A 72,089-nucleotide genomic window follows, 5' to 3' on the forward strand; every position below is an offset into this window, starting at 1 on the left:
CAAGGATGAAGCTGAAAAGCTTTTCTAAAAAAAAAAAAAAAAATCAAGTGGTTTGACATCCTGTGCCTTTCTTGGTCTAATCTACATCAGGAAGCACTTTTAAGGTCTTGTGGTACTTGCTGAAATGCTGTAACAAGATTCTAATCAGTACAGTAATCCTGCAAAATGAGTAAATTTAAGTTACATTTCTGTCCATTTCTGCCTCTCTTTTTCACCGGCACTTCTGCAAAATGAATTTTGTTCAAAGTACTGAAAAGAAATGAGAATTTCAGCAGCAAACTGGCTGTCGCCTGATTGGTGAACCTATTACAGGGATGAACGACCAGAAGGCAAGGGAGAAGGAAAGTTAATTTAAGCTCAAAATTGTACAGATTATTACAATGACAGGAACAAAAGACTAAATAACATGTCTCTTATAGCAATTCTCAAAAGAGATCAGCATTAGTCTAAGAGCAAGATAAGAAACTAAATCTTTCTTCCATTCTCATTAGTCATGGATGTCACAGGCCATATTGTCTCTGCTTGCCCTGTAGTTATAAACTTGGTCTCCAGCCAAAGCTGGTGGAGCAAACTCTAGTGCTGTACAATGCAAAGGCCTGAAAGTTTACTGTAGTACAACACTGAAATTAACTAGAAGTTGTCAGCACACAGTGGTCTGTGATCAAAAGATATGATTCCTCAAACCAACATATCTGAATATATCTTTGCAAACGAAAAGGAAGTGAAACTCTTTTGAAGAAGTAAAAAACATCAAACTGTATGAAAGCTAAGAATGACAGGAGATCAGCTTATACTATGGATCAGTACAAACATGTGGCTGTAAGTGGGATTCACTATGATGTATATTAAAGCAGTAAAAAAATTCAAATATATCTACAGTTTTGTCCCGTACACAAATAAGCAGTCTGGCTACACAAATCCAAGAGTGCTTAACGATTCAAAAAATGACTATTTCCTACTAGTGCTTTTTATTACGTTAGACTGCTGTATTATTCATTCTTTTTTTGACATTTCACATGTACCCCAGAGAAAACAAACTGCAGGGCAAGAAACAGTCAGTTCACTGAGCAGAACGTAAGAAAATCAATGATCTTCAACTAGAGTTTAAAGAAAATACAAGCTGCAGAGTCATTTCATGAAATTGGAGCCTTTTTGAGAAAGCTTTGGTTTCACTTTATTTTGATGGTCCCTTTAGCTCATTTTGTTTACTAGTAACATTGCGCCTACAGTGTTAGTAGAGTATTAGTACACTGGTACGGTTAGGGTTAGAATAAGTTGACATGTACTTGCAAAGTTACTTATAGTCAGTAGAAAGCCTGAACACAATAAATAGTTATCAGATATTAAAAGGAATAGTTCACCCAAAAAAGAAAATTCTGTCATCATTTACCAACCCTTAAGTAGTTCCAAACCTGTACGAATTTGTTTGTTCTGCTGAACACAAAGGAAGATAATTGGAATAAGGTCAGTAACCAAACAGATCTCATCCCCCATTTACTACCATAGTAGGAAAAATAAATACTATGATAGTCAATATGGGGCGAGATCTGTTTGGTTACTGACATTCTTCCAAATATCTTCCTTTGTGTTCAGCAGAATGAAGAAATTTATACAGGTTTGGAACAACATGGGTGAGTAAATGATGACAGAATTTTCATTTTTGGGTGAACTATCCCTTTCAGCAGACAGTCTACTAATACTCCAATGAGATTTAGTTGCAAAGTTGCTTATAGTCAACAGAATGTTCAAAAGGGACCATCAACATAAAGTGTCACCACTTTATGCATAAAAGATTTTTAGGCAATTTTCTGATTTTAAGTTTCATTATATAACCTCAAGCTAACTTTATAACATTTTATTTTCTTATATACAAAACATGCATCCAGGTAAAGAAAGTTTCTGGATGTTTTTGTGTGTCTGTGTTAAGGAAAATATCTGTTATAAGTCATAGTAAAAATTAGTGACAGTTTTTTTTAATTGTTAAAGACACTGATCTAGGCACCGTTTCATCCAGTGTTACAAAACATCTTTAGCGCGGCGCGCGACATGCTCGCGCTCCAAGAGAACATTCAGTCAAGTCTGCCACTACCTGCAGAACTCTGCACCAGTGTTCAGTGATTTCAATCATTGCATTATAAAGTTTCACATTTCTATACGATTGCTAGGATTCTCACGAACTCCCCGTGACAAACACGTGGACCTCTGGCACGGATATTGGAACCCTGAGGGCACATTAAATCAGATAATTTTAGTGCTGTGATTTCACCACCTCTCACCTCCGTCTCCAACTGCACCAGCTCCATTTTGGGCCATGGTTCTGCCAGTTGAGCAAGTGGCATTGTGCGCGCTCTTTCTGTCTCTCCCAAGTACTCAAATATGGACAGGAATTTCTTCCGAACCCGAGTATTCCCTGCTGGAACGAGCAGATCTGTCCCTTTGGATCTGGAGCAAACGGGCGACTAAGTTCCTCTCTTACAATCCGCACAGGACGCGCATAATAATCACTCCGTAGAAAATTCAAAGCTGTTATTCCCGTATAAATGACGTTGACGGATTCTCCTCGCGGTCCTGTGAGGAAGAAGAGTTGCACAGCCCCGTTCCTGGAAATGAACAAATCTCTCCCACTCACACATACACACAGGTGGACTCTGGTTTAGAGGAACATGCGCTGTGCGCGTCTGCAGCGATGAAACGCGTCTCCTCCGAGGAAATTGGATAAAAGATGTTTTTGCAATGCGGTGGAAAGTGTCTGCTGACCCTGACTGTCGGTGTGCGCACAGACACAGAAAGAGGAGCCGATGCTGTCAGTGTGTTTCGCTCTGAACGGAATCCACAGTGTAAAAGCGCATGAGCTTCAGCCGATCAAGATAGTTCTCGTCCAGCCCATTTCTCATAGGCTACTACTCCTCTACTGACGCCCCTCTCTGGACGCTTACTGATACTGCAAGGCAAGATCTCAGCTGCATCTTAGCAGAGCCAAGGTCTGCGAGTTTGTAACTTTTTTTTTACAAAAATAACAACAATTAATGTTATTTCTGAAAGAGTGCAAAGAAAATCCATATACTTTATACAAATACATGTTGATAAACCTACAATAATGATTTATATTTAAGAGCTGTCGGGAAAGTTTGGCAGGAGATTGCATACGTACCGTGCATCTCACAGAGAAAAGTAGCTCCGGCTATATTGGTAGCGTGAAGTTTTGTCGGCACAACGAACAAGAAAAATTAATCATGGATCATTAAATCGGAAAATCTTTGTGGAATCATCGCTTGTAAAAACAAAAGCCGTTATTTTTTGACCATTTGCTCTGCTCTGTGTACCGGTTCCTCGAACCACATTCATCCACACAGCCGAGCCGAGCCGAACCACAACCTATGTTCTTCCGCAAGACGCGTGCAGTTTAATTTTTTTAACCTCTAAAGGTTACATAGTTTACCTTTTAATATATTTTATTTAAAAAAAATATGCTGTAAAAAGATGCATTTTAAAGATGCTGTACCCTCTGTAATATAATGTTTATAAGAAAGCAAATCATCTTCAAAATAATTAAACTGCAAACTTGCAGTTGCTATGTGCTTACTTGACACTACCTTTGTCTTTAAAAAAATTGACTTTTGTGACGGTACAGTGAGTGATGGTATTAAATTTACTACACAGTATAGTATACAATGTAGGCCTAGCTAATGAATACCGTATTATTGTACATTGGTAGCCAATTTACATGGTAGGCCTACTTCAAAGAATAGCCTAGGCCTACCTTATAGTTCATTTCCAAAATACATGGTGGGTAATCCAATACAATGGTGCATTTGGTAGTTCTTTCAATTACTGTTAGGCTGCATTCAAATATACATACTTCCTATAGCCTAGGCTACTCCAGATCAATCTCATTAGAAAATGTAACTAGCCTATACGACGGCAATTATTATATAAACGTGTGACGTAGCATATATTCTTTTCTTTATGAATTCTAATCATTGATAGCTGTATTAATTTAATCATCATTAATAAGCATGATTCTTTTACATGTTATTGATTTCTTTAATCATTTTTTACATATATTGTATTAGTGTATATACTCTATGTTTGATTATTTTCAAGTGTTTTGTGTCTCTTCTGTGCTGTGAGATCGTGTGGATTTTTCCTTCTGAATTAGTGATGTAACTTGGTATCAAAATATGTCTGTTTCCAACTTTCCATCTCTGCAGACATGAGATAATGCAAGATCTGTGATATTCTCTTAAAGGTCTTAAAGGTGATAAAACCACAATTGCTTATTAAGTTTTTCCATGTGCCTTAAAAGGACCATAGTGACCTAATAAGACCTGTCAGGGTACGTCTTGAGTGAATCATTTAATGGTTCAAAGTGCTTCAATAGGTACTTTCCCTAGTCCCTTCCTGTTAGCATATAAAATGTTTAGTTCAGATGACTCAGGGTTTTTTCTTCTGCTGCTTCTTCTCTTTTTCTTCTCTTGCATTCTGCCAATATCTTACTACTTTTGGGTTATATACTTTCTTTTTACTCTGATCTTCACAAACTTCATCTATTAGACACAATACTTTGGATAGGCCTACTAATACAGATTTTTTTTTTTTTTTAGTTTTTTAAAAAAAAAAAATTATTATTCCTTATTCAAATTTGATCTCTGACATCCGACATCGTTGCATGCCTGCCTGGATCTCACTGCATCAATGTGATTCACATGGAAATGTTTTTAGTGAAAAAGTACCCCCACCTTTAAACATAATCATCAGTGGGGTATGGAAGCTTGTTTCCACCACTGAATACATTTTTTTTTTTTTTAAATAATTGTGAATTTTTATCTTGCAATTGCAAGTTTACGTCTCACAATTCTGACTTCTTTTCCTAGAATTGCGAGATATAAACTCACAATTGTGAGAAATAGTCAGAATTACGAGATTTAGAATTACGAGAAGTCTAAGGTGTCCCCTGAATGTGTTTTTTTCATAATTAGAAATGAGCCGATTCAGGGTGTGTGGCCCTTTAAATCTGGTGCTCCACGCCCCAAGAGCTTGCGCTTGCCTTAAAAATAAAAAAAGTTCAAACAGCTAATATAACCCTCAAAATGGATCTTTACAAAGTGTTCGTCATGCAGCATGTCTAATCGCGTAAGTACAGTGTTTATTTTGATGTTTACATTGATTCTGAATGAGTTTGAGGCTATGCTCCCTGGCTAACGGCTAATGCTACACTGTTGGAGAGATTTATAAAGAATGAAGTTGTGTTTATGCATTATACAGACTGCAACATGCTAACGAAACATTTAGAAAGACAATTTACAAATATCACTAAAAATATCATGTTATCATGGATCATGTCAGTTATTATTGCTCCATCTGCCATTTTTCGCTATTGTTCTTGCTTGCTTACCTAGACTGTTGATTCGGCTGTGCACATCCAGACGTTCTGCCCTAGTCTAATGCCTTTCATAATGTTGGGAACATGGGCTGGTATGTGCAAATATTGGGGGCGTACACCCCGACTGTTACGTAACAGTCGGTGTTATGTTGAGATTCGCCTGTTTTTCGGAGGTCTTTTAAACAAATGAGGAAACAATGGAGTTTGAGACTCACTGTATGTCATTTCCATGTACTGAACTCTTGTTATTTAACTATGCCGAGGAAAATTCAATTTTTGAATCTATCAACTTTTTTTCTCCCAATTCTGATCTCTGAGTTTATATCTCACAATTATGACTTCTTATCTCAGAATTGTTTATAACTTGCAATTCTGACTTCATAACTCAAAATTTGGACTTTATAACACATTTGTATGAAGTCAGCATTGCAAGATAATCTCACAATTCTGAGAAAAGTCAGAATTGAGAGATATAAACTGAGATGGGGTGCAGTTCTGAGAAAAAAAGCCGCAATTAACTTTTTTATTCAGTGGTAAAAAACAAGCTTCCATACAAAAAATGTTTGCTTAAAAACAACCCAAGTTGGGTTGAAAATGGACAAACCCAGCAATTGGGTTGTTTTAGCCAGTGGTTGGGTTAAATGTTTGCCCAACATGCTGGGTAGTTTTGTTTAACCCAACTACTGATTAAAAATGACTATATGGCTGGCTTAAAATGAATCCAAAATCAGACACATAATTACTAGAGGCAACAATAATAATCAAAAGGTGTACATTTATAAATAAGCAATTTAATAAATGTTTATTGTTTATTATTCATTATTCATTAATAAATTCTCATTTATTAAACATATTAATAAATGTTAATTTCCAGCATATTTTGGGTTCATTTTAAGCAAGCACTACAGTAATTTTTATACAACAGTTGAGTTAAATAAAACTACCCAGCACGTTGGGTAAACATTTAACCCAACCACTGGGTTAAAACAACCCAATTGCTGGGTTTGTCCATTTTCAACCCAACTTGGGTTGTTTTTAACCCAGCATTTTTTACAGTGTAGGGGTCTTAGCAGATCATACCAAAAAAAAAAAAAAAGAATGAATGAAAGAGATTGTACAAATTCATATGAATTATCCACCAATTTATTAAAACATAGTTCAAAATTGCCATGAGTGCATGTGTTGGAATGACTACTTCCAGCAAGATTCCAAAGTGTGCATCCAATAGGCACTTTATTATCCCATGAGGCCTCGAGATAGGATTTTTGAATGGCAGTGAAGCAACACACCTGACGCTGTAGGTCACATGATAATGACAACATAACGAATGCTGTACATCCAGATTACATTCATACTACACATTCATACTATATAAAATATACTTTTTACAGTAAATAAATTGAAAATTGCTGGTTCTAAAAACAGCCAACAGATTGTTTGATACAATTTGTCAGGGAAAAGGTAACGTTGTAGTGTTTTTTGATCAAAAAAACAATTTTTGCCAAAAAATGGGGCTACCTATACCAGTTGCTACTGTCCATAGTGTCCAAAACTGACACAACACATCTGTTCTGTGTTTGTGCGTTTCAGTTTTGATTTGACTGGCAAAATAATCCTAGTGCATATTGAGCATTTTTTACCAAAATACTATCAAGAAAAGAAGAGATCGATGTAACAAAGTATTCACCAGTACTGGCACAATTTCCTTTTCCATTATGCCAGGATTGCTGTTCCGTGTTGTCAATTGTAAGTGTCTTGTAGGCTTGCCCGTTTTGTGGCAAGGCAGTGATATGCCAATACCTCTTGACTTTTTATTCTCTCAAAGAGAGCAGAGAAGAGCAACTGTTGCTTCTCACTGAGAGTGGTTACCACTGGCAACCATCTGTCAGCATGCCAGTGAATCTGTTGCCAGAGTAAAACAGAGTATGAATGGTTGCCTTTATGAGATGGAAGTGGGTGGATATGGAGTGTGCATGGTAGAGGACCATGTTTCATTGAGTCAAATGATGGCACAAAGCACAAAATGTTTTAATGGCACTCAAATACACTAATGATAATGTCAGGCTAATCTGTGACATTTTTAAAAGGCATCAAGACTAAGACCTCAATGAAAGACATGCAAATATCCTTAAAGTCAAGTATCTACTATGCATCTTTTTCACAAAAATAAATCATAGACATACCAACACTTTTGTTACCCTCCGTTGAGTGCGTGTGTGTGTGTCTGCACCATGCTACGGCAGTACAAACAGCTATTATGTACACAGATATCAGATGCACATGCTCAGCTGTACCACTGTCTTCGATACTCTTTACAGATGCTGTTGGCTGGGTCTATTTCATTGAGGACCTGGCAATCTGCCTGTCAGCTTGTTCCCACAATAACTGTACTGTAAGTCTCTTTGAATCAAAAGCATCTGCTAGAATAGCAAGTGGTTATGGTTCAGTGTGTTACCATGACCTTCTGTGCAAGGTGATTCTGCCTATTATTTAGTCTAGAGAGCTCACGAGAGAAACAACAACTGAAATCCACATACATAATGCAGGATGTACTTTATATTTGGTTGGTTTGGTAGTCTTAGTTCCTTTCCAAAGCGGTTACCTGTTTCACAGCATCATGTCTTCAAAAATTCAGCTCGTTTGACCTTGAACTGAATGAAGTGCAGAAAAGAAAGATTAAAAAACATTGCAATACTAGTTGCATACAGACCGTAGGAGCTGAATGAATTCAGACTGAGGTATTTTTTTATATAACACTTGTATAAAATATAGCACATTACATAACATTTATATAAACATAAAATGCCCATATTGAAAAATCATCGTAAGAAATGTGAGAGACTTCGTATAAACAATGAACACATTAAGAACAAAAGGGTTTTTTTAGCTCCACATCTCTGTTGGGGTTTTTATTACTAATGGTATTAGTGCTCAATAATGCCACCTAGAGGCCGGTGATACTGCAGATATTTAGTGGCTCATTTGGTCTGGTGCAAAAAAAATTCTCTTATGATTGTTTGTTTTATTCCCCGCTTAAATAATCACTTTCGTACTGTAGCTTCAAAATGAATTAAATTAATTATGAAGCTAAAAACAATCTGAGATGCAGCTCAGCTTTTTAAATATAAGTAGATGTTGATGCAATCCTCTCCTAAATGAGGTGGAAAATATTTAGTTTCTATTAAGTTTTTCTACTATTATACTGTTCTGTTATTTTATTTATTTACTCATTTAACTGTCGCCGCTGGGTAGCAGAAACAGGGATAAAATGAAAGCTAGATTTAAGTGCAACAGTCCAATTTATTTAAACACAAAGAAACTAAGCACACTGGCAAAAACCATAATGAGCAGAACCAAACCATAAACTGATGAGAACGGACGAAGAACTAAACAAAACACAGAGCTTAAATAGAGGGTCAAACTTTTTAGCGTGGAGTACCCCCTGAAGGGATTACCATCCTTCCGCGTACTCCCTCTCTTCCACTTCGACTGCAGTCACACCTTTACCATTAAGGGACAATATTTGCCCCCTAAATTGATTTTCCTTTTTTTTTTTTTTTTTTTACCTTTATGAATAACTTTATAAAATAAATAATGTTTTAAATAAAAATGTTCAATAGAGAAATATGCAATGATTGTAAAACAAAGTACAAGTTTTAAATATTAAACTAAAACCGCCAGTAGGTGGCAGCAAGTCACTGTTTTTATGAGTGAGTCATCGAGTCATTCATTCAGTAACGAAGCAAGTGGCTGTGAATGAATCATTAAATCGACTCTCAGAATTCGCAGAATTGTTCGCGAAACACAGACGTGTGTTGTAGTTCTGCTGTGGTTTTCGTTATTATTTCGTTGCAAAATAGAGTAAATACTGGCAGTAGTGTGTTTAAAATTTACGTTTTGTTTTTTGACCTGTTGTATAATAATGTCACGTTTGCAGTCATGTGAATACAAGAACTCACACAAGGTATGATTTTGTACCGGAGAAAGTTTGAGTCTTAAATCGAAATTAATTCATTATCTGTGTCTATATTTGTTCTTCATGCGAGTAAGTGCTAAATCCCCACTTTTACAAAGGTGCATTATCGAGAACGACAGTAATTTAGCATGATTTAAGGCAGCAGATTCGGCACACTATCTATCATGCATGCTGCTTGTGTGGATACAGTAATTTTGACTGCAAATGATGAGGTAATTTGATTAAATGTACTGGATTTACGACATTTTGGCAGTTAGAAATACATGCTTTTAATATTATTTTAATGTAGAATTAAATGAACTACGCAGCATTTTGTTCGCGTAGCCTACCCCCTTTTGTAAGCTGAGATAGAGGGTCCGAATAAGGGTTAAATAAATAATAGTTTAATTAATAATTAATTAATAATAGGGTTTTTTTTGTTGTTGCTGCAAAACCTTTATTAACATTATAAGTGAACCTTAAGGAACATTAAAATAATGAAAAAATCCATCTCATGGCCCCTTTAAATGATTAATTCACTTTCAAATGAAAATTACCTCAAGCTTTACTCACCCTCAAGCCATCCTAGATGTAAATTACTTTCTTCTTTCTGATTAACACAATCAGAGAAATATTGATAAATATCCTGATTAGGGCTGTCAATCGATTAAAATTTTTTATCTAATTAATTACATACTCTGAGATTAATTAATCTAAATTAATCGCATACATAATTTTTGCTGTGAAAGTATGAAATATTTCAATACAAAGAATCAATGCAGGGTTTTTCCTTGGTCAAAAATGGTCTTCGGTGGTGACAGACATGGTCATCCACACAAACAGTAAAAAGTGCCCTATTTTATAGCTTTGTAAGAGAAGATGTTTTTTTGCTAAACCTGAAAAGTATTAAAAAGTAGCATTTAGAAGTTATATTAACTAATAATATACTTTTCTACCATATACAATTGAATGCACCTAGCTAACAACAACTTGCTTTGTTCTGGTTTCACCTCACTCCAGTCTAAACTAACTGATTTTATAGGTAGGCCTAATCTACTACACATTGTCATTTAAATAACCTGACAATATTGTGGATCATTAAGGCTAATTTTACTAACCACTCTTGCTAAATTGGGTAAGGCAAGCACAATGATGTTCTCATTTCAGAGTTGTTCGAGTAAATGATTCATTATAGACCGTGTGGACAGATCAGTTGTTGTCATGATTCATTAAAATGAATCTGTTCAAATGAGTCATTAGGTCGCGAATTGGACATTAGCGGACATTGACGCGTTGGGTGCGAATCGCGACTGTTATTAGGATATCGCAAAAGATTTGTCAACACAGAAAACATTTCACCACTGGATAGGATTTTATTTTTGTTTACTGAAAGTGTGGTTTATGTCAGCTGCACGTGCAGGGCGCCTGTCAGAGAAGATGAGGTGACATTCTTTTGAGCACCAGCGGTTATTCAGGAAAAACATTCTCCGAATGCGCCTCGTGAAACATGGATTTGGTCTTACGAACTTTTAGCATTGTGTCAGTTGATTTAGATATTATGTGTGAGGTAGAGAGAGTGCAAAGACGGCTTACTTTGAAGAAGAAGAGAGCTCGCGCGCACGAGGGAGGAGCTCTGCTGTCCGTCAGCACAGCAGTCATCTCCCTCCTTCATTTTACAGTCGAATGGTGGCTAGAACGGCTCCAGGTTCAAATGTCAATACAGAATGGATTAATCTGCGTTTTTTTTAACTTAGCTTTTTTTAACAGTTTTTATTTTGACAGCCCTAATCCTGATGCATCTGAGTTTTATAATGGCAGTGAGCGGGACCAACGAGTATGAAGCTGAAGAAAGTGTCTCCATCCACATCTATCCATCATAAACATACTTCACACAGCTCTGGGGGGTTCATAAAGTCCTTCTGAAGCGAAGCGATGCGTTTGTGCAAAAAATATCCATATTTAACAAGTTATGAAGTAAAATATCTAGCTTCCACCAGATGTCCTTCCGTATTCAACTTACGTAGAAAGCTTACGCTATGGCCTATGCCTTCCCTATTCAACTTATGGAAAAAGCTTAACTGACGCAATTTTTAGTTTACACTTTCTTCATAACTTGAATATGGAAAGCGGTCTGGCAGAAGCTAAATATTTTACTTCAAGGATATTTATTAAAATATCTCTTGACTGTATTCATCAGACAACAAGTAAAGCTTAGGGTAATTTTCATTTGAAAGTCCTTTAATCGTTATTTATGTCCTCAATGATTAAGCAAAAACTTTGACACTATTTGGTTCAGTGAATTTGCATCCCAGCGCTGCTGTTATGTAGCATTTATTTGACCTCAGATAGCCCGCCTAGGAATAACCTGCACTTCCTCCGTGGGTAATTGTGTATGTACTTGGTGCTGTGATCTGATTTCAAGCCAAAGAGCTGCATCATTTCACCCTCAACGACCCCAGGGACTCCCTGGATCTCACTCAAGCATCAGGGGAAGATGACTCATACTTAACACATTACATTGCAGAGATGCACATTATATTAAGACATGGCACAATTAAAACCCTGCACCCTACACGCACAAATATATACAATAGTCTTGCATATGCTCGCATTATTATCTCTTGAATAACTAACAATGTGCCTCCCTCCCAAATCACACACACAGAGACTATTCAGCAGGATGTCCGCCCTCCTCCCGCCCACACTACATCACACACACACACACCCATGCGTGCATGTGAATTGTTGGACAATCAGTAGGAGGTGTGTGGGTGTGAAACAAGCATGCAACAGACTGCAGGAGCTGCTGTGGGCAGAATAATCACTGGACTGCATGAAAATCTTAATGACAGTTCTGAGTGACATAATGCCAGTTAAACATGCACACCATACCACTTCATTTGAAAGAAATGTAGCATGTGGTGTGTTAATAGTATTTTAGTAGTATTGAGAATAAATGTTAATATTCCATATGCATATTGATAATACCCAATATTTGCATTATATAGACAGAGTTCATTAGCTCGCATAGTCTTTCTCACAATGCAGTGGGTCTCTTGTTTGTTGTAGCAGGCAGTATACAGTTCTGCAGCATATGGTCAAACCCTGCAGATTTATGAGCTATCGCCATTGTGTTTGTGAGCACTCCTTGTGTACCAAGGCACTCCTTAGAGTGTAATAAGAGAAGTGTAAAGCAGCTTAATGACAAATTGGTCTGTAATGGATGTGGTAGGCAATATACTGTGGGCAGTATAAAATGTATTATTATATATAATTTAGTTTTGTATGTTTTGACAGTAGCTACCTTCAGAGTATTGCACAATATCTAAGAATAGTGTGCTACATTGTTGTAAACAGTACACTGTTTACAGGATATATTTGAAGCTTTGAAGTGCCTTGACAACTGTGCTATATAAGCATGTATGTAAAATGAGACCAAATAAATTAGATTCTACTTCTAACTTGTAGTGGCTCTGTGTGTGTTTATTGTGTGTGTGTGTGTGTGTGTGTGTGTGTGTGTGTGTGTGTGTGTGTGTGTGTGTGTGTGTGTGTGTGTGTGTGTGTGTGTGTGTGTGTGTGTGTGTGTGTGTGTGTGTGTGTGTGTGTGCATGTGTTTTTGTGACATATCCGGACACAAATTTGTATAATGACATGGGTATGACATAGGTATTACAAGAAGAGGGTGACTTAGGACATTACCCCATGTCCCCATTTTTCAAAAGGCTTATAAATCATACAGAATTTTTTTTTTTTTGAGAAAGTAAAAATGTGTACCGTTTTCTGTGATGGGTAGATTTAGGTGTAGGGCGATAGAAAATACGGTTTGTACAGTATAAAAACCATTACGCCTATGGAATATTCCCACAATTCACAAAAACAAACCTGTGTGAGTGTGCGTGTTTTTGTGATTTATGAGGACACAAAGTTGTATAATAACACTGTATTATGATGTAAACATGAAATATTATGACATTTCATGAGTCCTCATATTTAAAATAGCTTTAAAAACATACTAAATGTTTTATTAAAAATGTAAAAATGCAGAATGTTTTCTATGATGTGTAGGTTTAGGAGTAGGGGTAGTATAGGGGGATAGAATGTACAGTTTGTACAGTATAAAAACCATTGCGCCTATGGAATGTCCTCATTTTGAAAGCAAAACAAACCTGTGTGTTTCTCTTTCAATTTAAAATACTTTACTGGCATGATAAGTGTAACAATATCAATACAATAATTTTAGTGCTAAATAATAAATAAAATACGGTTTGAAAAAAAAAAAAAACAGAATCCAATGGCAAGCACTCCAGCTGTTGGAAAATGTTCCCCCACCCCCATGAAGTGATGTTTCAGTGATGTCAGTTTCATTTTGTCTACTGGCCTCCCCCGAGAGAACTCTTTAGGAGACACATTGCTCACTATTATGTAATGTGAGTTTCTAGTTCATTCATCACTCTGGAAAGTAACGTCAAACTGAGCACAGTGCATTCTGGGATTCAGTATTCAGTCCATTGTGGTGGGTTTGTATGCTGCACAATTCAGCAAATGGATGGACAATCCATGCACATTCAATATACTGTGCACAGTATATAACGGCATACCACCTTCCTTTTAAACATAACTTGCCATTCTGTTATTTCAGCTTGAGTGGCTTTAGTGGGTAGGCAGAAGGGAGGTTTGGAAAAGTAATGAGTCTCTTAAATCAAAAAATATCCTCCAACATTTTGAGCCATCTTGTGCATTAAATAAATTTTGTATTCAAAAACACAATACAGCTGCCTTTAAATGTTATGCAAAACTAGAAGTGGCAAAGTACCTTACAGCCTATTTGAATACATTAATGTAGATTAAAATGAAACGGCACAGTTTTCTCTTAGAGAGTAAGAGAGTGAGTGTGCTTGAATTGCTGCAAATATGCATTTCTTGTGCCATCAGGAAGTGTATTAGTGTCCTCACTCTGTCTGTCTGACAGGTGTGAATTCATTTGCTTCTGCATTGCATAATTAGTCTTTTCTTAGCAGCCACCTTGAGAAAAAATATCCTGCAAACACAAATTATCAAAAACACAGATTGGATCAGGCCCTGTTAGATGTCAACATCCAAATGAAAGCATGCAGCAATATAGTTGTTTACTCAAGAGATGTAGAGCAATGAAGAAGTGTTCTGAGGATTGAAATAAAAATGTTAATTACTGGTTAATCAGACATCCAAAAGCAAAAGAAAACAACCTCACTTTGAGTCAGTAGGTTACTTCCAGTGCTGGGTAGTCAGTTACTTGTAGTCAGTTACTGATTCCAAATTACATCAATTGTAGTTTGTAATGTAATCTAGATTACTCTTTTTAGGTAACGTATTCTGACTACTTTTTGATTACTTTTTAGATTACTTTTGACCTAACTCCTTTATCACATTGATTTGAATTGGATAAGCTTGAACCATATTGATATAAAAATACAAAGAGAAAGAAAATATATTCCATTCTTTGTTATCAACAACATGAATTGCATTAAATATTACATTACATCAGAGTTTCCTAGACTGGGGTGTGTGAAGGAATTGCAGTGGTTTGTGAGTTTAATGAGAAACAAAATTAAAATAAATAATTTTAGAATAAAAAACAATCAAGATAAAACATTAACTAAAAGAATTTAAAAATATATTTGTTTACCTGCATGTTATGTGACATTAACTTATTGTCACAGACACGCCAGGCTCCAACACCCACTAATCACAGCACACGCCATCCCCTGAATACTGATCACGTACACCTGCACCGCATCAGCTCACTCATCAGCATCACTACTTAAGACACTAATAATACCTTCCATCAGTCCTCAGTGCAGTTCCTTGGGTACAACATCGACCACAGTGGTATCCGGATAGACGAGGGGAAGTTGGAAGCCATCAGGAACTGGCCCATACCTACAACAGTGAAGGAACTCCAACGTTTCCTCGGCTTCGCCAACTTCTATAGACGGTTCATCCAAAACTACAGCTCCATCACCAGCCCGCTCACAAATCTCCTTTCACCCAGGGCTTTCACCACCGCTCTTCTCCTGGTTCATCCCAAGCCAGACAAGCCCTTCATCGTGGAAGTGGATGCCTCCACCACAGGAGTAGGAGCGGTCCTTTTGCAGCAGCAGGGGAACCCTAGCCACCTCCATCCACGTGCCTTCTTCTCCCGCAAGCTCAACCCGGCAGAGGTGAACTATGACATCGGCAACTGAGAACTTCTTGCTGTCAAGTTGTCCCTCGAGGAGTGGAGGCATTGGTTGGAGGGAGCCAGACATCCCTTTCTGGTTCTAACCGACCATAAAAACCTGGAGTATCTTCGAGCAGCTAAAAGACTCAACCCCAGACAGGCCAGTTGGGCGTTGTTCTTCACACGCTTTAACTTCACCATATCTTATCGACCTGGATCCAGAAACATCAAGGCAGACACCTTATCTAGACTTCATGCTCCAGAAGAAAACACAGAGGAACCTGAACCCATTCTCCCAGAGCAGATCGTGGTCAGCCCCATCACCTGGTCTGCTGAAACTTTACCGTCCTCCAATGCCTCCACTAACACTCCACTGGGTTTTCCACCGGGCTTGCAGTATGTCATCCACACACGGCGCACTCCACTTATTCACTCTGCGCACACCTCACTTGGTACTGGCCACCTGGGGGTCATTGAAACCCTCTCGTTGCTGAAAGAGTGCCCAACATGGCTGCCGATGTCAGAAGGTACGTGCAGGGATGCAGGGAATGCGCCATCTCGAAGAGCCTGTGCCATCTACCATCCAGCAAGCTTCTTCCTCTGCCCGTTCCAAATCGCCCCTGGTCACACCTAGGAGTAGATTTCGTCACTGATCTCCCAGCATCTAATGAATGTACCTGTATACTTGTTGTTGTGGACAGATTTTCTAAATCCTGTCGTCTTATTCCTCTGAAGGGGCTCCCCACTGCCATGGAAACTGCGGAGATCATGTTCAACCACGTATTCCGATTCGGAATCCCTGAAGACCACCGGATAGAGGACCACAGTTCATCTCCCAGGTGTGGAGATCATTCTTCTCGCTCCTAGGTGTGACCGTCAGCCTCTCGTTGGGATACCATCCTCTATCGAACGGGCAGACGGAACGGAAGATCCAAGAGATCAGCCGCTTCCTCCGTACCTTCTGTCATGGCCACCAGGACTCTTGGAACCAGTACCTGGGTTGGGCCGAGTACGCACAGAACTCCCTACGCCAGCCATCCACCCGACTTACACTATTCCAGTGCGTACTCGGGTACCAACCCCCACTTTTCCCCTGGACCAGGGAACCATGGGACATACCATCTGTGGATTTCTGGTTCCGAGAGAGGGTCTGGGACTCAGCACACCACCAACTGCAACGTGCCCTTCGTAGGCGCAGGATGGCAGCAGACCTTCGTCACTCCGAAGCCCCTACCTACCAACCGGGACAGAAGGTCTGGCTGTCCACCAGGGTCCCAGGTTCATTGGCCCATTCACCATCCTGGAACAGATCAACCTGGTCACCTACAAACTTCAACTACCTCCAGAGTATCGCATTCACCTCACATTCCATGTGTCCCTTCTTAAACCTCACCACCTTTCTGTTCCTCTCTCCACAGAGCCTGGTGTGGCCGAAGCCAAACCCCCCTTCCACATCTACTGGACAACGGAGTTGCATACGAGGTGCGTGAGATCTTGGTTTCCCGGCGCCGTGGTGGTCAGCTCGAATACCTAGTGGACTGGGAAGGTTACAGTCCAGAGGAACGCTCATGGATCCCACGTAATGACATTCTTGACCTTAACCTGCTGGACACCTTCCACGCCGCTCATCCCAACAGACCTGCCCCACGTGGAAGAGGAAGACCACCATGACGTTGGGGTCTTTGGCCCTCAGGAGCGGGCCGTGGAGGAGGGGGGTACTGTCACAGACACACCAGGCTCCAACACCCACCAATCACAGCGCACGCCATCCCCTGAGTACTGATCATGTACACCTGCACCTCATCAGCTCACTCATCAGCACCACTACTTAAGACACTCACACACTCAGTCACATTGTCCGGTCTCGTTCGCATCAAGGAACTTACCTGTATGCTTACCTCAAGGACTCCTTTCGTTACTTACCTGTATCCTGTGTCTCCAAGTTACCTCCAGTGTCTCCAGTCCGTGTGTGAGTGTCATCTGCCTTCCTCGTCTCCAGTTTGCTACCACCTTTCTCCAACGTCACCCTGCAACAACAAAGGACAGTATCAACTCTCTATCATTCATCATTCACTCCCATTGCATCTGCTTACTCACCTGTTGTCACCGTTACCTCTGCTTGTGGTCAATAAACATCCTGTATTGTGATCTTCTATCTCCGGCCTGTCTATACTGTAACACTTATGTCAGAGAACTGTAAACTTAATTTTATTATTATTATTGACTTAATTTTATTATTGACCTACTTAAAATCTAAGGGCCTCATGTAAATATATTACGGCAAAGAGGTTCATCTGACAAAAAAATTGGGGAATACCTGCATTGAATAAAGTAAATATGAAATGATGTGAATTTGTACATTTTAATGCGTTTGAAAGACAAAATCCTTCTAAAGACAGTACATAACTAACTAATGTGTGTTATGAGTGATAATTCAAATAATAATTAATGTGTTTGTCAGGAGCAGATTAGATAAAGTATGCAATGTTGCAATGTTGAGGAAGCAATGATTTGTGTAAATCCAGAGACCAAATGCTGTGTGGGTGTCCGTTTTCAGTGATAGGCACATGACTAGTGGCTGGTCAGTGTGTGCGATTCCACAAACCTTATATAGGTGGTAGACTTTTATAGAAAGGAAAATTTAACAAAGAAGTAAAATCAATGAATTATGAATAATTTACTGCCATTGTGAGAATAACATGTAATCATGTAATCAATAAAAAGTATATGTAGTCTAATTCTGAGTATTTTAAAATTTAATATAATCTAATTATAAATACTTTATTTTTGGAATCTGATTATGTAATCTAGATTACATGTAATCAGTTACTACCCAGCACTGATTAAGTACCAAAGGCATCAAAACAAATACATTTAACTCCAGAAAAGGCCTGTAATTGTCATATTGTTGTTTTATAGGGAAAGCTATGTAGAATTCTTGATGATGTGAGATTTATCTGGATCTACATTTGGCTGGCAAAACAGCAATTCTCATTTCTTACATTTTGCATTGTCAACATGAAGAACCTGATGTGTTCAGACACGCAAAAGACTGAATGGTATTTGGCTATTTCCTTGTAGCTTGAAATGGAGGGCGAAAGCCTCATGGACTCTCTCTCATATTTATATTGCAGTTTAACCAAGATTTAAGAATTTCAAATGAATATGATTCAAAATAAATGTTGAATTAAAAATTCTTGCTCTAAATGTATTATTCAACCATTTCCGTATAACTGGATTAATTAACAACAAAATGCTAGTACTGTGTTGCTCATGAATCTTTAGTAGAGTCTGGTTGTGAACAAAGGATTTTGAATGATACCATTTCAGTTTCATCTCTGTGGACACAATGCTGCCATAACTCAGTAAAACTATTATCAGAGTTCAAGAGCTTCAAGGATATTTTTCATAAGGCCACTCAATGCTCGGCCGCCTCTATGCTCTACAATAGAATGCAAATCAAACCATGCACTTGCTTTGCTTTTGAAGCGACTGCTTTTTTATGTTGCACTGTCATCTACTCCAAAGCCATATGTTCTGAACTATATCCATTATTGCCTTATTGCATATGCATACAGAGATGCACTCTGTTTACAACATGCTGGGTCTGCATGGGAGGAATGAATTATAGAGCTCATTGGAGCTAAGACTTCATGGTGCTTTTAAAACAGTCTTATCAGGCTTGAATATTAAGTCACCTACTCTAAAAAAAAATGTATTCTGCATTCACACACACAACACCTAAACAATGCATCTTTCACACAGACAGTAGGAGGCGGTAGAGTGCAGTACAGTGCTCTGCTGAAAAACAAACAAACAAACAAACACTTAAACCAGCCTAATGTTTGTTGGTTTTTGCTGGTTTAGGGTGGTCTTCCAAACCTCATCTTAAAGCATCAAATTAGATCAGACTGGGAGAGCAGCTAAAACCACAAACCTTCTTAGGCTGGATTGTACACTGGATTAATTAGATATAAAGATCTTATATTTATTTATTTATTTTATGTCTATACCACCCTAAAGTGCTGTTATTGTCATCATTGCTGTGTTTATATATATATATATATATATTATTCTTAGGTATATATTTTAAATAAAAATATATTAATAGGTATCTTACGTATATATTTTAAACAAAAATATATTAATTTAAAATATATTATCTATACATTTTAAAATCTTTTAAAATCTGTAGGTAAATATATACAGTTTCTTTCCATGACAGTAAAATACAGTAGGCTACAAGTGGGGAAATGGGATTTACTCACTAATGCTAGCAGAAAGGACTAAGTCAAAAGCCCTACAGAGTTAATTAAGCTCATTAAAACACTAGCAAGTTTACAGGGAAGGAGTCTGGCAAACCGAAAAAAAAATGATCTCGGGACATTGAACAGCCTCTATGAGAGAGTTTCATGAACCCCGCCCAGCAGACTGAGACAGGCGCAGTGCGCGCGGACACCAGCGCAGCACACCATTGGCTGAGACCGCAGCTTTACCTGTAGGAAGGTGTGCCAACCAGACAGACAGCAGGATGAACTTTTCTTTGCTCTGATCCACTACAGGGATTTGAATTCATGCTCCTAAGATTATGGAGCCTGTAACGTCTTGGACCACCGAGAGAGTCACCGAGTGGCTCAAAGGTAATGGGGTGTGTTTATGTTTATGTCTGTGTCTTTAAGTTTTTAGAGACCGACAGCTGATTCTATGTCAGTCGACAGAGAGATATGGCCGAATAAAACAGGAACGACACAAATCCCTAAGGAACGGAAGGTGTTGGTGGAATGAGGAAGCCCGTTTTAGTTTGTTGATAAACGCTCGCGCGTAACTAACGCAGCTGGTTAATAAGAGCGATATAACAAACTTCACAAATTTTATCGTTGTTGATACGTGTTTCGTCATATCCAAAGAGATAAAATCTGTTGCTGTCATTCTCTGTGCGAGTCCAGACTGGCCCACATCTTTCTATACGCATGACTCTCTTGCTCAGTCAGTTCTGATCCATGTTCTGTGGTTTCGCTTTAACACTCCTAGGCTAATCTTACCATGTTATTTCTTTTATGCTTTACAATAGTCTTTTGTGTAGCTGTGTGTAAATTGTTGTTACATTAGTAATGTAGTATTGCGTAATAATGACCCATTATGGTTATGTTGTGCAGTTGCTTGTAAATACGTATTCATATATAATCCAACTATAAAGTGTACTAAGTAAAACATGGATTAAGTGGATTACAGTAGCTTGGTACTATGAATAAGGCGAATAGTTTACTTTTTACTCCAATGAAGTCTTCTGAAAATCAGTTTTAGTAAAGGCACATACTTCAAAGTCGTGGCAACTGAAAAGATCTACCAATGTTGCCCAGAAATAAAGATACGGTTCACACAAACATCTGGTTATGTGTTAGTATAGATTTTATTGAAGCCCTTATAACCTATTTGACTGTTACCAAAACAGTCCCTTATGTAAAATGTTTGGTTAGTGTTTGACAAATGTTGGACTAGATTGTATCTTGTGATCATTTAGATCCTGTTTTGGAGCTATGAGATCTCTGAAGGCAGAATAAATATAATATCCAACCACATACGATTAAAAAAGATGGCATTTTATATGGGATTTAATTTTAAAACAAATCATGGTTATATACTGAACTTGTGTTATGAATCTAGAGTAGAGAATAGTCTCAGAAAGTTATAAAATCTTTTGGCTGTGGATGTAGTTGCGTAAAAATCTTACTCAAAGGAATTTCCTTCAGGGCCTAAAAATCTTTGGGTTTCACCAGCTTAGAGAAAAAAGCTTAAACCCTGAATGTTTTGAGTGTCACGCATGTGTATGAGCGTACAGTGGTTTACAGAAAAGTGTGTGCAGACAATTATCCATCTAGTACCTTCATCTTGATCATTTTAACTACAGCAACTGCTTGTAGTTTGGTGATCTAAAGGGTTCTAAAGTGCTTCTTCCTAAAGTAAACACATAGCAGGTGTGTGTTTTAACATGACTTTCAACAAAAGCGTGGTGGCACAGCTTCAGTGTGCATGACCCAGATGCCTCCTGGGCACCTTCTTCATGCTCATTTCCTTCCATTGTAACAGATCTATGGAATTGTTTTTATATGTGTATATGTGGATTGTTCAGTGGGTCGTACTTCAGCTCATCATGTAGCGGTTTCCTTTCATTCATTATGTGTTGGCATCTCTTGCTTTCTACCCGCTACTCAGACATAATTGTTCTTTCAGTATTTTCTCCACTATAATAGTGACAATTATATATTTTATTTTTGTACTTTTTGTAGTTTTAGATATATCATTTTTATTTTTAAATGCATTCAGATTCAGAAGTTTGGGGTTGGTAAGATTTTTTTTTTAATGGTTTTCAAAGAAGTCTCTTGTGCTCACTAAGGCTGCATTTATTTAATCAAAACATACAGTAAGAACAATAATATTGTGTAATATCAATACAACTTTTCTATTTTAATATATGTTTGTAATTTATCCCTGAAAGCAACATAGTGTCGGCCCAGATCCGGCCCACATATGGTCCGCATGTAATCCACATGTACCAGATGTGGGCCGGATCTGGGCCACACTTTGTTGCTTTCTGGGTTCCTGTGATGACAAAGCTGAATTTTCAGCAGCCATTACTCCAGTCTTCAGTGTCACATGATCCTTCAGAAATCATTCTAAAATGCTGATTTGGTGCCCAAGTAAGATACAGTGCCCTCCACAATTATTGGCACCCTTAGTAATTATGAGCAAAAGCAGCTGTGAAAATAAATCTGCATTGTTCTTCCTTTTGATCTTTCATTCAAAAAATTCACAAAATTATAACCTTTCATTTAAGGAAAATAATTGAAAGTGGGGGGAAACTCACATTATGAAATAAATGTTTTTCTCCAAAACACGTTGGCCACAATTATTGGCACCCTTTTATGCAAAACTTTTTGCAACCTCCTTTTGCCAAGATAACAGCTCTGAGTCTTCACCTATAATGCCTGATGAGTTTGGAGAACACCTGACAAGAGATCAGAGACCATTCCTTCATACAGAATCTCTCCAGATCCTTCAGATTCCAGCTCCATGATAGTGCTTCTTCTCTTCAGTTCACTCCACTCATTTTCTTTAGGGTTCAGGTCAGAGGACTGAGATGGCCATGGCGGAAGCTTCATTTTGTGCTCAGTGACCCATTTTTGTGTTGGATTTGATCTTTGTTTTGGATCATTGTCCTGATGAAAGATCCAACCACTGCCCATTATTGGATTTCTAGCAGAAGCGGTCAGGTTTTGATTTTTTTATCTGTTGGTATTCGATAGAATCCATGATACCATGTATCTGAACAAGATGTCCAGGACCTCCAGCAGAAAAATAGGCCCACAACATTAAAGATCCAGCAGTATATTTAACCGTGGGCATGGGGTACTTATTATCCATGTGTGCACCAAACCCATCTGGTGGGTTTGCTGCCAAAAAGCTCTTTTTTTAGTTTCATCTGACCATAGAAGCCGGTCCCGTTTGAAGTTCCAGACTTGACTGACAACTGAATATGCTGGAGATTGTTTCTGGATGAGAGCAGAGGATTTTTCTTGAACCCCCCCGAACATCTCGTGGGGATGTAGGTGCTGTTTGATAATTCTTTTTAGACTTTCTGAGACTCAAGACTCAACTAATCTCTGCAATTCTCCAGCTGTGATCCTTGGAGAGTCTTTGTCCATTCAAACTCTCCTCACTTCACATTAGGCCGATTTAGACACACGTCCTCTTCCAGGCAGATTTGTAACATGTTTAGTTGTTTGGAACTTCTTAAAGGGGTACTTCACCCCTGGAAAAATGAATGTGTATTTAAAATTGGTCATTTATGTAGTAGAAATGTGAAATTATTTTTGAATTTGGAGCTTTCTAGACTGAGAAAAGGCAGAAAATGTATTTTTGACTAATGTGGATGAAAGACAACCGCCTAGCGGTTACAGGCGGCATTACCAGGAAAATTCAAACAAATAAATCGTGAGTTAGTTCATACATTTACAGCGAAATGGTGCTGAATTGCTTTGTACCTGGATGTACACCCAAAACCAGGAAAGGACAAGTACGTTTCCATCATTTTCCGATTAAGTTAAAGATTTGGAGTGATGTAAACAGTGACTGCGGGCCATCAAACACCCGAAGTTTGGAGATGACACCGTTATAGAAAACCTAAAAAAACGCAGAATATGTAGTCTCCATTTCAAGCACGAGGACTACGAACCAAATATCTTTGCAATGAAGAGAACCATTCTGAAGGACACCGCGATACCATCTATATTCACTTTCCCAGAGGACGAACAGCCTGGGCATCTGGCACTAAGCGTATTCGCCCAGAGGTAAGACTCGCTGATACTAGACTGATAACACGGTAGCCTATGTAGTGTTGTAGGTAGCAGTAAAACTGCAAACTTAGCAAAGTAACATTAGATAGACAATTACATATAAGTTGCATATAAGTTGACTGCTATCAAAGTAAAGCCTCTGTTCTGTAAAACTGAGTTTATTTATCTATTTATGCTAACGTTACCACAAAAGCCTGTTGCTGTATTGGTTGAGATGACTGCAGACAGAGACCGATAAATTTGCGAGATGAACCACTGATGTAGTGCAGACAAAATAAAGTTAATTACTGTAAGCTAAAAAATATAATTGACACCCACTTTTGATAAAATCTTTGATCTACGTCCATGAGTAACCTCAAACGCGCATATGTATGGGCGTGGTGAAAAAATGCGGAACTACCTGCTATTACTGGCTGTAGTTTTAAGCCTCTGGCCAAAAAAGCCTCCGATAACGCAAAATGATGATTTTTGCGTCATTGGAGGCTTTTTTACAGAATAAAAATGCATAAATCTCTCATCCCGGGCTGATATGAAGGGGGAAAGCACGCTAATTCGAAAATACTAGTGGTATTCTACTAATACAAAGCTTAATGCTAAATCCTGAAGTAACCCTTTAATTATTGCCCTGATAGTGGAAATGGGGATTTTTAATGTTTTAGGTATTTTCTTACAGCCACTTTCTATTTTGTGAAGCTCAGCAATCTTTTGCTGCACATCAGAACTATATTCTTTGGTTTTACTCATTGTGATGAATGATTACGGGAATTTGGCATTTGTGTTTCCTCATGTTTATATTCCTGTGGAACAGGAAGTCATGGCTGGACAATTTTATGCTCCTAGTCACCCTGGTGTGCTAAAAAAATTTAAATATGAATGGGAATATACTTCATAGTATAGAGATATACTTCATAGAGATATTTTACTCCTAAGAATTTCTAGGGGTGCCAATAATTGTGGCCAACATGTATTGGAGAAAAACATTTATTTCATAATGTGAGTTTCCCCCCACTTTCAACTGTTTTCCTTCAATGAAAGGTTAGAATTTTGTGATTTTTTTTTGTATGAAAGATCAAAAGGATAAACAATGCAGATTTATTTTCACATCCACCTTTGCTCATATTTACTAAGGGTGCCAATAATTGTGGAGGGCCCTGTATCTTATTATTATTATCTATGTTTGAAATAGAAAACTTTTGTAACAATATAAAAGTCTTTACTGTCACTATTGATCAATTTAATTAATCCTTGCTGAATAAAAATATAACATTTTATTTAAAAAAAATCTTATTGACCTTAGACTTTGTAAAGGTAGTGTATATATAATAATATTTATATTATTATAATATTTTACATTTTTATCCAGTAACATTTGGTACTGTGATATACTTCAGTTCTCTTGAATTATTGATGAACTTGAATTTCTTTGTGCTAACTTTGTGATCTTTCTGTGTGTGTCTGTCAGGTCTGGATGCTCCTCTACATCAGTACTCGTTGTCTGAGTGGCAGCTCTCTGGCTCAGATCTGCTGCAACTTTCTTTTTCCAGGCTAGAGAAACTCGGAGTGCATAAAATCGGACATCAGGAGCTAATACTAGAGGCTGTGGAAAAACTCTGTGCTTTGGTAGGACTCTGTGTGTGTGTGTGTGAGTGTGTGTCTGTCTGTGCATTAATCTTTGTGAAAGCACCTAAAAGTGGTCCCAGTGGACTAAATAATACCTTAATTCACACTTCTGGAAGCCTTTGGTGCTAAATTTAGTTTATTTATTATTAGCCCTTTGTTTAGAACAATGGATGTGAAAGGAGTGTTATAAAGAGGATAAAGTTTGGATTTGAGTCTATGATTTGTGGATACAGGGTGTAATTGTATTATAATAATTCTTCTCTGTTAAGTATTTCTCTATGAATATTTGTTAGCGTATGTGTTTCATGTCTGCTGCCCGTATTAGAGCCTCTGTTATGGAGGGGAGGAATGCTGTATAGCACTTAAATGAGTCACTATCATTTTCTAAACGGTTATAGCATTAGTCTGTGAAGAAACTGCTCTCTCATTCTCTCTGTCTGTGAATTTCATTACTGTGAGAGCTGCTCACCCTGCTGACTTTAGCTGTATTCTCAGAGGCCTGTAACACTAACAAAAACCCAAGCCAAATCTTGGAGGACATTCTTCCACAAGTGCCTGGCCTATTTTTTGAAGCGGTTTGCACATCCATGCTTGCCTTCAGTCATCTCAGCTGTGTAATATCATGGATTTATAATGTACTTTACATGCAGTTTTAAGAAATAAATAGCACAGTCATTTTCACTTCATTTTCAGAGCATAAATGTGTTAATTGCTGACTCGCTGAGTGAAGCTTCCAGGGAGCTGACAGTGGATGTGCTCCATGTGTTGTAAATGTTTTACCCGCTGGGAGGATTAATGTGGACCTGATGGTGCCAGGACTCCCTGCGTGTGTCGTAACAGCAACTGCTCCTGCTTTGCTATAGAGAATTTTCCAGGTGTTAGTTAGCAAACCTCAAATCTCAGGACTCTCTCAGGAAGAAAGGTTTGGTTGACATTAATTATGCTGAGTGTGTGTGTGAGAGAGAAAGAGAGAGATGAAGGATAGGAACATGCCAGAGATTTCAGAGTGGAATAAAAGTTACATAGTGAGTGATAAAATGAGATCTTAATGTTACAGTATGTACACGATAAATATGTTAATCAGGGACATTAGATTATTTTAATAGAGTAAAAAGAAGAGAATTATGATTATTATTCTGTTGGAATTCTGTTTAAATTCATTAATTATTATTCTGTTGGAATTCACAACACATGCACTTATAAACATGCTAATAGGCCATTCACACAGAATGCGTTTTTGTATACACTGCTTTTCAGTTGTTTTTCTATGTAAACATGTGTTTGATGGACTGTTGTGCTCACATTTTATTGCCTTATTTTAATGGTGTGTTCAAGTCATGTCAGAGAGATTGTATTTATGACTTGAACACATGAACAACAACACAAAGTTGTAATTACAAGTGGGAAACTCTGAACTTTCTTTAAGCCCCAAGTTTCTTGAGTTGGGGGCGTCAGTGAGAAAATATGGAGTATGTCTGAATCCACAGTACTCATAAGAAAGTATAGGCTAAAAATACCTGGATGACCTTCTTCTTCCAGCGAGACCCTGAAGCATATGATGGACACTTTACTAACCCATGAGGCCATGGGAGAGGATTTGTGAGTGTTGGAACCATGACGTCACTTTTGTAGGCCATTCGGCAGTTGTGAATCACACTGGTTCCTTCGACAAAAAACAAATAGGATTTTCTCATAGGCTTTTGGTTTATCGAAAAAAAAAAAAAAAAAAGCTCTGTGATCAACAAAAGTTAATGATACTTACATGTTTTGTCCATCAAGATAATTTTTACAGATGAACACAACTTTTTATGACTTTTGAAGTCTAAATGCAGTCACCAGAAGCAAAAAGCTAAAAATAGGCTATAAATGAACTATACCACGGTCCCAGGATTTTAACATCACCACCACTAAGCCTCCAACAACTCTTTTATTCTTTATCTAAAAACATTTTCCCTTATGTTTGAATTAGAATTGTTTGTACAGTAAGAGCGCAAGAGCCCACGCTTGCCTTAAACACCATAAACAAAGTTCACACAGCTAATATAACCCTCAAATGGATCTTTACAAAGTGTTCGTCATGCATGCTGCATGCATACATCAGATTATGTGAGTATTGTATTTATTTGGATGTTTACATTTGATTCTGAATGAGTTTGATAGTATGCTCCGTGGCTAAAGCTAACATTACACACTGTTGGAGAGATTTATAAAGAATGAAGTTGTGTTTATGAATTATACAGACTGCAAGTGTTTAAAAAATGAAAATAGCGACGGCTCTTGTGTCCGTGAATACAGTAAGAAACGATGGTAACTTTAACACATTTAATAGTACATTAGCAACATGCTAACGAAACATTTAGAAAGACAATTTACAAATATCACTAAAAATATCATGTTATCATGGATCATGTCAGTTATTATTGCTCCATCTGCCATTTTTCGCTATAGTCTTTGCTTGCTTACCTAGTCTGATGATTCAGCTGTGCACATCTAGACGTCCTGCCCTTGTCTAATGCTTGAACATAAGCTGGCATATGTAAATATTGGGGGCGTACACCCCGACTATTACGTTACAGTCGTTGTTATGTTGAGATTCGCCTGTTCTTCGGAAGTCTTTTAAACAAATGAGATTTACATAAGAAGGAGGAAACAATGGAGTTTGAGACTCACTGTATGTCTTTTCCATGTACTGAACTCTTATTATTCAACTATGCCGAGGTAAATTCAATTTTTGAATCTAGGGCACCTTTAACTATGGGACAATGGAACCAGAAGTGCTAAAATGCTAACTTTCTTCCGGGTTTTGGCCTACAAAACTGCATCATAGTTCCACCACTCTATGAAGCGACATAACACACTACTATAGGTCACATGATAATGACAACATGGCGGATGTAGCAAGGTTACATTCGTAATATATAGGACATACTTTTTTAGTGCTCGTAATGTAAGTACCTTCTTAAAGGAACACTCCACTTTTTTTGAAAATAGGCTCATTTTCCAACTCCCCTAGAGTTAAACAGTTGAGTTTTACCATTTTTCGAATCCATTCAGCCGATCTCCGGGTCTGACGGTACCACTTTTAGCATAGCTTAGCATAGTTCATTGAATCTGATTAGACCATTAGAATCTCGCTCAAAAATTACCAAAAAGTTTCAATATTTTTTCCTATTTAAAACTTGACTCTTCTGTTGTTACATCGTGTAACTACCGATGGAAAATAAACACTTTTTTTTTTAGGCCGACATGGATTGGAACTATACTTCAATTCTGGCGTAATAATCAAGGAACTTTGCTGCCGTACCATGGGTGCAGCACGCGCAGTGATTTTCAACAAAAGTGGAGTGTTCCTTTAAGAGAGTATTTGATTTGGATTTAGCCATACAAAATGTTCAGAGCAGTGTGGCTTGAAAACAGGATTGAAAACAACTGGAATATATAACGATTCAGTTCACGGCACCTTCATAAATTGAATAAAAACATACCTAATGTGCATTCTATATTTATTATTTTGTAAAATTTAAAAGGCTCCATCGCTCTCTTGCTCAAACCAAAGTAACTTGAATGCACCTGACATTATAATTACGACTTTTACTTGTAAATACAAATTTTCCAGGAGGAATGGAACACACCATAAGAATGACGTTAAAAAATGTCAGTTTTAAAAACGCATATTCCATTTTTTCCCTTCTACTTTAAATGTAAAAACACATTCTGAATATGAATGGCACCTAACATAATTCCCATGTCTGCACAGACATACAGTGTTGGGGGTGACAATCTGCGCAGTTTGACGGAAAAGCTTCGTGCAGTGGCTCACAATCTACAGATGAGCATACAGGGGCGCTGGCGTGTCAATACCATTGACGGACAGAACACCACCAAGCTGCCACAACAGGTACTGCAGGCAGTGGTGGACGTTATCACAGCATCCAATGGACTTGCGTCTATGCTCAGCAGGTGAGAATCACAGTCTGAACCACAGAATGATGTTTACCGTATTCGTATTCAGGCCATGAGTTTGAGCATGGAGCAGTGTTGTGATATTTTGTTCATTCTCAGTCATAATGTGTATGCCTTTTACAGGTATCAGTTTGCACAGCAGACTGGATACACAGCAAATGAGAAAGTCACCGCTCTGTGTAAAGATCTGGATAACACAGTGCATAAGGTGAGTGTGTTCATGTTACAGTGCTTTAAAGGGAGATTTCACCCGCAAATGAAAATTGTGTCATTGGTTGCTCCACCTTACAAACCGGTATGAAACACCTCCTATGAAACACAAAAGGAGATTTTTATCAGAGTATCCAAGCTGCTTTTTTCCATACAATGACAATGGGGTGGTGGCTGTCAAGCTCCAAAAAAAAAAAGAGAGGAAAAAACACGATAAAAGTGGTCCATATGACTTGTGCGTTGTATTTCAAGTCTTCTAAAACCATCAGTCTGAAGTGATTAAGGTTACATAGAGGATATGGTGATTTTTTTATTTGTACAGCTTGCTAACCCAAGTTGTTTTTGAGATGCATTTTGCATGTTGCCCAATAATTGCTTTGTTTATTTGCTTCATGCCTGATATTCAGAAACACACTAATGCTGTCAAACATATGTTTTTCATTATGTGTATTCACTGGACTCAAGAGGGATAAGACTGTCCGAGAGAGAGGGAGAGCAAGAGAGAGAGGGAGGGGAGGGGCATTAAAAGACAGACTATGAGAACTGAAATGAGAACTGTTTTGGTCGCGTGTTATTCACCTGTGGTGAGCGTACAGGAGAAGAGGTCACATGATATTCACTCCTTCAGAAGATTATCTTTCATCTGGACATGGAATAGTAGGTTTGTTTTCTACTTGTTGTCTGTTGAAAATTTTAAATTATAATAGGTTTTGATTGCTTATTTTTTGCTCATTTTCAGCTATTCATTAATCTCATATGCTTTTACCGAGAAAGTTTCGCAAGTTTAACAGTCTTAAGGTTTTATGTGGCTACACTGACCCACACACAGATAAAAACATGTTGACTTACAGTGTTGTTGGAAATCAGATAGCATCTATTTCAAGATCGGTGTTTGCTTTATCATTAGAAAGGCATCTGAACCATTTGCTATGTGTTTCTCGCAGATTTCTTGTTCGCTTTAAAAGTTTTATAGACATTTTGGTGCTGTTTGTCTAATCACGGAGGAAAATAACTATAAAAGGCTTTGAATCGTTGATGATGTGATTCAGTCTTCCACTCTGAGAGCAAATAGCATTGCTAAAGAGGGGAAGGAAAGTGTGGAAATGAGAAAGAAGCTAAGTGTGTGTGTATGGAGAAACAATGTGCTATGTGCACACTAAGAATGTTGACACTTGATGCTATCAGCTTCTTTCTGTCAGCTGCCACACACACAAACACAGTGTAAATCACTAGTGAGTTGTTTTCTCTCTCATAATGTTTTGTCGCTAAGTTCATTTTCCTAAAGCTGATGGTATCTTTTCTGATTTAAGTGCATTGTTTGTATACTTCCTGTTTATACTAAAAACAAATTTTGTGCTTATTATACTGTATGTGCAAATGGTTTCTTGTGCAGCAATCAGTAACTTTGTAATGTAAGAATGGTAGCTGTACAAGAAGAGTTAATGTACAAAGTGAGGGCTGTTCTGGATCAGCGATCCTTATGTGATTATTCTTACATACTCTGTAAGTATGTACTTTGGTCCAACACTCTTTTTATATATATATATATATATATATATATATATATATATATATATATATATATATATATATATATATATATATATATATATGTATATATATATATATATATATTCACAAATATATATATATATATATATATATATATATGTTTTTGGAAGAAGTCTCCTATGCTCACCAGGGCTGTATTTGTTCGATAAAAAATACAGTAAAACAGTTATATTTTAAAATACTATTACGGTATAATTACAAAAGACTGTTTTCTATTTTAATATATTATTTAATATTAATTAATTCACAGAAATGTAACAGAAATCATTCCAATATGCTGATTTGGTGCTCAAAACATGTCTTATTGTTAGCAATGTTGAAACAATTTGTGCTGCCTAATTTTTTTGGGAAACCAAAATTTTATCTTTTTGTGCTTTGATTAATAGTTAAAAAACAGCATTTATTTGAAATGGAATTTTGTAACATTATAAATGTTGATCAGTTTAATACATCCTTGCTCAATAAAACTGTATTATTTTCTTTAAAAAAAAAAAATCTTACCCCAAACTTTTGAGCGATACTGTATATAAATAATACTTTCATATATTATATTAGATAGAGATGCACTGATATATCGGCCAATAATCGGTATCGGTCAATAAAAGGAAATTTTCATGCTATCGGCCGATAGTTTAAAAACAGCCGATAGTCAAGGCTGATATATCCAGTCAGTCAAAAGAGGGTAGGAAAATGCACATAATTTGTGCTTTGTGTATAGAAAATACTAAGAAACCAGTTTGTTGTTTAATATTAATAGTAATTATATGAATTAATAACATTCAGAAAGTTAGGAAATATTAATTTAATCTTCAGAATTTAGTCAATGTGTATTAATATTAATTTGAGTAATGTTTGTTTATAACTGATACCAGTTACTCTGAAACAAGTTGATGAAATGGAGAGAATAAAGTTTTTGCATTTCTTTCTAAATATAATAATTAAGAACATAATGAATAATTATTAATTATAATGAAATTATCATTAATTTAAAAGAAGGTATGAAAGGTAGAATCCCCAAACTATCGGTATAGGCAGATATCACTCTAAATAATCGGCTATCGATATCAGTGGAGAAATTTAGTTTCGGTGCATGTGTAATATTAGATATGTAATGTAAGTTGTGTTCAATATAACCCAATGTTTGATTGCATAAGGATCTGTGATCCAGAACAGCTTTCGGTTTGTGTGTGTGTATATTTATTAAATCACATATGAACTCCTAAATCAAAACAGATCACATCTGACTGAGGCCAGACCACTCCAGTCTCTATTAATAATTACAGTGGGGATTTTAAGTCTAAAGGTTTCTGGGAATAGAGTGTTCATTCTGCTTGCATTTTAATAAGTTTCTGACATTTGAAGCCATGAAGGTGAGTGTTAGAACAGGTGTTAGGGGACAGGTGGGCCTCTGATCCTCATAGAAACCACGTCATCTGAAGCCAAAGGTCAACATGTCAAGCAAAACTTTCTGGTGATACTAGTGTGTGTCATACATGGATGACCGTGTCTTGCTCACTGGTGGTGAGTGGTGATTTTGATGAACAGTTGAACAAATATTTAATGTCTCCAGGGTGAACCCAGATATGAAGGGAGGCTCTTTTTTTTTTTTTTAGAGATATAATTGCATCTGTGCATGTTTTGGTGTTTTTTTTGTATTGGCAGCACTGCCCCGGGGTGTGTGGAATAATTAGCAGTCAGATGATGACTTTATTGAAAAAGAGGGGAAAGAGAGAGAGGAGTAATGAACTTAAAAAGAATGAGAGGTGAAGGAGTGAAAGATAGATTAATTAAAAGAGAGATAACAGGCGGGGAGTTAGAGAGAGGGTGCAAAAGGAGATTCTCACACACACACACACACACACACACACACACACACACACACACACACACACACACACTGTACTGAAATAACACATCAGTAGATTAGGAAGAAAAGGTCACATCGATTAGACTGAAGTACTGTGTGTGCCTGTTTTATTTATTTATTTTTTTTACCCTAAATACACTTTTCCTTCAAGCGTTCACATGTCTGAAGTTGCTTCAGAAATATTTAGTACAATATTTGCTGGTCTGTATTGAAAGGAAATGGTTGTTTAATTTAATAAACAGTCTGTGTCTTGGAATTTTAGAAGTAGTCTCTTCTGTAGAGTGCCTCATATTAAGGTCAGAGTTCTAGAAGGTAGTACAGTATGGAATGTAAGCTTAATAAACATACTTAAATGCCTTATTGACAATGTAAAAATGTAGAAAGTTTTCTGTGAGAGTTAGGTTTCAGTTATCGGGTATAAAATCACTAGTATAAAAACAACAGAACTCAATGGAAAGTTCCCACCATGATAGGAAAACAAGCGCGTGTGTTGTTTATGCATTTGAGAGGTGTAAACAAATCCATGCAGGATGTGAGACAGATCCTTTTTTTAGTATCTCCAGGTCTGTTGGCCTGTGACCCCTTAACAGAACATTTGATTTAGCTGTTTGTCTCTGCCTAGAGACAGAAGCATTTATATACTTCACTTTGCTCTATTTTTGTCATTGTATGCAGCTGCAAATGCAGTTATTTGTCATGCTAGTAAACCATAGAAAAAGAGAGGAAGAGAAAGATATAGAAAGGGGAGACAACAGCTGACCTGTGTTTTATCACTGAGGGAAGCTTTCTCTCTTTCTGCAGTGTTGAAAACAGAGTTAATGATCATTGTCAGTGTGAAATAAGGGGCTTAGTTGAGAACTAGAAGATAACAAGGTAAAGGCTTTTGAGCTGAATGAAGCTCCTTTGTGTGAGGATGTCAGCCTCAATAGAGCTAAAACCAGGAAAACAGAAGAACTGGGGAGGAAATAAATATCAGGTGTGTCTCAAAGAGGTCTCTCCTTTTCAGTTTTCAGTTTTAGTTTTCAGTTTTACATTTGCTCAGATGCATGTCGTGCATGCAAAGAAAATAGGACCAAATCTAGAATATATATATATATATATATATATAGCTCAACATAAACTAGAACAAAATGTCTATAGTGATTAAAAAGGAAATTTAAAAATTTTGGAGTTGCACTCAAAAATGGAGGCAGATCTAAATTTGAGCTTGCTGTTGATTATACAAAAGGGTTTGGAGGGATAGTTCACTCTGAAATGAAAATTGAGTCATCATTTACTCACCCTGGTGGTGTTCTAGTTCCGTATGCCTTTCTTTCTTTTATGGACCACAAAAGGAACATTATTTAAAAAAATGTCCTGCTCGTGCTCGTACATATAATGTCAGTAAATAGCTTCAAGCTTTTTTAAAAAAGACGTAAAAGTATCACAGAATGATCCCATGTGAAGTGCCATATATTCCAAGGTGTACATTTAGGGTTTAGTGAAAAACAAACTGAAATTTAATGTAATATTTCAAGAAATTCTTGACCATGGCCACTGGGTTACTCTGCACGGCTGCACGATACGCGCACAAGTTGTGAGAAATCAAGATTAACAAAAACACAACATGAAATACATTGCCTGGAAATCCCATAAAAGAATCTGTGTACTACTTTCTGTACTGAGTAAAATATCACCGGACTGAAACTCAGTTTGTCTGATGGCTGTCAGAACGACACATGTGAACTTCTTGCTACGATGAACATAACAGATATATTATTCACCTCAGAGAAGAAGGTACATGGGTTGTATTTCGTCATGTGTCACATTTTTGTTAATCTTGATTTCTCACAAATTACAAATTATTTCTGGGAAAGAAGGGCATATGGCATTAGACCAACACCAGGGTGAGTAAATGATGACCTAATTTTCATTTTAGAGTGAACTATACCTTTAAGCAGATTAAAGGAGAAAAAGTCGAATTGCGATTTTTCTGGTTAAAATTGCGATTTGTGAATTAAAATGCGATTTTATAAAACAAATGAAAAAAGAATTTATAAACAATACCAGGTTTGTTTTGCTTGTTTGTAGGGCAGCACAATTTGGCCTGAAATTTTGTGCTAATATATTATTTTGACTAATTACTAATTATCATTATTGCTAAATAATGATAAACCAAATAAGAAATATTACTGTTGTAATAACTTTCATTATTAAAGTATTTAGCATTAGTATTTAATTATAAATATAGCTAGAGTAAGTAGAAAATAATATTTAAAACTTGTATGACAAAATGTGGGATTACCTGGTAACATGAAAGCAGTATGTGTATAAATCATTAGAAAGGTCTAATGATTTATTATCAAATATTATATCATTAAAAATCTGTCTTAAATAATTTCTTTATTTTTTTCAAGAGGTATGCAAAATCAAAAATGGAGTCCTTGTATTTAATATGAACTACGTGCCTTTTATGCATCCACTGGTAGAAAACGCTTTGATTGATTCAACATGAATAAAATAAACAGATGACTACAACAATACATGGTTTTTATGTTTTCTTCAAGCCTTCTCGGGTATTTCCGTAATAATAAAGTATATTTATAATCCAATGCTAATCAAAATGCTATTTCAAACACTCAACTGACGTTATGAAGTGAGTTTGGAGTAAAAACACATTAAATGTTGTCTTTTGTTAGAAAAGAAGTTCATAAAGGCTTCTCATGTTTGGAAAGTTTGTATATTTGACATGTGTTGCTTTTTCTAATGCAGTGCTCTCAGATGGAGCGTCATTTACTACTAATCACAGCGCAGCTCTTCACTAACACTCTGTGTACTTATTTATATCATTAAAAATCGCAGCCTTTGCGATGTCATAATCGCACTAAGCCAAATCGCGATTTCGTTTCGATTACGATTAATCGTGTAACCCTATTCGACCCGCTTATATCTTTTCCCAGATGTGAGTTGTGTGAGATTTATTGTGATCAATCAGCAAGTCTGCTCTCAAATCAACACTAAGGACTGACCTGTGCCATATTCACCTATAAAAAGACACTTTTCTTTGACAGGGTGTGAATATTGAAGACATTATACTAAACTAAGACATGACCAGTGTGTGTATGTGTCCTGTTTGACCTTCCACATCCTGTCATTCCATTCACTTTTACGTTTACATCTGTTTCCATGACAATGGCACATCTTACTTCCAAGCACTTGTGCAAAAAAATCAGTTTGGAAGCATAACCATATGCTTATCCACACACCTAAAACAAAGAAGATACTTGCTCTCATTTAAAATGCAATCCCAGCAGCCTCTGTTGTGTTAAAGCACTAACTCTCTTTCATATCTCTCAATCTATTTATACCTTTTTATGTCTCTGAATCTGTATGTATTCCACCTGCTGATTTTTTTTTTTTTACATTCTGACTTTGTTGCCTACATGTTTTTTTGTGCATCGCTCAGTCAGGAGGGGAAGTGACATACTTGTTTAAAGTAAGGAGAAGTGACCCATCGGTGTCACACACATACCTCCCGCAAAAATTCTTCAGCTGCGTGCATTGTCATATCCTCTCTCTCACACACACCTGAGTCCATGAAGTACTACTTTTATGCCTCAGATGGACTTAACTGAAAGCATTCAGCTACAGATCTGAGGTTGGATATGAGCCCTTGTTTGTTTTTGTTTTATTTCTACTGAACTTCATGGCTGAGTGAGTTGTATATTGGCTGAAGTGAATCTGTTAGTGGTCTGGGATTCAATGTTTATCTTTAGGGATGTTACATAAGATTTGGCTCATCAGTAAATCTGGTTTGAACATTTTCTGTTGCCACCGATCCTCAGAGGCCACCCTAATCCTTTAATTAGACTATGATCTACATGTTCCAGGCCTTACGTATGAGAGTGTGCTTGTGTGTATCTAATCTTGTTCTTAGTTCTGCTCCTGTTGTGGATTAAATGGTCTGAGGGTTGTTGGCTGAATGTTAGCGGTGTGTAGCGTCACTCTGTTTAGGGAAGTGTTTCATTGAGAGGGCTGAACGAGCTGAATCAGCCAAGGAGTGAGTGGGTTGGATGAACTCTGTGTTTGTAGATCTCTGGGTTGTGCATCAAACTCCTCAGTGGGTGGAAGCACTTGCATTTTTAGTAAATGTTCTCAATTCTCTCTCTCTCTTCCCTGTAGGAAACCGCCGTGTTTGAAAAAGAGAAGGACATCATCTCCATAGTAAGAGATCATTCCTACTTTCTGCATGTCTCTTGACTCTTTAAATTAATATGAATCTTTTTGAATCTATGAACATTTTATATTTTTATTGTTTTCAAATGTAATGCATATCAATCATAGTTATGTGTTATCATGGAAGTGGCACAGAAATGATGCATTTCACAAAAATACTTTAGAGTATTGAACTTTGAGCTTTGTTACAGCACATTAAAAGTGTGGTATAGTTGAAGATGTATTTACTGTGCTAAACAAGAGTCACAGATATGTTGATAAAGCTTCAAGTTTTAGTTCTCCCAAAAATGAAATTTCTGTCACCCTCATGTCGTTCCAAAACCCGTAAGACCTTCGTTCATCTTCGGAACACAAATTAAGATATTTGTGATGAAATCTGAGAAAAAGCAGCGTAATTACCAAATTTAAGGTCCAGAAAAGTAGTAAAAACATTGTCAGGGGCCGTTCACATATCGCGTCTTTTGCACGCTCAAATTCATTATTTCAAATGTAGGCGCACGGCAGGTGCGCTCATAATGGAAGCGTCGCGGTCATGACGCACGTGTGGTGCGTTTTCCATGTGCATCGAGATAAAAAATTCTCAACTTTTTAGAATGCTGCAAGTGCACCGCAGGTCATATGACAAGAACCAACTGATCAGCTTCGGCCTTTCCGTAACAAAACATCAAAAGCTCAGCCAAACAGCTGATCATAGCTGTACAGGGTGGTTTTTATATCTCATCTCCATAAATATATCTCGTAGTAAAGCTAATGCAAGTGCTAGAAATCAATTTATCCTTTGCTGAAACTTCCTCTTCGTCGTGGAGAGAGCAGTTCATGGTTGCATAGCAACGACAGATGCCACGGGAGCGTAAGCACTTTGGAGAGAAGGAGAAAGCGGCACGGCCGCACTTTCCACAAGTTTTTAGATGCGATATGTGAACGGCTCCTTTAACTAGTCACCATGACTACAGTGGTTCAACCTTAATGTTATAAAGCAACGAGAATACTTTTGTGCACAAAAACAAAACAAAAATAATGACTTTATTAAACAATTTCTTCTCTTCCAACAAAAACAACATTGACAAAAATGTATACTGACCCAAACTTTTGAACGGTATTGTACATTGTGACATGAAAAGATGGATAACCCTCTAAAATCCATTCATATGTATGATTATATTCATTACTTTAGAAGAGATTATCCATCTTCAGTTAAACTGACATCTGTTTTTCTTTTTCTGTCTTTCTGTCTAGTGTCGTCAGTTGGTAGCAGTGTGTGATGAGATTTTGACTGTTAGTCCGTTGCCTCTTCTTACTCATACTGCACAGCTGGAGAGTGTTGACCTGGTCCCAGCCTCACCAGGAGATCACGTGGTAATGCATATTTTAATTTATAACTTGAATTATTTACAGTAATTTATTCTTTCTCTGTTTCATCCTCTCTCTATGTTGTCCAGTTTGCTTCCCTGTTTTTCTCTGGCTTGCAGTATACAATTCAAGTAATTTTCTAGATTCATAATTTATTCAGATACTTTGGTGCTGCTAAATTTACTCTTTAGTTTTGCAAATGTTAAAGGATTAGTCCACTTTTAAATAAAATTTTCCTGATAATTTACTTACCCCCATGTCATCCAAGATGTTCATGTGTTTCTTTCTTCAGTTGAAAAGAAATTAAGGTTTTTGATGAAAACATTCCAGGATTATTCTCCTTATACTTCAATGGCCTCCAAACGGTTGAAGGTCAAAATTACAGTTTCAGTGCAGCTTCAAGGGCTTTAAACGACACCCGACGAGGAATAAGGGTCTTATCTAGCGAAACAATTAGTCATTTTCTGAAAAAATTACAACCGTATATGCTTTATAAACACAAATTATCACCTTGCACGTGCTTCCGTTTTCTGTATTCTTCAAAGCGCTTATGCTGTATGTCCTACGCCTTCCTTATTCTACTTACGGAAAAAAACGAAACTGGAGCCGCGTTCGTTCCGTAAGTTGAATGATCATAAATCATTTCTACTCAGACAGTTACACTTTGTATTGTATTCAGCTAATATGTTGCTAAGGCTGAAGCCATTTAAAGAGAGTTTAATTCCTTTTTGTACCTTAAAAAACACTAAGCAGCTCCACAAAAGAGAAGCTTTTCTGTGAGGTGTCTGTGCACTGATAGATTGTTCAATTAAAATTCTATAATTGGCTTAAATTTGCCCCAGTTCAATTAAGAACAGCCATACTCTAAAAAAAAAAAATATTAGTTTTAAAGGCTCATAGTCTTTTGTCATTTTTGCCATATTTTAATTGAATTTTGGGCCTTCATGTTTTGTGTGCCTTCATATCAGACACAAACACACAAAGCAACATGCATGATTACACTGGCAGTCATCCACAAACCATTCAAAGAAATCTAATAACACTTATTATACACTGTTCAGTACATCATACTTTAAAGGTGCTAAAGAGGATGTTTTGTTGTATACATTTTTGCAATATTACTTGAAACTGTCTTTACTAACTGATAAAAGACTATTTATTAGGTGCACTGAAAGGAATAATATTAATATACATCATCTGTGCACGAGGTAGGGCCTTAAAAACATCAGCCAATCGTTTACGTGATCATCGCGTAAACGATTGGCCCTCTGGCTTGTCAATCACTGCCGTGACGTTCCTTGTAAGAGACGAGCACGGCTGCGCGCTCCAGTAACTTTCCACACTCCACAGGCGCCGCATGCAATGTTCTTGTCAGGAGACCGTAGTAACAACTGCAGATTATGAGTTACCTGCAGTGAGTCCGACATAATGAATCCACTAACACAATACAGCGAATGCCGGTGCTAAACACTCGTGTTCCAATACTCGTGCACGGGTTTTGGGAGGCGTTCCCACGAAAGCAGGGGGGGTGTTCTTACGTATACGCTCATTTCAAAAACTCAGTAACAGTCTTTGGTTTCTCAGTTGACGAAAAGATCCTCTTTAGCACCTTTAATGTCAAAATATAAAAAATACTTGTGATTCTTGCCAAGAAAGACCTGCCTCTGCTGTTTCCAGAAGAGAGATTGTTGGAAGGCTCATAAGGTCCATATTCTGATACATTTAGCCTGCATGCTTTGGAGAAACAAGAGTCAGAGAATATAATAATTGGACATGATTTATTATTATTATTGATCTGAGGTTGGACCATCCTGGTTCATTGTCTCTTAAGCAGGAGGTCTCTGTACTTACAGCACATTTTCAGCAGAATCAATACTTTTTAGATTGGACTTTGGCTGACATCTGATACTGCAGTCGATTCATTGACCAGTGCCGGCTTGAACATGCTCCCTCAGTTCTCCCTTTGAATTTCTTTCCATAATGCATTGTTTGCTGATCTAGATGGCAGAATATTATAGCAAACCAGCAGGTTTCGCAGACCAATTAGCAGCCCAGATTCTCATCTCGTTTATATAAGCCATTTAAATTATAATTTAGCTGAGGTCTAAGATAATCTTGGCTTGATATGAACATTATTTCTTTCACATAGGGAATTGAGATCACCACCACAGGATCCAGAAATCATTTTGTCACTGGAACAGCAGCTGAGGTAGGACAGGTTGATGGTACCCCAGTGATTCATATATTTAAGATTGAAAATTATCTTTTTGTTTGTTTAGGTAGAAAGTTAGTGTTTTTCAAGTGTAATGAAACTTAAATCATCCCTTGAATTGTCTGCTGGGAGATACATGAGGGTATTTTTGAAGTCTGCTGTGAATGATACTGTAAATGAATTGATGGCACATATGTCAGTCAAACTTGGCTCTCATAGCATTAGTATGAGTGAAATCTTAACTTCCTCCTTAGGAAAAAGTGGGCTAGTTTAAGGTGTCTGGACTTGCATAAAATGGGAATCTTGAGTTTGAGGTTTGTTTTTTTGTTTTTTTGTCATTTCCTTTTGTTTCATTAAATATTAAATTCAGGGGAGAAAAAAAACCATTTAAAGGGATAGTTCACCAAAAAATGAAAATTCTGTCATCATTTACTGTATGAACCTGTATGAAACTCTTATTTTGAAGAATGTCATTAACCAAACAGTTGATGGACCCCATTGACTTCCATAGAATTTTTTTCTCATACTATAGAAGTCAGTGGTCCATCAACTGTTTGGTTACCCATATTCTTCAAACTATCTTCTTTTGTGTTCAGCAGAAGAAAGAAATTCATACAGGTTTGGAACAACTTGAGGGTGTGTAAACGATGACAGAATTTTCATTTTTGGGTGAACTATTCCTTTAATCCCTCACACACGCACCGCTTCTAGTCAATCAGTTTTTAACCTACACTCAAAAGTTTAGGGGCAGTATCATTTTTTTTTTTTTTTTTTTATGTTTTTGAAAAAATTTCTATGCTCACCAAGGAAACCATGATTTTCATTGATCAAAAATACAGTAAAAAGTAATATTGTGGAAAATTATTACAATTTAAAATAACTGTTTTTTTTATTTGAATACATTATAAAATGTAATTTATACCTGTGATGACAAAGCAAGCAGTCTTCAGTGTCACATGACCCTTCAGAAACCATTCAACCCTTCAATTAGAAAGTTCAAAAGAACAGCATTTATTTCAAATCAGAATATTTTGACTGATTAATGCATCCTTGCTAGATAAAAGTATACATTTATTTATTTAAAAAAAAATCTTACTGACCCCAAACTTTTGAACAGTAGTGTATAATAATCATCCACCCTTAAAGATGTTGATGTTGCATACGAAATGCACTTGGGGCACTTGCCAGTTTGAATGCTTCTGTTTGTAGGCGGTTCCTTTTAAGCCATTGCAATTTTTGGTGCTGATATACTCAGTAGTATTGAGTATTAAAACTCTTGTATTGTGTTCATAAATCCTATACAGTCTCCTACAGAGATCTCTGAGAAGATTTTAGCAGGAGATGAGGTCATTCAGGTCAACGGACAGATAGTGGTAAGTAGTAACAGTTTAATGTTAATGGAAACTGTACTAATAGTAATATGCTAGGCTGTTAACATAAAGACTTCTGTAAGGAAGGAAATTAGACAGGGTTCTAATGAGAGGGGGCTGAACCCCGGGTTAGCACAGTGACACTTTTCCGTCCATTTGATGACCTGCCTGCTGGATTTGAGCAGATGTCTTTGGTCCACTAAATTGGATTATCGTTAGTTTGTGGCCCAGTGCCCTATTATTACTGATAGGCACCCTAGAAAAACAATGATTAAGAGATAGACAAACATTGATGCTTCTTGATGTTAAATGCTGAAACATTCTGAATGTAACAGGGTTGGCAAAATGTTTTGAAAAATAAATCTCCTCTGTTATTTCAGGTATAACTTTTTCAAATGTAATGAATTTTTTAAAATCTAGCACAGTTTTCTGAAAATTACTCATAGAAAGGTGCAGCATCAAGCATTAGGTGCAAAAGAACCTCCATTTTGGATGCAAATAAACATTAATTTCATGCAATGTAAATGATAAATCCCATTCCAGGTTGGCTGGAGCAGGACAAACCTTGTTAAAAAACTGGAGGAGAATCCAAATGGAGTAACTCTGGTTTTGAGGAGGCTTCCAGGTTTTCTGAAACGCAAGGAGAGCCGAGCCAAGTCTGAGGTACTAAAGGCTCATTCTTTTTTTCATATATATTTTGCCCAAAATACTTGTTGACATACATTAATACGTACATTCATACATACATTAAAATACTAATTTTAAACTGGCAGTTTAGCTCTTTAGTAAATCATAATTATGACTTAATACATTGAATTTGCGACAAAAAAATTATGACAATGTGAAAAAAGTGAAATTATGAGATTAAAAAATCATTATCCTATACTTCTCACTTTTTATGTCAAAATTATGAAATCTCATACTTTTGTCATAACTTAAAATTATCTCTGATAATTAGGACTTTGTATTAGATAATTTATACATTTTATCTCATTATGATGTAGTGTCATAATTTTGTCATTTTATTATAATTTACCAAAGCAATTTTTTTCTTTTTTGGCTGAAATCGGCTTCCATACGTGTCACATCTCCTCCATATACTGTGTATATTCACTCATTTTGTTGACATTCATTCATTTATTATTCACTGTATAATGAATGTCATGTTGTAGTTCCTTATATGATGAAAGAGTGAGCGCAAGTTGATGTGTAATCAGGTATTTATTTATTTATTTTTAAGATTTATTTTTGTCTTTATTGTGATATTTTATTGTGTAGTTTTAACAACAAAAAAATACTTTAAAACATCAGATTTCAGTCCAATTATGAATGTGCTTTGGCTCAGGTTTAAACATTTTTGTTTTGGGATAGCATTCATTTGATATTGCAGTTTGTCTAAACAAAAGTGTTTTGACAGTGTTAATAAGCTTGAAATGAACACATGAGTCTCATATGAGGTGCTGCCAGCGTTTTACACTGTTGATTCTTTTAGTGGTTGCTTTGCAACAGAATTATTGACATCATCACATGTTCACACGTCACAGATGGTTGTGTTTGTTCGATGAGCACATTTCCCCTTTTGACACCGCAATGACTACACACTCTCTCACACATACACACTCAGACATGCACACTTACAAGAAATGTTTTCAAATGAAAGAAACAATCTGATTTACATTTGAACTTGTTGTTTGAGCACATCGTCATGACAACAGTGACTTCCTTCCCTCCAGTGTCCACCTTCCTGAGACTCTAATACACACACACGCGCACGCACATTGCTGGATCTCTTTGCCGTTTTGATCTAGCATGTGTGTATATCCTGTTGTTACCACTGAAGCAGTGTGTGATGTAGCAGTCATGTGGCTTTTAAAATAACTGGGTCTGTTGGTGGCTGTTGGACTGATCCTTAGAGCTGTGCAAAGATCTCAGACAAACTGATGAATCCGGACATAGTCACTTTCTGAGCTATCAAGCACATTCCAGTGTTATTTTATTATCATTTGTATACTATTATAGTTTTTGTTACTATTTATATATTTTGAATAGGATTTTATTTATGTATTTCTTTTGTCATTTAAATAATATATTATATTATAAAATAATTTTGTCATTTGGCATTGTCATTTTTTTTTTTTTCATTTTTTTTTTATATGTCTCATTTTATTACGTTTTAGATTTTTTTGTTTCAGTTATTTGAGTACTTCAACCTAAACTAAATGAAAATGGGATATGTTTTTTTATTTTTTATTTCAAGGAATACTTTTTTATGGTTTTATTTTTAGTTCTAGTTAACAATAATAACCACAACACATAACACATTTAAATAAGGACATATAGGCATCTATTGTTTTTATGTAACCTAAAGCTAAACATAAACTTTAGCATTTTTCGAAATTTTATAAAAACACTTTTTACCTTTTTTTTTTTTTTTTTTTTTTTTAACTATAGTGAATAAACTGAAACAATGAAATGTTCAAGGTGTCAAATTTTGGTTTGACTGTATTTCTCAGAACAGTTTTGTCCCCAAAGTATTGCTTTATAAACCCACAAACTAACCATGATCATTCACAAGACATGAACATGCACAATAAAACACACTTGCCACATGAGAGGTGCGGTGACATTGGGTTTTTCCAAATGTGGATCTCATCGATTCTTTACTTTCAGAGAGAGGAGGAAGAGGAAGAAGAGGAAGAGAAAAACAGACATTCTCTTTTTGGGAGGGTGGCAGCTTCAGTCCGTTCTCTGTCCTTTAGGTGAGTTTGGCCATCTCAGCTGAGTTTCCTCAGATGCTGATATAATCACTATATGCTGTTGTTTCTGATGCTGAATTTCCTCAGATGCTTCTATAATCACTATGCTCCTGTTGCTGATGCTAAATTTGCATGATTTCAGGGTCTTTAGAACCATTTCAAGTCTCTCAAATGATGTTTGTTGTTCAAACATTGAGGTGAAGAAGAAATTATTGTAGTTAGAGGTTTTACAATATGGTAGGATATACTGTAATGTGATAGTTTTGTCTGTTTACCATGGATTCTGTATTTTCTGTATTAGTAAACTTACTGTGTATTCAGTTTAATTTGGTTTGATTCAACCTTATTTGAATGGTGCTTTTCACAGTACATATTGTTTCTAAAGCAGCTTTACAGAAAATACTTGTTTCAGTGTTAAAGTTTAAGTAGTATTGTGTTTTCAGCCAGAGATGAGTGTGTCAAAGTAATTTCCATATAGCAGTAATACACAGCTATAAGGTTCGTTAACATTATGTACTCAGTTAATTGTATAAGAAGTGAAAGTCTCCATTTCTCTGCCTGTGTGTTTCATAAACTAAATTCTCGTTTCATAACTCTTTTCTGTGAGCTACAGTGAGGACATACGAGTACTCCGCTATCTCAGGTCTCTCTCTGTGTGTCTGTGTACAGCATAGCTAAACTATAATACATGTGTGTTTGGGCCAGCTTTCATACAGTAGCATTAAAGCTGCATATAGCTTTGCAAAGGGCCACTTAGTTGACTGTGTTTTTGATTCATTTTTCAGTGTCATATGCTATCATAAAATTTGTGTGTGTTTATGTACCATAGATCAGCATCAGACGGCGCACATCATTTCAGGCGGGAGAAATCAGCGCTCTCTAGAGATCAAAGCTCTAATGAACATCACTCAAACACCTTAAAACCCCTCCTGCCAGGGTCAGGTAAAAGTCACTGCAGATCATACAAAAAAAAACACTAAAGACATCAGCCCCCAAAAATAATGAATGCAGATTTTTTTATTTTTTTATTTTTTTTATTTTATCCACCCAGAAATAATAAATACAAGACATCAAAATTCCTACTATGCTCTGTTTCGCTTCACATACACTGTCGTTCATAGTTTTGGCTTCTGTATGCTGTTTTTTTTAATACTATAATTTAGCAAGGACTCATTAAATTTATCAAAATGACAGCATGTATTTTGAGCACCAAATCAGCATGATTTCAAAAGGATCATGTGACACTGAAGACTAGAGTAATGGCTGCTGAAAATTCAGCTTAACCATCACAGCAATAAATAGCATTTTAAAATATATTACAATAGAAAAATATGGTTCATCAGCTATATTTTTCTAGTCAGCAGCATGATTCTAACAGTTCACCAGCTAAACTGCTAAACGGCATATAAACCAGACTGAAACACTTAAAGAATCTTTTTTTTTTTTTTTTTTTTTTGCAGCCATAGTTTCATTGGTTCTGTGTTTCTGAGCATGTATAATTTTTCCATAGCTCATAGATTATACATTTAAAGCTACTTCTGCAGCTTATAATCTCTATATATATATATATATATATATATATATATATATATATATATATATATATATATGTTTTCACATTTATAGACTCTCAGCGTGTGAGTCGAAACAGTTTGGAAGTCAGTTCATCTGCAGAAAGGAGTCCGTCCCCAATAGACCAGGAGCTTAAACGAGCCAGTACCAGCTCCTGTCCTGACATGGCAGGACTAAGAGTAAGAACACAACAAATACATTCATTTGGTATCTTGCATGTTGACTTCTTCTAGTCAAAATGCAAGATGCATTTTGGAAAGATGCTATAATGATTTGTCACCTGACACTCGAGTGCATTGTGAGTCATTGAGAAGCATCTGTTGAGGCATCTCACAATAAATTGTTTTAATGCGGCAACTCGGATGACATCAGAAGGTGGTGATGCTCTTTAAACCCTGTGATCTCAGAATAATGATAAGTTTCTTCTAACTGCAGGATGAAAAGGAGAACAAGAAGAGCTCTACTAAAGGTAAGGCATGAATTTGTTCATTCACTATTCATATAGAACACTAAATTTCATCTATTGCAAAATAATATGTCTAACTTGATTTGTATGTATACATAAGGGACACGGACAGCGATGAGCCGCAGGAGGGTGTCCTGTCGTGAACTTGGCCGCCCAGACTGTGACGGTTGGCTCTGGAAGAAGAGAAAAGAAGCAAATGTCTTTATGACTCAGAAATGGCAGAGATTTTGGTTCGTCCTGAAAGGTCCTACACTGTATTGGTATACCAGCCAACAGGTTAGTACGAGTTTACTTGTAAAGAGGTAAAATTACAAGGAAACTTGTAATTGGATACACATATTGGCACTTTATACACAGAAGTAACGTATTATATTAAGAGGTTTTTGTAAAACTAAACTCTTCTTGAATGTGTTTTCATCCCTAGAAGGGATACACAATTTGTTGGATAATATTAGAATTGTTTTTGTTTTTTTATCAGGCAATTTTGGATATTGTGACAGTCTTTAATAACAGTGTTAAATACAATCTCTAACAGATCTTAAAATGAATATCCATTCTTCACACAGTACATTATAATGTTGTGACATTATAACTTTATTTTCTAGAGTTTTGTTTTTAAAGGGAAAAATGAAAATGCTGTCATTTACTCACCCTCATGTCATTCTAAACCTTTATGGCCTTCTTTCTTCTGTTGAACATGAAAGAAGATATTTTGAAGAATATTGGTAAATAAACAGTCCAGTTCCCATTGACCGCCATTGTAATTTTTTCCCACACTATGGAAGTCAAAATGGAACCAAAACTATTTAGCATTCTTCGAAATATCTTCTTTTATGTTCTGCGGAAGAAAGAAATGCATAGAGGTTTGTAAGGACATGAGGGTGAGTAAATTAAGACAGAATTTTCATTTTTGGGGTGAACTCTGTTTAATTTACTGAGACAAAATGGTGTAGAATTTTAATATCGCTCACTGGATGACACTAATCTTCAGCTTATTTTAATATCTGTATATCTCTGTTTTGTACAAATCAGTTAATGTAGATGTACTTGACAAAATAATTATTGAACCCATATATTTGTGCAGGAGGAGAAGGCGGAGGGCTTGATCAAGATCGGCAGCTACAGTATAGAGAGCGCAGGAGAACACAAGAGGAAGTAGTAAGTATCTTCTGCACTATACAAAAGAAAACATGCTGCCACTGGTTTACCCATTCAATATTTGCAGCTGAATCTAATTTGAAGGGACGCATATCAACATTAAACCCCATTCAGCATGATTGTTTGTGTTCACACTGTCACAAAGAAACAGAAGTCGCCAGGCTCCTTGAACTCAGTGTTTGTGGTTGGCTGTGAGAGTGAGAGTATCTGGCGCAGGAGGGCAGTTAGCCGGAGATGTGTGAATAACAGAATTACACTTTACATTCCTCAGATCTTCCCCCGCAGTCCACAGACACTGAACGGCACAACCTGCCATCATGATGACAAATGAGTTTTCATTAAGCTGCTAAAGCTTCTGCCCTAAGATGAATGCTTCTGATCATCTGATCTTTCTTTCTCATTTTCTCCTAGTGTATTTAAAATGTGCCACCAGCGCTTCCAGAACTTTTTCTTCGCTGCTGATAATGTAAACGACATGAGCAAGTGAGTGTGGCTGCATATAAACAAGCATTTTCTCTACCACCACGTCTAAGCGGCAGTTATTCCTGACATTATGTCAGTTTGTAAAAATCATTGAGTAGCGAAATGTCACAATGATTAGATCTTGCTGTGCACCTGCAGTTTCTCTTCATGTGCAAATGAATGTGCGTTGACCTTTGAATTTAAATAGATGTGTTCTATGCAATGACATTGTATTTTTAAAGGTGGAGTGTGTACCTTCTGTGAAGTGAAAATACTTTAAGTTTAATGCGCATAGCAAGAAGTATAAGAAGTCATTCACAGGTTGACTTAACAAAAAGTGTAAACACTGTGTGGGGAATTCAGAACAAACTTCATATGCTGATAGAGTTAATTTGTGCAGTTTGCACAATTCCTGATATTGTGAGTCGGTTCTAAGTGCTTGTGCAATCTAGCAGACTTAATCTTGATCATGAAAATATATGAATTAATAACTTTTTAATTGCATAACACATATTAAGGTAATACTTTACATTAGTTTCATTACTTAACATTAGTTAAACTTCTTTTGTTAACATGAACTAAGAATGAACAATACTTCTACAGCGTTTATTAATCTTAGTTACTGTTAATTTCAACATTTACTAATACATTAAAATAAAGCAATAAGCCCCTAGAAGCTGTGGTTTACAGTGAATTTATAACACGAAGTGTTGTTAGGCCGACGCGGAGTGCCTAAAACCCCCTTGGCTGTTATAAATTCACTGTAAACCACAGCTTCACGGGGCTTATTGCTTTTAACCATTTAATGGTTACCACACAATACAAATATGAAAGCCAAAAAATATGTATCAATGCAACTTTTATGAAGTAAAATCACTAAAAGCCTTCCTTCCGCTGGAAAAAATAGACCCTGACTGTGAACCGCAACAGAAGTTACGTTACATTTATTACGCCATTAGATGGCGGCAAAGATTATCTTTATGAGCGAGTCACTCAGTCGCAAAGACTTTTATATTAAAACTTGTGATGCAACTGACAAATGCTTTGACTAGCACTGTCAGTCACGGGAAAACCTCTTAACTGATAAAAGGACAAGATAATACATCGGACATTTAAACAGATTTTTTATTATGAACATAGGATTGACCTGAAGGAAAATGCTAAATCTGAATGGTGGTAATAAACTCGCTCACTCGATCTCTTTCTCACAATACTCTTCTACAGTAAGCTTCAATGAACAATATCAACTGAGAACAAACAGTTTATGTTGCTAAGAGTGGTTGCTAAGGGTGTTGTGTAGTGATACACAGAACTACTGGGTGAAGCAGTCATAGCCATGTTTTATCGTGAACAAAACACAGCTATTGACCAGAATTAAAGACAGGAACTAACCGTTTTAAATTACATAATACAATATAAGCTTTAATGAACAATATCAGTTGAGACAAACATATGTTTACGTTGCTAAGATTGGTTGCTAAGGGTGTTGTACAGTGATACACAGAACCGTTGGCTAAAGCAGTCATAGCCGTGTTTTATTTATTTATATATATATATATATATATATGTGACATAGTGGCACAGTAATATTGATGTAATGAGGTCACAGGTATAATTTTTTATAGAGTAATTTACAACAGCTTTGAACGCGGCTCAACCAATCAGAATCAAGGGCCAGAACTATCCGTATTATAATTAAAAGTCGATTAACATTAATGCGCTGGGAACTAACATGAACAAGTAATGAACGACTGTATCTTTATAAACTACCATTTTCAAATAATAAATACTATAACAAATGTATTGCTCATTGTTAGTTAATGTTAGTTAATACATTAACTATTGTTAACAAATGAGACCTTATTGTAAAATGGTACCCATATTACTTTATATATCTGAGGCTAAATAATGGTAAAATAAACATTTGGGTAGCAAGCAAACAGCTTAGTCTACTAGTGTAGCATAACACTAATAAATTAACATTTTCTTGAGATAGAATTTTGCATGATTTTTATTTTATTTTATTTTTTTATGGGAAACCTGTTTGGAAACACGTTTTTTGCCATTCCCTTTTGGTGTCTGTGGCACAGAAATTCCAACATTCACCATTACTATCATTTAATATAATGCAGTGATGTCAGTGAATAAGCTGGATTGGCTTGTATTTGTTCTTTAAAAACATGTTTTGTGAAAATAACACTTTTAGTTTAGTTTTTAAGCATAGGTCAGGTAATTCAACAGCCACTGCTTCAGGGATGAGCACCTTATGTAATAGCACTACAGATTGGTGCTCTCTTTTACACTCCATGATTTGTCCAATGACCAGTCAAACTGAGGTGCTTCATACCTCTAATAATAGAGCCAATGATATGATGTTCAGGAGAGAACCTTGGGCATTTATATTAACTATCATGCATCATTCCCCTACTCATTTGCTACATGATAATATCAGACTAATCAGGAGACTTAGTTTGTCTCATCTGAAGAGATTTATGACATTTATGTCCATTATTTACAAGCACGATTGTTCAGATATTCTGTTGCCAAGTTGCACTGGTTGATCTGAGCTTTAGTATGAAAAGCTTTGAACTCTAAAATGACTCTTAATGACTTTGACCTCTTGAGCAGCACTTGAGGAGCTGCAGTAAAGCAGTGAGTCAGCAGACGCTTAGAGAGCTACAGTATTGTTCGGTCTGTGAATGTCAATGCCTTTAACCTATTAAACACTTCCACCTCATGTTTACCTGCCTTTTATTGCTGTTTTTTACAGCACACACATAATCATGTTTTTACACATCTTGGATCTCTCACATGCCAGCTATGCCCCCTACTGGTCATATAACACAATACAAATCACCTAAAACAACCTAATACGAATAACTTCTAGTGCAAATTGGAAACTGTAGGTGGTAAAACATGTGGATTGGTGATAAATCTGTGTTTTTGACTCTCTCTCTCTCTCTCTCTCTCAATAGATGGATTAATTGCTTAATCGCAGCCATTCAGAAACACAAGAAACTTGTCCACAGTCAGCCAGACAGTGAAGAAGGTAGGAAATTATGTTTGTTGTTGTTTGCATTTGTTTCCTGGTATATATGCCAATGCTGTTTCTCTGCTACATTTTCAGTGTGAAGACAGTCATAAAGGATTTTGATTTAATTCTAGCATAGCATCTGTAAAGTCCAAACTAGATACCTTCAACCGGGTTTGGTCTCCATTCCCTCCATTCCTTCAATACATAGATGCCCGTTCCCCATTGCATTCCAGTAAACTAATATGTACCTTGCAATACCAGTTATTATACCAGTTTATATCAGTGTCATCATATGTAACTTATTCTAACGTTCTTTCTATATATATATATATATATATATATATATATATATATATATATATATATATATATATATATATATATATATATATATATATAATATACATATAATATACAGTACAGTCCAAAAGTTTGGAACCACTAAGATTTTTAATGTTTTAAAAAGAAGTTTCGTCTGCTCACCAAGGCTACATTTATTTAATTAAAAATACAGTAAAAACAGTAATATTGTGAAATATTATTACAATTTAAAATAACTGTTTTCTATTTGAATATATTTCACAAAGTAATTTATTCCTGTGATGCAAAGCTGAATTTTCAGCATCATTACTCCAGTCTTCAGTGTCACATGTTCCATCAGAAATCATTCTGATATGCTGATCTGCTGCTCAAGAAACATTTAATGTGTAAAATTGTACAAAATATTTGTGTACAATATTTTGTTTCAGGATTATTTGATGAATAGAAAGTTCAAAAGAACAGTGTTTATCTGAAATCTAATCTTTTGTAACATTATAAATGTCTTTACTGCCACTTTTGATTGATTTAATGCATCCTTGCTGAATAAAAGTATTCATTTCTTTAATTTCTTTAAAAAAATAAAAATAAAAATTCTTACTGACCCCAAACTTTTGAACGGTGGTGTATAATGCTACAGAAGCTTTGTGTTTCAGATAAATGCTGTTCTTTTGAACTTTCTATTCATCAAGGAATCCTGAAAAAAAAGTACAAAACTGTTTTCAACATTGAAAATAATCATAAATGTTTCTTGAGCAGCAGATCAGCATATTAGAATGATTTCTGAAGGATCATGTGACACTGAAGACTGGAGTAACGATGCTGAAAATTCAGCTTTGCATCACAGGAATAAATTACTTTGTCAAATATATTTAAATAGTACACAGTTATTTTAAATTGTAATAATATTTCACAATATTACTGTATTTTTAATTAAATAAATGTAGCCCTGGTGAGCAGACGAAACTTCTTTTAAAAACATTAAAAATCTTAGTGGTTCCAAACTTTTGGACTATATCATTTTTTTTTTCTACTGAATATTAAGTTTGTTTCCTCATTCCTCAAGTGCATTTGCAACCTTTTTTTGCTTGTCTTTCAAGAGTAATTGTTACCTTTCTTTGTTATGTTGTGTTCTTTAATAATAAAAAAAAAAATTCTGGCACTGCTGGATTCATGTTTGATGTTTCTGTTGTCAGACTGTTACAGTGAAACCGAATCTGAGGAGGAATCATCACGTTCACCACTTTCTCATCGGAAGAAACTCAATACAGTGAGGATAAACAGAGACACACCCACTCAGAAATACATATAAACATGTGCATGCAGTCCTCACAAACATACACAAAACAAACAAGAATAAAATCAAACCTAAAATCAAAGGGATAGTCCATTATACTCACCCTCATGTTGCTCCAATCTTGTATGATTTTATTTTTTGTGTGGAAAACAAAATTAGATAATTTACACTACCATTAAGAATGTTTGGGGTTTGATCAAAAATACAGTAAAAACAATAATATTGTGAAATATTATTACAATTTAATATAACTTTTCAAAGCTGAATTTTCATCAGCCATTACTTCAGTCTTCAGTCTTTCTTCTTATTATCAGTGCGGGAATAAAAGGTCATTTTTCCATTATCCAAACTGTTTCCTTGGAACATAAAATGATTTACAAAGTTTCCTCTTTATTTTGTCACAGAAAACTCAAACTCAATCAAACACACTTCCTCGAACAAAGGGTAAGCAGAACAGGATGTCAGAGCCACTAACCATTTCACAAGCAGGGGGCAGTAAAATTGCAGGTAAAGGATCATCATAAACTGTATCAGCCTATCAGCTTCTTTATATCTTATATCTTTTTATCCTTTGGAAACTTTGTCGAGATCCTTTCATATCGAGATCCTTTCATAAACAAGCCAATTCTCTTTATGTCTCAGGAAATGTAGATGAGATGGATGAAATGTTCCATAGCCTCAAGAAAGGAGGAGTGTCTCTGATTGGTCAGAACCAGCCGACGACTCACGACCAGCTTCGTAAATCCTTCATTAAACGCAACAAAAACCCTGTTATCAATGAGAAGATACACACACTCCGTGCCCTTCAGAGCACACTCAAGGTCAGACACGCATTTACACCCCCCCAACACACACACACACACACACACACACACACTACACTTTAAAAAAAATGCTGGGTTTAAAACAACCCAAGTTGGTTTGAAAATGGACAAACCCAGCGATTGAGTTGTTTTAACCCAACTGTTGGGTTAAATGTTTGCCCAACCTGCTGGGTAGTTTTATTTAACCCAACTATTGTTTGAAAATGACTATATGGCTGACTTAAAATGAATCTAAAATGAAATTAAAATGTTCATTTATTAAACATATTAATAAATGTTAATTTTCAAGATATTTTGGGTTCATTTTAAGTAAGCAATACAGTCATTTTTAAACAATAATTGAGTTAAGTAAAACTACCCAGCAGGTTGGGCAAACATTTAACCCAACTGCTGGGTTAAAACAACCCAATCGCTGGGTTTGTCCATTTTCAACCCAACTTGGGTTGTTTTTAACGCAGCATTTTTTAGAGTGTACCAACCCCACATTTACTGTTATTAGGATTATTTAGGCACACAGCGGTCTTAACATTTGTCATTGGCTGTCTGTGTTTCTTAGGCGAAGGAGGCGGAGCTTCACCTGATCAACAAGATCCTAGAGGATTCTGAGTTCTCAGCGCAGAAGTTCCGTCAGTGGAAGCAGTTCAATGAAGAGCTGATGCAGGACATTGATAGACAGCACAAACAGACAGAATCGCCAAGCATAGAAACAGCGTCCAGGGCCAACGACGAGGCAAGCGGACTGTCCCTGAGTGATGGAGAACAGTTGGTAGATCCAGAGACACCTGAAGACGGACGTTCCACTCTTACAGATGAACAGGTGCTGATGCAAACGCATACCACAGTCATGGGCGAAACACCTACAGAGAACTACTTTTACATATGACACTTGTACAGAATGTGCAAACACAACCGCTTTCCTCCTGTACTGTATTAAAACAAATAGAGAAACAAAGTGCAACACTGGGACAAATGCCTGGAGCTGAATTGCAGCCATCTGGCACAGAGCGATGGCTTTTCCACAAGAAGTAAGATCTGTCATCTGGAGCTTTTCACAACAACTGTGTGTACTTCTGCTGTACATTCACTATAAATGGAATGTATGACGAACTGCAACATGCTAGCAAAAGAACAAATCTAACTTTAGGCACTTGCTAAAGGATGTTTATTTTACAGATGTATGTAATTTTAAAAATATATTTTAGATTAATTATATTATTATGATGCATATTTCTTATTACTTTAAGTATGTGTGTAAGGTTTTCTTCAGTATGTTTTATGAATGTTTTATGATATGATAGACAAGAAAGTATTTCTTTTATAAAAATGTATACTTTTATTATGTAGAAACTTTCTGACATTGCAGATCCTGAAAAACAAGTTTATCAGGCTCAAAACTATATTTCCTGAGGAAAAAAAAAAGAATACCTCATCCTCTCATTGCGTTTGTATTAAATGCCCAACGTTCGTCATTTTCCCAGAATTGCCACACAGTGGCGCCCTGTGTTTTGTTCACAAAGTGTAGTGTATGCCAGCCACCTGTTCCTTTTATTCTTTCAGTGTTTTTATTCCAACACTGTGTATTCATGCATATAATGTTGTTGCATTCTCTTTTATTTTATTCTAAAATATCACCGGCCAAATAGCTTGAATTTTCCTTCTTTTTTTTTTAAGTTGATCAAAGTCAAACTCATAAAGCTAAACTCATCTCTACGAAGAGAGGAGTAAGTGTTAAATGACTTGTGTGTCATGCTCAAGTCATTTTGGAATCCCAAAATATTAATAATTTATTTCATGTTGCTGTTTTAATTTTTTGTTCATACAATGTATAGTCGTAGATTTAAAAAATGAAAAAAGAAATAGAAATTTATGCCTCATGTTTATATAAAGTGCACAATTACTGTGTTTATGCAGAGCCAATGCTTATCTCATTTCATCAGCTCCTCTGAAATTGGTTTAAATGCTCATTAAATAGTTTTTTGGGGGGAAAAAGCTAATTTAATTCTAAAACACTTTACTTAAAGCCTTTATATACAGAATAATGCATTATGAAAGTATTTTTAATGCATTATTTATACATTGTAATGCATTGTATGGTTTCATGAATAATTGTAACCACAGTTATAATACATCTTTTTATTGAACACACCTTTAGAACGTATAATGCATTAAAGCATATGACAAACAACCAATTTTAGATGTAACAAGGAATCTGAAAATATTATGCATTTCACATTTGGTTACAGTTATGAAAAGTTATAATGTACTTTATGAATACATTTATAATGCATTATACATAAAGGCTTTAAGCATTCATTCTTACCTTTACAGTAATTCTACTGTGCTAATAAACCATTAAACAATGTTTTCCTTCTTGCACAGATATGTTTTAGTGTATTTATTATTGATCAGATATTCAATCCAAAACATAAGCACTGGTCCTATTTTTTATTTTTTTTTTTACACGGATGATGTGATCTGACCTCAGCTTCTTGTAATGTGGTAATGTTCAGGTCACACTATGTATTTACCAAAACAAGCTGTTTAGTGTAAAATCATTATTAGTTAGCATGGCAAGCCAATAGATGTTTTGATCAGATGTGATGACTAAGCCGTCTGACATTTCACATGACATGACAAGCAGGAACAATGCTTTGAAACATTTAATCAGTAGCCTTACAGATAGGTATTATTGTCAATAACAACACATATTTACAACATAAATATTTACAAGTACAGTTAGGAATTAGTAACACAGATCAATCTTTTACATAAATACTGTTGGTCCAAATATTAAAGATGCGTATCAGTCATTAGACTTGAGCGAATTGACATGACACACACGTCTCACGCACTAGCGGTAAAAGCCCAAATTGCCTACAGCCTTGTGACACTACATTGCTTACATTTCACAACATCTTTGGAAAGAATATTACAGTACTGTCATGATGAACAGTAAAATCTGCCATGAAATCAAAGCTGTCATTTTGAAGGTTACGTCCTCTGATGGTCACATTTGTCGACCGCATACGTCATTGAGGATGTCTCGTTTCACGAAAGTAACCGTTATAAAATGACGTAAATTGTCATAAATGATTCTGATTTATTTTTTACTTCTGAATGTATGTTTCTAATATGAGGCAGCCTCAATATGTATTTGACAAATGAGACCTCCAGAGGGCGCAGCCTTCGAAGCGAGACACCGCATACAATCATTAACGTCTTAGCAACTAAGGAACCGCTCACACGGAATGCATCTTTGTGTTTCATGAGACATGTCGCAGCAGAATAGAAAAGAACGCAAGGCCTCGAGATGCAAACAAGATGTTAACAAAACTTGACAAAGCATCTTAAAAACTAGGCACATATGTGCAAAATGATGAAAAAGCAACAAAAAGCAATGCAGTGGTCAAAGAGGTCCGTCTAACACATCTTTACTTAAAAAAACAATTAAATACAGTGTGATTTAATGCAAAAACGCATTCTGTGTGAACCGGCCCTGAAGACCTGCTCACACCAAAAATAACTATATAGGCCTAGTATTAAGTATTAAAGTTTTAATAATCGTTCTAATTAATGAAAGAACAATATCAATAGAATCACTTTCAGAGCTACTTTTTTGTAACTGATGAAGGATAACTTATGCACTTATAATAAAAAATGTTAGTTTAATACACTCTAAAAAATGTTTGGTTAAAAACAACCCAAGTTGGGACGAAAATGGACAAACCCAGCAATTAGGTTTTTTTAACCCAGTGGTTGGGTTAAATGTTTGCCCAACTTGCTGGGTAGTTTTATTTAACCCAACTACTGATTAAAAATGACTATATGGCTGGCTTTAAATGAATCCAAAATAGGTGAGAAATTAAAATGCAGACACATAATTACTAGAGGCAACAATAATAATCAAAAGGTGTACATTTATTAATAAGCAATTTAATAAAGCAATTCAACATCTTTGGAAAGAATAAAACAACCCAATTGCTGGGTTTGTCCATTTTCAACCCAACTTGGGTTTTTTTTAACCCAGCATTTTTTAGAGTGTAGTTATTGTTGTATTTGTTGTGTGTGCACCCCAAAAGCGAAGCCAATATTCGCATTGTGTTACTCGCTCTACTTGTTTTTCGCATCACTCGCACAAATAAAAAGGAGTGTCTTCACTCACATCATCATCATCAACAACAACAACAACAACACTGGGAATGCCAGGTTGTGCTAACTTTGGCTAATGCCAGTGCTTACCAGTTCATTTAAAGGATTAGTTCACTTTCAAATTAAAATTTCCTGATAATTTACTCACCCCCATGTCATCCAAGATGTTTATGTCTTTCTTTCTTCAGTTGAAAAGAAATTAAGGTTTTTGATGAAAACCTTCCAGGATTTTTATCCATATAGTGGACTTCACTGGAGCCCAAACGGTTGAAGGTCAAAATTACAGTTTACAGCAATCCCAGACGAGAAATAAGGGTCTTATCTAGAGAAAACATTGCTCATTTTCAAAAAAAAAAAAAAAAGTTCAAATTTTATACGTTTTAACCATAATGCTCATCTTGAACTAGCTCTCTTCTTCTTCTCTATTTGAATTCCAGCAGTGTAGACACTGCTAAGAGTATTACTGCCCTCCACAGGTTAAAGTTTTAACTAATTGTTATATACAATATGCTAGTGCAAGTATATAACAAATAGTTATATATTTAGTTCTAATAGAGAAGAAGAAGAAGAGAGCTAGTTCAAGATGAGCATTTATGGTTAAAATGTATAAAATTTCAACTTTTTTTTTTAGAAAATGAGCAATGATTTCTTTAGATAAGACCCTTATTTCTCGTCTGGGATCGTGTAGAACATTTTGAAGCTTAATTTTGACCTTCATTGAAGCTCCATTGAAGTCCACTATATGGAGAATAATCCTGGAATGTTTTCATCAAAAGCCTTAATTTCTTTTCAACTGAAGAAAGAAAGACATGAACATCTTGGATGACATGGGAGTGAGTAAATTATCAGGACATTTTAATTTGAAAGTGAACTAATCCTTTAACTCATAGCTAGAATCAAGTAACAGACGCATATTTTCATCACTTACCAGGTAGTCCAACTTCCTCAGTTACTTTTCTCCAAGCTATCTCCTTTTTTGTTCAGTCTCTATTCGGTGACAAACTGGACGTGTCAATAAGCTCTTTGCTGATTGGCATGCATGACAACGCATCATGCAAATTTCCCGCTCGAGTTGAAATGTTTCAACTTGCACGGAAGACATGATTTAGGCGTCGCCCAATTTGCATCATTAGCGCGAATTCATATCTATTCACGTCTTTGCATTGACTTTGTAATCTACTTGTGCAAAAAATTATATTCGCTTTTGGTGTGCACACACCATAAAGTTAGCATTCTTGGTGCGAACGGGCCTTGAGGCTTCTGGTTTTGTATATTACATATATTTTGTACAACATTTTAATATGGTTCTCTTTAGAAACATCATGTGTACTCTTTCACATTTCTTATTCATCCAAGCTCAACGAGCTTGAACACCATAAAAGTGTCTCTTCACCTCTCACAAACGTTTGAGCCCATCTAACAGTTCACCTCATACATCTCAGCACTGTCTTTGAGTCTCTGCTTGTGGCAGAATGAACACTTCATGCTTTTGAATCCAAAGAGTAGTGCGGCCCCTCCTAGCACCTGTACCCAAGCTCCCACCCAGCCAAAGTAGAGCGACCCGGCCGGGTGTAGCGTAAGCCGGGGAGGCTTGTGTACTTTGAGTCCTTGCGTCTCAGATATGGTTGAATCCACCTCGATCCCCAGCTTCGAAAGATGCCGAGTATACACTCCTAAAGCAGCCAGACTGAGCAGACCTGCCAGCGCAACCAACAAGCCACCAGCTCCCGCTACACTCCTGAGCGGGATATCGGTCCAGCAGCGGACGCCTACGCTGGCGAGCACGATTCCTGCGCCACACAGGAAGAGAGACGACAGCACCATCCCCTGGACCATTCGAACCCGAGCATCCCGCTGGTAGGACCCCGAAACGGGCCAGCACTCTTTGACCTCTGAGTGCACCACCTGCAGGCAGCTCTCCCATAGGCCATCTGAGCGGAGTAGGAGGAGCTCCGTTGCTCTGCCCCGCCCTGCCGCACCCAGCCGAGCCTGTCCCTCCCTCCACTGCGGTGTGATCGCTGCAGTGAACATCAGCACAAGGCCCAAGGGAGCAAACACCACTCCCATCAGCATGGACGATGGAGTGTGCATCATGTCTTTGTCGATTGTGTAGCTCTTCAGGACGATGCTAAGCGTGAAACCACTGGCAAAGACCTGGTGAAAAAAATAAGATTTCAGATACACTCTTTCTACTCACATCCAAAGGACAGATCCTAGAAGATTCTTTCATTTAAATCCCCTCTGTTAGCCATTGGCAGAAATGCACCCCTGGTTTTGCAGTCTAGAATCGAAAGAGTGCGTATATGCATGTCTTGTTAGCCCGCTGACTCTCCTTTTGAGCTCTAAGAAACATCGTCACTCCTGGCAACCAGCACAGTGGAGGTGAATGGTCTGCTGTTGCTAAGAGACAGTAACCTGGACGATCTTTCGGTTGCATCTTTTGTGGTATCTGAAACAGTTCTGTACACAGCTACAGGTGCTAGTCTTTCAACAGTGTCTTCTGACGCAAATGTGTGGTTGTGTAGATATTGTGAAATGGACACATTCTAAAACAGACATATAAGACAGAAAGCCAGACATCTGGGAGCTGCGAGAGTGAGCTGATGTCTGCTCCACGCACACATTCATAGAAGACAAGGACAAAAGGCAACCTGCGATTGGCTTGATGTTATTTTTAATCTCACTGGTTGTTAACCGACGTCTTAACAATTTTACCTTCAAAGGTATCTGTGCGAGGGGTGTGGGTGTACGTTTCAACACTTTAGTCAGTTACTTCATGCTCTTAGAGTACAGTAGTATCTATTATCACATTAATTTCCTGTTTCAGTCACCTTTGTTGCATAGCAACCCCAAAACAAACATTTAAAAGGGTGCACTGGCACCCATACCTTCATAAAACACAACAGAATCTGCCACACCAACAAAATGTGGCTACTCACATTGTGAAAGCACCTGCCATCTTTGACACGTATCTTTAAACCACACTAGTTATTGTTAATATCTGGAAAAATGACAGCATGACAGTGTGATCAGAAACAGTACTCAAGCTTTGGTTTTTCTGGATGGAAAAAAAAGGATAAAGTCATTCCATCATAAGAAGGATCAACAGGATGAGGCTTTCGCAAAATACTCACAGCAGATACTACAGCGAGAAAGCAAAGATGCAAGATAAGTGCATTGACCTTATGTCTCTTGACCTGGTTTTGCATTTGTCGGAGATGTTGCGGTCAACTGCTTCTCTATTGGAATCACACATAGCAGAGATGTCATCCACTTACCTCTCTGGAGAAGAATGAATGATCATTCAACTGCTCTCTTTGTTAATTCTGAGATGAATCCTTCTGCTTTTTGTCCTTTCTCTCTCCCTCACTCTCTGATTCTATCTAGTTTTGTATATGAGGCTTTCCATACACCCCCATCCTTCTTTCAAACAGACACACACACACACAAAACAGAACAAACAGCAAGTCCGACGTGTGCTGACTGCAAAATGCAGAGTGCTTGCTGAACCAGATGATCTGATGAAAGAAAAAGAGACATGGAAGTATGGAAAGAAAATGAAGATTAAATCCAGTCTCTTTTCATATCTATTAATAATTCATCTTACTCCAAGGGTCTAATTTTACTTTTTCACTTCAAAATAAAAATGTTTTTTTCTCCTCAAATCTAAAAACGTAGTGATCCCTAATTAAAAAAAAATAGACACAAAAACATTTGATATTCAGCATAATACAGTGTCACAGATCTCTATTTTCAAAATTTGACACAAAATAAGCCATAGTCATTCATTTAATGTATTGGGATTTTGTGCAGTCTGGTCAATGCAAAAAACAAACAAACAAAAAAATCAGGGTGTGGTGGGGATGGTACATATTATCCCATCTTACCCTTCATATAAACAGAGAATATTGACTTGATTTGCTGTTTAAGATGCATTGCATATAACTTGCAGTTCGGTGACAGTGAGTCATGGGTATTTGTGAGTCATGCTGCCTTCATGTGCTTTCGAAATTATCATAAATACGCAAGAACCAGCACCTTTTTGGGTGGTCATAGCTAACACTTAGCTATCCCTCTTGAGTAATGTCTTCTGGTTTGAGTGTTGTAGAACCCTTAATAGTAGGGTTCTCCACTCCTCGAGAAAGACCTTGGTGGTGGAGGTCTCTGGAACCCAACAGGAAGTGTTTTTTTTTCTAACGTAGTTTTCGAACCCTTTTTAGTCATAGGCACCTTTGGGTGTGTTGTAGTCTAGAAAGCCAGAATTTCTTCAGGTTTGACTATAGAGCAGAGACCTCCCCCTGAGTCAGGTCTTGAAGTAGGGTCCTCCAGTCATTGGGATGAGCTCTTTTGATCTTGAGAACCAGACAGGAAGTATTTTTTTCGCCTCAGATTGTGAACCCTTCCTTGTTGTAAGGCAACTTTGGGAGTGTTTTGGAGTTATGAGATCCTACAAACACATTTTTTCCAAGTGGTCGCAGCTAGCACTCAGCTGGCTCCCCTTGATGGCAGTATCTTCACAGTTGAGTGGAATCCTTAATAGTAGGGTTCCTGACTCCCTAAGAGAGAGAGAGCTCGGTTTGATGCTGGAGTCTCAGTTGAACATTTATAATGCCGCAGCTAGTACTTTGTCTAGCCCTCTGTATTCTACCTTGTGGTCGACTAACCAAGGAAGGCCCAGAGCTCTTCTGTTCTCTGGACCCCAACAGCAGGTTTGTTCACCCTAGGTCGCACGCACCTCCTGTTTTATGGCACCTCTGAGAGTGCTGGAGTCTAGAGACCGAATCACACTACAGGTTTTACAATGGTTGTAGCCGGCCATCTGTAAGCTCCCATTGTCCATCTGGGATGAGCATGGAGTAGAACCTTCCTGGTTAGGGAAACATTTCAAACAAAGCTCTCCTGGTGAGGCCTCTGCTCCCCAGAGCTCCACCTAGATAGCAATATTGATTTGTACAGCTCCTTGTGAGCCTCCTTGGGCTATCCTTGAGCGTAGAGTGCCGTTAGGCCCCCTTTCATTCTACAGAGTCATCCTTTTGAGGCTTCTGCTCTTTAGAGCTCAGTATAGACAGTAGCTCTAAATATTTATGGCTCTCTGTGAGCCTCCTTGGCGGAACTGTCTTTAGGGTAGAGTGTTGCTAGGCTTCCTCTCGTTCTTGAGAGTTGTCCTGTTAAAGCCACCGCTCACACTTGGATAGCAGTACTGAGTTGTAGGGTTATCTATGAGCCTCCTTGGCAGGGCTATCCTTAGAGTAGGGTGTAGTTAGGTATCCTCTCATTTTTGAGAGTTGTTATGCTGAGGCCTCCACCTTTTAGTGCTCCATCTAACACCAGTGTGTATGGCTCTCTGTGAGCATCCTTGGCTAACTGTCTTTAGGGTAGAGCATGGCTAGGCCTCCTCTCGTTCCAGAGAGTCATCCTGCTGAAGCCTCTGCTCCCCAGAGCTCTGCCTTGATAGCAATATCAAGCTCTCTGGGGCCTCCTTGTTAGGGCTGTACTCAGAGTGTTCTTAGGCCTCCTCTAGGTTTTGAGAGTCGTTATGCTGAGGCCTCCACTCTTTAGAGCTCAGTTTGTTCTGTGACACCAGTGTGTTGGTTCTCTGAGCCTCCTTGGCGAACTGTTTGTAGGATAGAGTGTTGTTAGGCCTCCCCTCACTCTTGAGGGTTGTCATATTGAGGCTTCTGCTCTCTAGCAACAAGTGGTGAGTTTAGAGTTCTCTCCTCTCTTAGAGGATCATTTTGCTGAGTCTCTGCTCCCCAATAATCCTGTTCCTAGAATCTGGTTTGAATGGTATTGCATGTTAGCAATTCCTTCTCATCGGAGGGCTCCTCATGGAGGGCTGAATCAAGGGAATCTGTTGACAGGTTGTAGGCTCCTCCCACTGAAGTAGCACAGTGAGCCTTCCTGGTGGTTTATGTGGGGTAAACTTGTTTTTTTAGGTCACCTAGAAGTGACAGGTCTAGATCTATATTTAGTATCCTTGTCCATATTCCCTTAAATGTATTGGAATTGTAATACCAGACCTTTAATCTCTGCCCCTGGGCCGAGCCTTATCACTTGGCCCTGCAGGGAAGGGAGGAAGGGTTTATGCCAGGACCTTCCTTGTCAGGGTGTGTAGTTTTGGGTAGTGGCCTTAGGGAATAATGTCACTGACAGCCCCTCTGGTGTTTACCTGTAGGACAGGGAACTTTGAGTCCTGTAGTTAAGCCCGTGGAGTCAGGTGCTTAGTCACAGCTGACTGGGCATTCATTCCTCTCATCATGGCAGAGTGGGTATTTGTTCCCCAAAGCATCCTAGGATGCAATGTGAGTTCCCATTTGAAAGGGAATGGTTACAAATGTATCCATGGTTCCATGAGAAGGGAAACGAAATTTGTGACAAGAGATGTTTTCTTAGTTAAAATTGGACATGAATGCCCTGTCAAGTCGTAGTTATCATTGGGAATTTTGATGGTCAAGTTCCTGAATTAGGTGGGCCATAAACTTTAACAGTGTAAATAAGTCAGAATACGTGAAATAGCATTATGCCCTCCTTTTAAAATTGGTCATGAACACCCTCTCAAGTCGTAGTTACCACTGGGAAATTCTGGGATAATTTTGATGCTCAAGTTCCTGAATTGGGCGGGCCATAAACTTTAAACATGGAGGAGGGGAGAACAATTGCTGCTGTGACTGGTATTCTTTACTATTTTTTTCCACAACAGCTACATTGCTTTGTCTTGTCCTTAAAGTAGTGTATTTTTACATATATGAATAATCATTTGAAGCACATTGTAAGTTTTATACACAGCAAAAATAACCTGTATTTGTCTAAAATTCCAGAATTGTCAGCAAGATGACTATCTAGACAGCACAGTTAATGTTAAAATGGTTGTCAATGAATGGGACGCTAAATATAATTTAGATTTTTTCAATAAATATGCATAAACATGGTTTCCTCCATGATTCTGGTTCTTTCCAACAACAAAGCACTTGAATGTGACAATCTCATAATCACAGTTTCAGAAGTGGGAAGTAGGAAATTTGCTGTAAATGATTTAAGGAAATTCAAAGACAAAACACTGATATGTTATGGATTTTTTTTTTTTTAATTTTCCTTACAAAAGCAAAGGCAGTAAAAAAAAAAGGGAACACAGCTTTAGTATATCAATATTGTTTGACAGCAATACAAAGCATTTGAAATGTACAAGTTTTGTGAAGCAAAATGCACAAAATGAAGTCAGTATTATTTAATCTGATATTTGGGCAAGTTCGATATTGCAGTGGTTCACCCGAACTTTCATGTTTAAATGTTGGAGGACAAATGGCCAGTTGTCCTGACAACCGTTACAGTCACACAGATGAAATGTGTGAAGTCAGTTTTCAAAAAGTGGTGATCGAAACACTGACAGATACACGGCTCTTTAAAGGGGGAAATGTGCGACTTAAAGTTCTAAAACACTCATGTGTTTTTGTGGAGCGTATCAGATGTGAAACTAAAAGGTTGACAGTTACAGCACCCCGACTGGAAGTATGCTTAAGTAACACGCGGCAAGATTAATAAACATGCAAACCATAAAGCGATACAAACGCCTCACATCCTTTACTAGAAATGATGGGCCTATCATAAGCAGCAAATAGGCAGCGTTAAAAAGGCAAGTTTATCATTGAAATAATAACATATATCTTTTTAAAAATCATGTTAACACACAACATTATGATAATTATGTCTATTTACAATTAATATTTACAGTGTACCTTGTTGATCATAATTGCTCATGTTATAAAATAGTTGTAGATAAAATAATAAAAAAGGTACAAAAGAGGTAACTCGTATTTACACTGGTCAATATTGATATGTCTGTTGAAAATGAAAATGATATAACTGGCAGGTGAGCGCTTTTGTTTCCATAGCGACAGTTCTGGCACCGCAGAATCTGGCTCACAGTTGTGCTTTTTTGTTCGAGAGGGCAGAGAGAAGCTGCCAGCAGCACCAGGTGTGGCGTCACTAGTCGATGATGCCTTTTATAACTCCATTAGAGTGATCTGGAAGTGGTTGATCATAACTTCAGTGATCTCAATGAGGAAGGCAGAGTGGTTGCTGTAATGCTCGATGATGTTGTCGTCCATGTTCACAAAAATCCTGTGGATAGTAAGAAATAGAGAGAAAATAAGTTTTAGAAATTCTTGTTAAAATTCTGCCCTATTATTTTCATGCTGTGCTGATAACCAATATATAGGCGATTAAAAAATTCTAATAAATTAAAACACAAAAAATCAAAACAGACATCACAACATTATAATGTACAGTATGAAAACTTTGAGATTTGCTAAAGAATCATCATTGTTATTAAATTATTAGTGTTTTTAAAGAATATAAGTGAGTGTAAGAAGATGATCTAAATCTAAAATCAAGCATGCAAAATTAAATTAGTATTTTACATACCAATACATGAAAAAAATCTCTAATACTGGGTGATATAACTAATATGGTACCAACATATATTATGTATTTTTAGAACCAAACATACAAACTACGTTTTATATCTAAAGGTGCTTCTCGATGGCACAAAAGCCATAGCTCTTTAATTCTGACACCTAGTCACTGACATTTGCACATTATTTATTTTAGTCATTATGACTGTGTTGAGCTGATGAGTGACACTGACTGACGTACAGATGAACTGTGCCCTACCAACTGCTGAAAGAAACCTTAAACATTCCTGTTTCAATTTTTTAAAGGCCTCCTCATTCCTTCTCTAAGGGCAGACCCTGATTTAGATCCTTAAAAACACAAATCCTTATCTCATGACTTACGCAAACAATTTTTTGGCACAACAGTTGTCTCCACCGGCCAACATGTATACGACGTGCGGGTGTATGACAGACTATCAGCGAGGCAGTGCCAGCTCTCCTAGCCCTGAGGGTGGAGGGAGTCTGATTGAAGATTGGGGCGAGAGAACGAGCGAGAATGCGGCCCGACCTGTCCCTATCCCTCAGCCATATCATCAGCTAACGGCCTGAGGAAAGTTGAGCTCCAAGTTACACAGCTCTAGGCTACAGGTTGATTAAGACAAAATGCTTTTTTAAAAAAAGTCCTGGACATGTTTCTTTGACCTATCTAGGTCAAGCGCTCCTTAAACGCTCCAGCAGGCGTGTGAAATAAAGCCATATAATTATATGCTTTTCTTTAATGCCTTATACTTTATGAAGCACTGAGGTGAGTTATTCCCACACATGTTCTGAAATGGATGAGTGAACAGCTAAGCGCAAATATCTACGTGGTGTCATGGATGATCACCAACCAAAGAGATAAATGGAGCCGGGGCTCATTACGTTGCACGTAGTGTCTCTCACACAACCAGACGCCAGCGCCGCCATCCTATCAGAGCCCTCATCTCTACTGTTTCTCTGAGCTTCATAAACCACAAAAAACATACAGCACAGTCAGATGACTCTATGTTGAAATCATCCTGTCTTCCTCCTTTTGTTTTGCTTTTAATTCACCCTCTTTTTCGAAGGGGAGCAGCAATCATCACATTCCAAGCTCTATAGATCTCCTGTCAACCCGGTCTGTCGACTTTGCTTCCTGGCAGCTAGTTGAGATGGAGCTCAGATTATAAGAAATGGGTTTAACAGCCGTTCATCTCTATGAAAGAGCATTTCGACATCCCTCTAATCTGTGTTCGTGACTTCGCCACGGCTTGCAACAGTCCCCAAATGTTTAGCTTAGCTTGGAAAAATCTCACTCACCCTCTTTTGCACTTCTTGAAGATTTTCCCAATGGTGTCTTCTTGCATACCGTACTTTTCTGAAATCTGAGAAGGCAGAAAGGGGACATGAGTCATGTCTTAGGTACAATTCCTCTCAAGGTTCGAAGTGAGATCTTCGCAAGTATGTGTAACGGAAAGAGATGTTGAAAAACTCACCGCTTCTCTCAGGCCCCTGAGGGTTGGCGTGTTCAACATGAGGGCATCAAATACTTCCTCGGTCTCTCGTCTGACGTACAGTAGAACTGAGGGGAAAAAAAATAAAGAATCTACTTTCAAAACACTGTGGGACTGTGATTTTTATCGCAAAACAAAGCTAAGTTCCCAGGTTACTGCATTACTAAAATGAGTCTTCCGTACCTCTCTGTTGCTCGTCTCGGCGGGCTTGTTTGCTCGGAGGGGAGCTGCTCTGGTCTCCGCCGTCTGCGTACCCACTTATACGCTTCCGTGATGTCTTGTCATTTTCCTCCATGCTAACAGGGGGCACCTGGACAATAAGAAACAGATCAAATCAAAGTTGTTAAAAAAATGTCACTTCGTTTCCTGTCTCTTACGTGTTCGCATGCTGATGATAACGATAGCGATATTATCGCAGTGACATCTTGAATGCAAAAAACTGCGACAATGCAGAACAAAACATAGGGTGATCTTATGATTTCCTAATCCTTTGCTAATAAGCTAAATACATTAATAAGGGCTCTGGCTACATGTAAAAAGGCCAAACGACCGGTGTTATGAAATAATGTTGAAATCTGGACTGTGGGAAAAAGGCCTGTTGGAACAGTCTCCATCCCTCCCCTCTTAGGCTGAGTAAACACAGCTGAAAAGCATCTCTTCAACACCTTCAGAAGACGTGTGTTTGAGCTCCCACGGGTTAATCCCTGTGTCAGTCAGCATGGCCGTCCCCATCTCAGGTGAGTTTCGCTCGCTGTCATGTAAACTCTGGAGCGCACCAGTTAGCATGTCTGATCTCGAGATCACTTTCTCTCTTTCTTTTCCAAGCCCACTTCTTTCCCACCACATTTTTTCCCACACTTTTCCTTTCTCGCTCCCATACACTCAGCCCTCGGGGTGTTGGTGAACATGACTCAACAATGCTGCGGTAAGCCGCATATCCTAGGATATAGGGAAAAGCATGTGTGTGTGTTTATGTGTGAAAGACAGACGTACCAGGCCACAGCGCTGCATAGTGCTGAAGTGCATCTCCGGGATGAATAAGACAGGTTGCGTGACGTGATCTTCTATAGTTTTAAAGTAGGTAGAGTCCCTTCCGACGGAGCTGGAGACTAGGGCCTGTTTGCAACCTGAGGAGAAGAAAAACAGTTTTAATAAAACGCAAAGCAATAACTGAAAATGTTTCATAATTAACAAAAACTAGACCCTGGTGGAAAACAAACAGGGAAGATATTTATTGTATTATCTTTACGATTTTAGTAGGGTGGTAATGGGTGTTCCCTGAGAGTCTTAGTCTGTAATTATGTGACTGACAGCACTCACTATTGTTGCTGGAGTCTGAAACATTCTTGGTCCTCCTCTTGCTTCTCTTCCTCTCCTCATCTCTCATCTTCCTCTCAGCCCCCTGCAAGCATTTAAGAACAATAAAACATTTAGAATCTGAGCAATTAAAAACTTAAAACCAATCATTCGCAATACAAAACAGTTTTTAAACTCTTAAAACACTGCTTGGGTTTTTTAAATAAAAATAGAGAAAATAATAAAAGAAAATGGTATTATCAGTAAGAAATAACATTCATTTAACCCTTATATACAACCCTTCTTATAAACAACTCTGAGTTCATTTCTAGTTTAGGCGCCAGCTGTGTAGTAGATATGCATTTGATCCAGCTAGGGAAACCACAGAAATGCAGTAATGCACTCGGTTCACCTACTGCTGCTAAACCAGTCAAACATGTGTCAAATCTGACTTTCCCATCATGCATTTCCCCCACACACTCTCAATCAGCTAATAACTATGGCTGTCTTGGAACACACAAACGGGCTTTAAGAAGATGAGAGAGATAGGGCAGTTTGCTGACATTTATCTGATCAGCTCAACAAAAGCGATCAATAGGAATCAGAAGATAGAGGTGCCAGACAAGGCTGAGAGACATTGAGAGAGATAGACAGACTGAAAGAAAAAGCACAAATACTTCAGTGTCTTTTCTTATGCTTCAGTGAAAAAAGTTATCACGTAATTGAAAATGTGCCAGTAAAAGATCAGAGGTCAGACATACACCGCTTTTTTTTGAGTAAACAACTTAGTAGGTCATGAGTCAGGACTATGTTTTGTTTAAGAGTTTATGACGCAGTCCAAGACGAGCCAAACAATCGACAGAAATCCAATGCACACCCTGATAATGAAGCTTAATTTTTCTGATCCAAGTTTTAGTTTTCATCATGCCTTTTTTCTTTTTTTTTTTCTTTTTTTTTACACTTTATAAGATTCTTTTTGGGGTTTTGCTTCTTACAACATATTAATATTTATATAATAATTAAAGTAAAAATATTTATAAATTTTTTATAAAATAAATATAATAAGATATAAATATATTTAAAACTTATACATTTTATTTATTTATGTTTTAATTTGTATATTTATATAATTTTATATTTAAACTTTTTTAATACATTTTAATAAAAATAAATGTTACACTTAATTGCGCCTGACTCACCTTATCGCAGAAGATCTTGACCTGACAAACAGCTCTGTGAATGAGACGGTTGTTCCCTGAGCTGAAATCATAGGTGTCGATCTGAAGATTCAGAGGAAGACCTTTGACCCCTTTCTGCGAGGAGAAGTCAGTGCTCAGAGAATTGATGCCAATGTGCACCTGTAAAACACATCACATACATGAAATCTCAGGAAAGCACTTTGGAAATTTTGGAAGCTAGATTTGTTACTCAACAAGATGACACAATAGTACATTTAATATAAAAAAAGCAGAGTTAAAGATCATGCGTTGTTAATTAATGCGTGGGCCTGTTAAAAAAACCCTATGCTTTGACAAAAGGAAGGGTCAGGGATAAGACACATTAGATGCGTCATATGCAAATATGGGAAGAATGATTGTTCAATAATTTCAATTCATTTCAAAAGAAAAGGAGTGTCCATATGGAGAACAACATGGCGAGATCTGACATGTTAGAACTGGAGGCAAAACAATAAAAAACAATCATCTTAATAATATAATGGACAGGTGCCGATGTCCAAAAAATTATTCTTAGTTCATCATGGCGGTGATAAATTTAGTTTTCAGATTAACATTTGAAATATTTGAACTCAAATTCTGATTATATATATATATATATATATATATATATATATATATATATATATATATATATATATATATATATATATATATATATATATATATATATATATAAAAGGTTGTTGTTACATTGCTTGGCAACCGTAAACATTCTAACATTAGACTAATGAATTATAATATTTGGCAGAAGAATTGTTTATTCCAATTATTAGCTAAAAAAAACCCCTCTTAATATGAATTTAACATATCGCTGTTGTTTCTATTTTATTAAGTCAATAAAAGTGTATTACAGTGATTGTGTTCTTACTTTCTGTCTCTGCTCCACCTGCTGTGAGTTTCACTGTCCCACCCATCACTACCCTTGGGGCATGCTGAAATGTGCCCTATTTCTCTTTCTCTTCTTCCCTGCTTGCTTCCTTCCCTCCCTCTTTCTTTCTTTCTTTTTTCTTATTCCCTATGATGACAGGTGCCTAAGGAGGCTGCATACCGTAGATACCATTCTCTGACACTCCTCTAAATGATCCACCTTTCAACCCATCACTCAACAAAAACAAGTGACAGGTGGATCTATGCGTGTATGTGGTTGTACCTTTGCTTCTTCATTGGTGTTCCAGATAAAGGACAGTGCGTTGAAAGCAACCTCTTCCAAGTTACTCACTCCGCTGAAAACTTCCTTGTAGTCAGCTGAGAGTCAATACAGAAGAATTTATTAATATAAATTGTATGAAATTAAACACATCAATCAAAACCTTCCACCAATTATCTG

General features: G+C 37.0%; 4 protein-coding genes across 11 annotated transcripts in view; 1 reads left to right on the plus strand and 3 right to left on the minus strand.

Annotated features, from left to right (window-relative positions):
• rps6ka1 (ribosomal protein S6 kinase a, polypeptide 1) overlaps positions 1-2,824 on the minus strand; it is a 75,608-nt gene extending 72,784 nt beyond the window's left edge. For 3 of the 4 annotated variants that reach the window (XM_067368504.1, XM_067368503.1, XM_067368502.1), the window contains exon 1: positions 2,277-2,824. In XM_067368504.1, the coding sequence (XP_067224605.1) occupies positions 2,277-2,339 (63 nt within the window). In that variant the 5' untranslated portion in view covers positions 2,340-2,824. The remainder of the gene's footprint in view (positions 1-2,276) is intronic. The other variant, XM_067368505.1, reaches the window with a different exon arrangement.
• A 17,194-nt stretch (positions 2,825-20,018) lies between these two features.
• Positions 20,019-56,546, plus strand: cnksr1 (connector enhancer of kinase suppressor of Ras 1). 3 transcript variants are annotated; one of them, XM_067367301.1, is made up of 21 exons: positions 20,019-20,177; positions 25,354-25,511; positions 29,269-29,471; positions 29,598-29,682; positions 37,285-37,326; positions 38,575-38,694; positions 40,838-40,897; positions 42,205-42,273; positions 42,814-42,933; positions 44,941-45,029; positions 45,856-45,968; positions 46,653-46,777; positions 47,034-47,067; positions 47,165-47,340; positions 48,149-48,222; positions 48,634-48,705; positions 51,660-51,733; positions 53,233-53,306; positions 53,738-53,840; positions 53,976-54,154; positions 54,714-56,546. In XM_067367301.1, the coding sequence occupies exons 1-21, from the start codon at positions 20,126-20,128 to the stop codon at positions 55,038-55,040; spliced, it is 2,349 nt and encodes a 782-aa protein (XP_067223402.1). In that variant the 5' UTR covers positions 20,019-20,125; the 3' UTR covers positions 55,041-56,546. The 3 variants fall into 3 exon arrangements, with proteins under 3 accessions (XP_067223402.1, XP_067223403.1, XP_067223405.1); XM_067367302.1 differs by lacking the exon at positions 40,838-40,897 and having other exon boundaries at positions 20,020-20,177; XM_067367304.1 differs by lacking the exons at positions 20,019-20,177; positions 25,354-25,511; positions 29,269-29,471; positions 29,598-29,682 and adding an exon at positions 30,230-30,341.
• A 3,176-nt stretch (positions 56,547-59,722) lies between these two features.
• Positions 59,723-60,400, minus strand: cldn23l (claudin 23-like). Its single transcript, XM_067368488.1, has one exon. It carries the CDS (start codon positions 60,398-60,400, stop codon positions 59,723-59,725), a length of 678 nt encoding a protein of 225 aa, XP_067224589.1.
• A 5,018-nt stretch (positions 60,401-65,418) lies between these two features.
• The window catches only part of grhl3 (grainyhead-like transcription factor 3), a 39,335-nt gene continuing 32,664 nt past the window's right edge, over positions 65,419-72,089 (minus strand). For all 3 annotated transcript variants that reach the window (XM_067367339.1, XM_067367342.1, XM_067367338.1), the window contains 8 exons: positions 71,913-72,007; positions 70,724-70,882; positions 69,549-69,630; positions 69,222-69,355; positions 68,412-68,538; positions 68,211-68,296; positions 68,035-68,099; positions 65,419-66,424 (listed from right to left, as the gene is read on the minus strand). In XM_067367339.1, the coding sequence (XP_067223440.1) occupies positions 66,307-66,424; positions 68,035-68,099; positions 68,211-68,296; positions 68,412-68,538; positions 69,222-69,355; positions 69,549-69,630; positions 70,724-70,882; positions 71,913-72,007 (866 nt within the window). In that variant the 3' untranslated portion in view covers positions 65,419-66,306. The remainder of the gene's footprint in view (positions 66,425-68,034; positions 68,100-68,210; positions 68,297-68,411; positions 68,539-69,221; positions 69,356-69,548; positions 69,631-70,723; positions 70,883-71,912; positions 72,008-72,089) is intronic.

The sequence above is a fragment of the Chanodichthys erythropterus genome, chromosome 18, assembly GCF_024489055.1.
Source record: "Chanodichthys erythropterus isolate Z2021 chromosome 18, ASM2448905v1, whole genome shotgun sequence".
NCBI lineage: Eukaryota > Metazoa > Chordata > Actinopteri > Cypriniformes > Xenocyprididae > Chanodichthys > Chanodichthys erythropterus.

Coding starts and splice junctions, on each gene's coding strand:
- cnksr1 (XM_067367301.1), top strand. CDS start 20,126: ATGGAGCCTGTAACGTCTTGGACCACCGAGAGAGTCACCGAGTGGCTC. Junction 37,327..38,574: donor AGAAGGACATCATCTCCATA/GTAAGAGATCAT, acceptor CTTTCTGTCTAG/TGTCGTCAGTTGGTAGCAGT. Junction 45,969..46,652: donor ACCCCTCCTGCCAGGGTCAG/GTAAAAGTCACT, acceptor TCACATTTATAG/ACTCTCAGCGTGTGAGTCGA.
- cldn23l (XM_067368488.1), bottom strand. CDS start 60,400: ATGATGCACACTCCATCGTCCATGCTGATGGGAGTGGTGTTTGCTCCC.